Source organism: Talpa europaea (genome assembly GCF_964194135.1).
Source record: "Talpa europaea genome assembly, chromosome: 11".
NCBI classification, from domain to species: Eukaryota; Metazoa; Chordata; class Mammalia; order Eulipotyphla; family Talpidae; genus Talpa; species Talpa europaea.
In genome coordinates this window covers 73,247,735-73,308,682 of record NC_140078.1, presented here as the reverse complement: position 1 = coordinate 73,308,682, position 60,948 = coordinate 73,247,735, and the positions used below count along the sequence as shown (strand labels likewise).

The 60,948-nt window shown below is 47.5% G+C and overlaps 2 protein-coding genes across 5 annotated transcripts in view; both read right to left on the bottom strand.

The window, feature by feature from the left end:
• Nucleotides 1-396: 396 nt before the first annotated feature.
• On the bottom strand, nucleotides 397-36,308 carry SLC6A20 (solute carrier family 6 member 20; the record flags this gene model as incomplete). Of its 4 annotated transcripts, none has more annotated exons than XM_084247290.1 (11): nucleotides 397-546; nucleotides 1,381-1,546; nucleotides 4,237-4,396; nucleotides 7,285-7,489; nucleotides 10,770-10,932; nucleotides 11,823-12,064; nucleotides 12,807-12,917; nucleotides 15,308-15,535; nucleotides 19,263-19,354; nucleotides 20,983-21,123; nucleotides 36,173-36,308. In XM_084247290.1, 11 exons carry the CDS (start codon nucleotides 36,291-36,293, stop codon nucleotides 397-399), a joined length of 1,779 nt encoding a protein of 592 aa, XP_084103416.1. The 4 variants fall into 4 exon arrangements, with proteins under 4 accessions (XP_084103416.1, XP_084103413.1, XP_084103414.1 ...); XM_084247287.1 differs by having other exon boundaries at nucleotides 11,823-12,142; nucleotides 36,173-36,293; XM_084247288.1 differs by lacking the exon at nucleotides 12,807-12,917 and having other exon boundaries at nucleotides 36,173-36,293.
• A 16,441-nt stretch (nucleotides 36,309-52,749) lies between these two features.
• The window catches only part of LZTFL1 (leucine zipper transcription factor like 1), a gene marked incomplete at its 3' end in the record, with an annotated part of 10,487 nt that continues 2,288 nt past the window's right edge, over nucleotides 52,750-60,948 (bottom strand). The window contains exons 2-8 of the mRNA XM_084248097.1: nucleotides 60,139-60,333; nucleotides 58,536-58,596; nucleotides 57,341-57,412; nucleotides 56,123-56,188; nucleotides 55,960-56,037; nucleotides 53,626-53,802; nucleotides 52,750-52,857 (exon numbers count right to left, since the gene is read on the bottom strand). Of these exons, the coding sequence (XP_084104223.1) occupies nucleotides 52,750-52,857; nucleotides 53,626-53,802; nucleotides 55,960-56,037; nucleotides 56,123-56,188; nucleotides 57,341-57,412; nucleotides 58,536-58,596; nucleotides 60,139-60,333 (757 nt within the window). The remainder of the gene's footprint in view (nucleotides 52,858-53,625; nucleotides 53,803-55,959; nucleotides 56,038-56,122; nucleotides 56,189-57,340; nucleotides 57,413-58,535; nucleotides 58,597-60,138; nucleotides 60,334-60,948) is intronic.

Sequence of the window (60,948 nt, the reverse complement as noted above, 5' to 3'; positions counted from 1 at the left end):
GGATCATTTTGGGGGGGAAATTGTTTCTATTCCATGAAAAATTGTAGTCACATTTCAGCTCACACTGTGCCCTAATTCTAGGACTTTCCTAGAATCAAGAAACAATTGTCTTCAAGACTGTCCTTGAAAAACCTGCCTCTTCGGTGCTGAGGAGGCAGCCGGTGCAAACATGGGGGGAGATGAGGGGAGAAGGGGGCGCTTTGTGAGCGGGGCGTGTGTTTTTCCAGGGAGTCCTCTTCCTCCACGCCTTCCTGGTTCTTCTGTATAGGCTCAGGAAGATGGCAGACGGGGTACTTCTGGAGTAAGTATTTTAAAAAGCAGCTGAGGAGGTTCCACCTGTTAATAATAGCTGTAAAACCGTGAGCAGCTGACTGCAGTCTCTGGAAAGCCCAGTTCTCAGGCCACGGGAGCTGTGTCTCCCCTCTTGAGACGGCGCGTGATGAAGGTCCCCAGAGCCACCAGGGGGATGCACATGGTGGAGGAGGCCACCAGCAGCCCGATGACAACCAGCGCGTAGGTGGGGTAATCCTTGGTCACGAGCTGGCCCTGAAAGGAGAAGCCGAGAGTCGGCAGAGAGAACCTCCCCAGCAGAACCTTCTGTGCACTGGTTTTGGTGGAGTGGTGTGAGCTGGCACCTTGGGGGTCTTCACACCTTCACTGCATGCCCCCACCCCCAACACACTGCATGCTAAAGGTCAGCATTTTCTACCCACAGGGAAAGATGTGCACATTGGCCAGCAGGATTACTTAGTTTTCTCAAAAATGAAGCCAGAGCTGACCCCCAGGTGAAATACATGATACAGCTGTCCTGGTTGTTGAAATATAGACATGCTGCCTTTCTGGTTGGTGGACAGCTGCTGCCCGGGGCTGAGCAAGCCCATCCCATAGAAGCTCCCTCCAAAGCAGAGCCTCCTAGGACCCAGCAGCTCAAGTGCTATCTGGTCCCTGCAGCCCCGGGAGCCTCCACCAGGGCTCTGCTCCTGCAGGGTTCCTCCCAGGGGCCAGGGCCAGGGAACAGGCCTCCAGGCTTGCTCAGCCTTTCCTAAGGATGCCTCCTCGGCTGGAGGCCTGCGGACTACGGAGATGTGTACAGTTCAAGAGGCAGGCACCAGGGGCTTTGCAGGGAGGCTTTTCCCCAGATTGCAGCCCACTCCCCAGCCCACCGGCAAGTCCTGGAGAGACTTAATTCTCTCTACCACAACGCGTGTTTGAAAACTCAGCCCAGATCTGCTGTCCTGGGCTGAGTATTTTGAAATACTTGAGGAATGTTTCCATGTTGTGAGGAGTCACCCACTCATGCCGTGGAAGGCGTGCCCTTGGCTTCAGAAAACTGAAGGGCTGTACTCTCAAGTAACCTTGGGGGCCCCGAGAGAGCGCTACCTGGGAGGAGTCCCAGGCTTGGTACTGCAGGGTCCCCGTGAGGATGTAGTCGCTCAGGTAGAAGATGAAGAGGCTGATGATGAGCAGCGGGCTCACGCCAGCCCACATGGCCTTCCAGTACCAGTTCAGTGTGCGGCCGGTCATGGCCTTAAGGTCATTTTCAAATCTGTTTGGAAAGCCGGGAGAGAAGGTCTGGATTAGTCAGGCTGTTGGGGTGAGGGCGGTCCAGCTTGCACATCCCTGTTAGTTCAGGAAGACTGTTCTGGGCACTACTGGCCCCTCTCAGACTCTTCTGGGAAAAGAGACATCAGGGTGGGGAGGGAGAAGACCAAGGCCAATATAGAGGGCAGCCAAGCAAGCACCCCACATCCACAGTACGTGGGCATCAGCAGGTACTCTCACCCCGCTGGCCTTCAGGGGGAGGCTGCTGGTGCAGATGTGCAGACAGCGCCCAGCCTGGCAGGGGCAGAGCCCGGGGACACTGGCCAGCCAGCCCTCACACGAGGGACCCCAGGGCAGCTCTGCCCGACCCCCCACCCTAGTGCCTATGGCAACTCTACTGCCGATGAGAAAGGGCCTCAGACGAGGCTCTTTGTGCCTTGCAATGGAGCAGGTTTTGTGGGAGAGACGGTGAGCCCAGCCTGGGACCGAAAGCCTCCCGTGTGCCCCACTGGGGCCGGCCTGGAACAAAGCCAGCGCAAGGCTTCCCAAATGCAGTTGCCCGAAGATTACCATGATGACTTCGATTGTGTCTACAGACTCTTTTTTCTTTAAATTGACTCTTTGACTAAATTCAGCAATAGCACAGCCTTTTATCAAGGAGTCAATTAAACTAATCACATGCTTTTCTAATATACTCACAAATAAGGGTGGGGAAACACCCTCAGCACTAGAGGAAAGGCTAGCCCAGCCATCTCCCCCTCCCCAGGGGAAGGCACCGAGGCCTGGAGCTGTGACGTGACTTGCTGAAGAGACCTAGGCACTGAGGGGCTGACCGGGGCCTGGAACCTGGACTCGTGCCTGCCTTGCCTCCCTTCCAGAGCTTTTTAAACTGCTCCCCAAGGTGGGAGAAGCAGCCATGGAGGGGCAGGGAGGAAGAGACTGTGGCCGGCTGTAGCACAGCCATGCGCCCGGCTTGGACCTGTGGAATGTCCTAGGCGTCCATGTAAGACGGACACTCCCCGCCCCCGTGTGGCAGCTCAGCTAGCAGGAGTCTAGGCTCGAAGCCTCGAAGCCTCAAGAGCATAATGTGAACACCTGGGATTTTCAAAAGTGAGATGGCAGAAAGTATTGGGGTTTGCTTGGCCTTTCCATCCACTGCTCTCGCACTTCCCAGGACAGAGAAGGGTGGACAGACCTGCAGAAAACAGGCGGCACGGCACTTCGCCAGAGGGGCCACGAGGTGGCGCTCTCACCTGTGCAAGCAGAAGGACGTCTCTGGCAGCTCTGGCCTCAGGTGGCTTACAAAGCCCTGGGCGCCTCTGTCTCTCCCCCATCCCCATCACTTACCCCCCCCCACCCCGGGGTGGACTGTACCCCCTCTCTAGCAACTCCAGTGGACCCTCGGTGCTGCTCCTTTCTCCCCAGCCTGCTCTTTCTCCTGATACACAGCCTCTCCAGCCACTATCTCTCCCTCTAGACTGGCAGGTCTTCTGTGACCCACTTGTCCCCGGTCACACAGGACTCTTCCCAGAGTTAGCACCTGGCGGCCACACAGACCAGCAAATCCCCTGGGGGGAGGAAACATGGATATTGGTCACTCCTCATACCCACGTCCTCAAACATTAGCAGCTGTGTACATGTTGGGGGTGGGGCAGGGGAGGGCGAATCCAATTCTTGACCCAAAACATTATGCAAATGCTGCAAATCATAACCTCCTCTTTGAGATTCACAATTGTCATTGAGGCTCTGGGAAGTCCTACAGGAAACACATTTGAGCTTTAACTTCTTCCGTCCTAAAATTATCTGATCATGAAAAAGCCCCAGTGTGGCAGGGGACCCACTGTCTCCAGGGGCACATGGCGACAGTCTGGAAGTGCCAATGGGCCTCCCTGTGGGGTGTCATTTGAGCCCTTTGTCCCACCTTCAAACCAGTTTGGAGGAGGGGAAACGAGCAGCACCACCCTTCCATCCAGGCTGCCCTGGCAGCTTGACACGCAGGGTCTGACTCAGGGGTCAGGGCCTGCCAGCCTGCATTTCTCACACATTCCCTGCTGCTGCCTGGCTGCCCAGGCGATCACACTCTTAGGAGGAGCAGGGTGCCCCAGACCAGTGGCTCCCAGAGTGTGGTCTCCAGTCTTACTGGAAGCTGGTGGGCCCCACCTGGTCCTGCAGGCCCAGTGGTCACTGTCTGCACCAGCCCCCAGCTAAATGCACTGCAGCCTCGAAGTCGGAAGCCCTAGACCAGCGGTTCTTAGCTCAGCCACACACACCACCACCCGGGGAGAGGAAAATGTTCACTACCGAGGACCTGAGAGCCTGCATGAGCCAGCAGGTGTGAGTTATCAACCCGGCTTTGGTTAGCGTGCTTGAAAAATACTGCTGTTGGCCGATGAGCAAGTTGTCTAGTGCCTGGAGACCCAAGTCCTTGTGCCTGGAAGCCACTGGGGTCCAGCAGGGTCAACAGGCAAATGACCTATATTAAAAAGTAAAAATATAGGAAATAGAGAAGAATGGGTTAAAGGCAAAGCGAGGGTGGGAGTGAGGTCCGGCAGCCACCGAGATCTGAAGACAAAGCAAAGAACCCGGGACACTGCCAAGCCTGAATCAAAAAGCGAGGTGCAGGGGAGAGTCCCTTGCTCCTGCGGGGCACCGCCTCCCGGGCTTCTGTGCGGCTCGCGGGCGCGGCCTCCTCACCTCCTCAGCCCGTACACGTAGCACACGGCGACAGTCTCCACCAGGACGATGAGCAGCAGGGACAGCGTGGCCGCGTAGTCGTTGAATATGTCGAACCAGTAGTTCCCGGCCTCCATGGTGAACAGCATCCCGATGGCGCAGTTGACGAGGCACACCAGACCTGGGGCCACAAGACCAGCTGCTCACCGCCCGAGACCCCCCAGCTGGTCATCCAGCTTGCTGGAAGCAGCACAGCCACGGGCCCCGGGGGCCTCGGGCACCGGCTCGCCCACGGGCCTGGAAGAGGGTCACCGATTGGTGTCTGCACGCGCAGCCAGGAGCGCCGGGGTCAGGGAGCGCGGGCCCAAGGCGTGTGGGCAGCGTCGGGGAGGCTAATCTCGAAGCTGTCCTGCAGGGGCGTCACACTCCATGGGAAACTGACAGCCATGGGCTATGCTGTGCGAGTGTCACCCAGGCTGTGGGTGTATCCAGAAAATCTAGTGCCCGAGTTCCTAGGAGGCGGACTGCGGGGGAGAGACTTGACCTTCAGGGGCTGTGCCTGGTCAGCGGGTGAGGAAGGGAGCAAAGAGACCAGTGTTTATCCAGCTCCCACTACAACACAGGCAGTTGCCATGCCTTAAGCCTCTGGGAAAGTATCAGGATCCCCTTTCACAGGCGGGGATGCTAAGGTGCAGAGAGGATGAGGGACTCTCTCAAGGCACCGCTGCATACTGCATGGCAGGATTCAGACACAGGCCCCTCTGCCTCCAGAACCTGGGTTCTTGTTCCCTTCTCCTCCCACTTCCTCCCTTGAGGACCCCACAAAGCACTTGACTCTGAGTTCCCACCTGTCCCTTCCACCCCACCCCACATACCACCGGCCGCTGAGCCCCGCTGCCAGGGAGAAGGGGTCATGCGCTGGCTGGGGACCTAAAGGCTCATGTAACGCCAGCCCCCACCCCAGTGCCAGGAGCAGGACTAGTGCCGGAGGGCTCTGGTGAAGGGTGGGCAGCTCCAGCTGGGTGGGCAGGACTTGGAGGACGTGGGCCTGGGTGGAGGGACGTGCTGGGTGTGGAGGAATGGTCTCATCAGAGTCAGGGGTGGGTGCTGCAGGTCGTCTGGACACTGCGGCGCTGAAGTGGAGCAGGAGGATGGAGCGGAACAGTGAGAGGTATGATTGCAAAAGCAAGTTACTGCCCTAATAGCCTAACTGCCCACTACCAGCAGAATGGATCAATATTGTGGGCTGTGGTCGGAGCTGGGGTGGTACCCGGGCAGGAGAGGGACCATGCTAAGTGCAGCACCCTGGGTGGGTCGTGCAGACAGTGAGTGAAGACGATGGACACAAAGAACATGTACTACAGGAGTTCATGAAGAGGAAAATCAAGAAGATTCTACACATTCTGAGATAGGAAGGGCCCGAGCACAAGGACAGAACTATGCTGCTCGCACAGCTTTCATTAGGCTGGCAAACAAGGGGTTAAATAATCTGATGACTCCAGGTCCAGACACCTGTTGCCATAAATTTCCTTGGCCCATCGTGTTTTTATTATTTTGGTTTGGGTTTATTTTACTAATTTTCCCCCAGTCTCTGCATTCCTGGGCTATCTCTTTACAGACCCGAGACCAGACCAGGTGAAAGCGGAGCTGCGGGCACAGTCTCCAGGAGACATTCACCCCCGAGATGGTCACCAGCCCACACCCCACTGAGCGGCAGCTGAGGGGTGCTCACGATTAGCAACAAGCTGGACCACACCCAGATGGACAAAAGGACGTCAGCAAAGTCCACTCTCCTTGCTTTCTGAGCCGATAAAGTTTAATTCTTTTTTTTTAATTTAATCTAATTTTTTATTTTTTAAAAAGATTTATTTATTTATTTATACAAGCACTGGGTACAGTCAGAAGCGCAGGAGGGTGAGAGAATTCGCCAGAGCCAGAGCGGGGAGCAGAGCAGGCAGAAGGACAGAAGTACACTGCTGAGGGGAGCAGCGGGCGGCAGGAGAGGTCTGCGCGCCATGTGGGACCCTCCTCTGGTGGCCGGGAAGCAGCCGGGGATCGAACCGGCGCTGCAGAGGATGTGGGCAGCTTCGCAATCCAGCGCTCAACCGCTGTGCCACCGGGGAAGCCCAAGTTGAATTCTTTTGTTCTCAAACACCAGCCTAAAGCCATATGGACCGCTTGCCCCGGCAGCTCCGAGAGCCTCTATGTTTACGGACGTCTCCCCGGGGCTCTGTTTCTCCTTGCTGCTTTTTGATCATCTTTCCTTTAAACAGCTTTTCAAATTCCTCATTCTAATCTAGCCTCGAAGTACTCAAGGGCTGGGGTTTCTTTCGGGGAACAGGATCCCATTTGGCCAGGTGCACCTGGAGCAGGGCTTCTGGGCTCCCTGCAGGTGAAGCACGTGGGCCAGGTGAGACACCCCCTTTCCAATTATGGGTCTACTGTTTTTTTTAATATTTTATTTTATATTTTTGCACAATGTATGCGTTTTCATTTTGGTTATATTCCCCATACAATCGGTGGCCCTAATCCTAAATTGGCCACCCCTAATTTTGGCCCTAATCCTTCCTCTCCCCCCCTTCTCCCCGCCCCCTAGTGTGTCTCTGGGTCTACTGTTTAAAACAGTACAAGTCAGAATAGACTTCCGGGAGTTGGGGTGCACCGATTGGGAAGGGGATCTTTGAGGTAGGGGAATTTGTTTTGTATCTTGGCCCCATGGTGGCTACTATATATATATATATAAAGTTCACCGAATCTGAAATGTCATCATCGTGTTGCCTCCATGAACACAAAGGCAGCCTCCCTCCTGGCCTGGGAACTCTGAGTGGTGGGCTGGGGAGACTGGCCTTTTCCAAGGTGGGGGTGGCCCCTTTATCTCCCCATTGTGTAGTGAACCAGACTTGTGGGGCGAATCACATGCGCTGGGTCCCAGATGGTCCAAGATGAAGAAATGATGGCAGGACTGCTGTGAGGTGGCAGCCCCATGGCCACCCCACAAACACTTGCAGCTGCTTCCCCACATGTCCCTGCCCTCCCGGGGCCCCACCTCCTTCCTGACTGGCCACGCACCTGAGATGGCCTCCTTGGGCAGGTGTCTGCTGATGACCTTGCTGTCGGTCAGCGGGGTGAGGATGGCCGCCGTGTTCCCCAGCATGCTCCCAATGCCCAGCATCAGCAGCATGAAGAAGTAGAGCACAGACCACAGCTGGGACACCTCCATGTTCTTAATGGCCTCGGTGTAGACGATGAAAGCCAGGCCAGTGCCCTGGACTGCCTACCCGCAGCAAGAAGACACCAGTTACACACCCAAGAGGTTTGGGCACCTGACACACCCGATGCTAGGCAACTTGGGGAACCAGGAAACCAGCCATGAAAAGCCACATGCAGAGGAGAGATTGAGACCCGTCTGCCCCCCTGGGCTAGAGAGAAACAAGAGGCGCTCAGAGTCCGTGTTTGCCATATTTGTCCGGAGTCTTTGCAGTCACCTTAGGACCCTGAGTTCCCCTCTCCTGCCACAACCCACATAAATTCTGGGTGAAATATAAGATACAGTGTTTTGATACGTTCTGCTTCCAATCTTTCACTGGCTGGGTGTGCCAGGCTGGGAGCTGCGGTGGGGGGCGAGGCCAGACAGCGGCAGGGGTGTGGTGGGAGGTGGCCGGGCCAGCAGGAGCAGCAGGCAGTGCTGCTCGGGGGCCAGGTCTACACTGAACCGTGGAAATGGACCCTGAAACTCCTTCTTAAAGATAAATCCCCTGAGGAGGCTGAAAGGGGTGCTGGGGTGGGGGTCTCGGCAGCAGTAAACCCTCTCTGGGGGAACGCTTCACCAATTTCGACCTCCAGGACAGACAGAGGCGATCAAGCAGGGCACTCGCAGACGGAGATTTATAAATCCACACAAGACCAGCCACTCGCGCAGAGAGTCCCCAGAAATAAGAGATGAGGCTTGAACACCTTCCCAAAAGTGGCAGGTGCTGTGGTGTCAGATTCAGAACACAGGTCCCCGCATTGGGGACAGTGGGGTGTCAGCTCCTTTGGGCAAACAACAAGGTGGTGATCACTTGTAGAGGATTCAAAAATATAAAACCTACCAAAGTTGATCTGCTTTCTAGATAACCTCAGTGATGAGATACATCCCCCCCTCAGGCACACTCCCTATCACGGCACCACTGGGGCAGCTATGTGTGACAGTTTGAAGACACATGTGCTAAGAGCAGATAAACGTATAATAAGGAACAAATAGAAAGAACGGCAAATTTGAAAAAGAAAGTGTCTAAAAATTATTGAATTAAAATACTCCATCAACAATACCAGTAATAGCTGTGGAGAGAATTCGTGAGACATCCCAGGGATGAATCCATAAGGAAGCAAAAGAGAATTTAAGATGGGGGGAGTAAAGGAGAAATCAATGTAGGGTAGGATGAGAGGTCTAAGATGGGCCAAATGAAATTCTAAAAGGAGAAAATGAGGGAAGAGGTGATGAGCAGGAGATAACAAGCGAGAATTTCCCAAAACTAGAAAATAAGACTATTACATGGCTCCCCAGGTCCAGGGAGGCCCCTCAGCCATGCCTCATTGGACAAAAAAAATACATCGTTAGACAACAGAAGCCAAAGACAGAAGGAAGATCACGAGAGAAATAGAAAGAACGAGGGAACTCGCTGTTTGCAGTGAATAACAGAACATGCAGCAGCAAGAGCGGCAGCCAGAGCCACAAAGTGAAAACCTTTAAAGTGCTGAGAGAAGATACTGCCAACCTGGAGCTTTCTATTCAGGGAGAAAACTGTCTTTTAAATGCGAGCATCAAATACAGACATTTACCTGTAAACAAAACCTGAGAAAATTTATCATCAAGAAACCTGCTATAAAGGAATAAATTTTAAGGGAGGAAAAAACCCCACTGGACAGCTGGGACACAAGAGAAAAAGGCGAATAAATAAAATGGCAAACATGTATGCCCATGCAATGCTCTCTGCATACATGAACAACGGCCTCCAGGTTACCGGTTTTAAAGGTGGGACTGGACAAGAAAGGTATTTAAGCAAGAGGGATGAGATGACAGTGTTCTAAAGTCCTTGTCCTGTTTGGGAAGAGACAAGATACTGTTTAACTTCTGAGTGTGTGGAGTTAAATATGCATGAAAAAGTTCAAAAGAGACATGGAGTATACACATTCCAACAGGAGAGAATAAGGGGGAATGTTGGGGGACAAAAGAGAACAAACACAACAGGGGAAAAAGTCAATATAAATCAATAACCATATAATTTGTGGACAATGAACTAAGCTTAAAAACAAATGAGGAGGGTCTCCCCGGTGGCGCAGCGGTTGAGCGCTGGGTTGCGAAGCTGCCCGCATCCTCTGCAGCACTGGTTCGATCCCCGGCTGCTCCCTGGCCACCAGAGGAGGGTCCTACATGGCGTGCAGACCTCCCCTGCCGCCTGCTGCTCCCCTCAGCAGTGTACTTCGGTCCTTCTGCCTGCTCTGCTCCCCGCTCTGGCTCTGGTGAATTCTCTCACCCTCCCGCGCTTCTGACTGTACCCAGTGCTTGTATCAATAAATAAATAAATCTTTAAAAAAAAAAATCTAACCAATCATTTAAAAAAAAACCAAAAAACAAAAACAACAAATGAGGAAAAGTCTCAGAGGTTGAAAACAAAAAGGCAATTCGAAATGAGAAGAGCAGTAGAAGCCAAAAGGCTGAACAGGAACTAGGCCTTAAAGGCTGGGGCTGGGGCGGGGGCTGGGGCTGGGGGTTGATGCAGGAAAGGGACTGTGAAGGGGAGGCCGTGTCAGGGGCCTGTGTGAGCAGTGAGTCCGGAGAAACACTACGCTTCATCCATGGAATGACCTAGAACGCCTTCACCCAAGGAACTAAGTGCTAATTCCTCCAAGGTAGGTAACCAGAGCTATGGGTCTTCACGATTCTCTGGTCTTGAAGAGTATTCCCTAGAAACGCTGTCTAGAAGTAATGACATAAGAATTAGACAGCTTTGCCCACGCTCACTTCCATTTCCGTCGTGGTAGAAGTCCTAGCAAATGCAGTAACCAAGAGGAACCGAGACATAAGGATTGAAAATAAAAATGCAAAATTGTATCTGTAGGTGATGTAAGAGTTTACTTAGGAGATACTGGCAAATATCTAGACAAATATGGTAATTAATAAGAGACTTTCTCAGGGCTGCTAGAAACAGGATCAACATACAAAAAGCCATTAACGTTCTGTAGGAAAAAATTTAAGTGATAGAGGTAGGAAAAAACAGCACCATTTACAATAGCAACAAAATAGTGTTTATAATTGTTCTGGTGGTGGATATATAAGGGTGTTTGTTATAGTATTCTCTGCAATTTCCTATATTTTTAAGCCTTAAAATGAGAAAAGGATAAGAAAAGTCACAGAGAACCCAAAGAAATTTATATATAATCACTAGGGTTTCAGGGTGGTGCTGGGGTGCGGGTGGTCAGGGCCCTCTTGTCCTGTATCTCTTGCTCCCGACTCTCAAAGGCCCCTGTGATGCGTGTGGAGAGAAGCAAGCCCAGACCTCACTGTGCCTTACCGTGTCCAGCTCTGCTTCCAAGCTGCAGTTTTTGATTTGTGGGAACACTTCGCCATATTTGTCAGGGAAGGCAGATGCTAAATAGCCCTTCACTTGCTCCAGGTTGCTGGCGGTCAAAAAGCCATCTTCAAGGTCAAAAGCATTGGTCAGCAGCAGGATCACCCTGCAGAGCAGAACATCAAATTGACCCTCACTTATTAAAAGGCCAGGTCACCAAACCTCTGGGCCTAGCTGTCTCTCCCCTGCCTCTTTCCTGACTAGGTGACATCATCCAGTAAAGGGCTCTGGGGGCTGGTGACCTTCCACAAAGCAGGATGATTCTGAGTGGCTTTAAAGTAGCCTCAAATATGCACCAAAAGAAACTGCACCCACGCACCTATGCTGTTTTAACCTCTGGGCGGGCATTTCCGACAGAATTTTCTGTGGTGATGGAAATGAAACGTTCTACAGCCGTGCTGTCCACTGTGGTCCCCCCGACCACATGCGGCAACTGAGCACTTGACTGTGGCTCAGTGCAACAGGGGAACCAAATTAAATCAATTGGAAACCTTTAATTACCTTCAAAAACTTAATTACCTTTAAGTAAGATTAAATTAAGATTTAAATTCATTTAAATCAATCTATATTTAAATTTGTAAATACCCCTTGTGGCTAGTGACTGGTGTACTGGACAGCTGACCTCCTGGACGTGTTCTTGTATTTTGGGTAAGGGGTCTCAGAAAGTAGACTCGGTGATCCCCATAGCTCAGTTAGGGAGCTCTAGTAAATTCTGAGGCGGGGAGGTGGGGGCAGAAGAATCTAAGGACTTTTGTTGAATGCCCTGTTGTGCTGGGTGCCTTGAAGACATGGAGTTGCCTTCGTCACTTCAGGCAGATGCTGACCTGCAGATGGTGGTGGTGGGGAACTGGACTTGAACCCTGGATTGAGGGCTGTGAACTGGGTGCTCCCTGCCCCACACCCCTGACTTCTCAGCCCCCACCTCCCTCAGCTCAGAGCTTTGGAGCCTCACCTCTCAACTTGAGGTAGAGGCTCCCCGGGGCCACCCTGTCTTACTTGTTCAGGCAACTTTCATAGTTGAAGGTGGCCTTGAAGCCATAGATGGAGAAGGTGACGATGCTGGCGAAGATGGAGGTGGAGCTGTTGATGAGGGACACGATGATGGCGTGCTTCTGGCAGTTGTTAGAGGGCTCATTGTAGCTGGCGAAGGCGATCAGGCTGCCAAACCCCAGGCCGAGGGAGAAGAAGATCTGGGTGGCGGCATTGATCCAGGCCTTGGGGTTGGCCAGTTGCTCCATCTGGAAAGCCAGCGGCGGGGGTGGGAGGTGTGCAATTGCAAAGTGTAGGGGCAAATCATTCAGAGAGTGATGGAGACCCTGATCCAGGCCCAGGCAATTTAAAGGGTCTGGGCCCCAGAGACAGGGGTGGTGTGGCCTGGTAGAGGATATTAGGGGACATTTGGAATGTGTGTGGGGAGGGAGGCATTTGAGCAGGAGCTGCCATAGTCATTCTGTTTCCAGGCACCAGATTTTCTAAATGAACTTATTCTGCCCAAAGGCAATAGATGTCCCCCCAGCAATCTCCCTGCCCCATTCTAGGGTCTAGTGGGAGGCTGGGAGGGATCATGGGAAGCTCTGTGGATGCTCCCCTAGAAGCATGTGAGCAGGAGGCCAAGATGGCCGGGGTGGAGTGCTACAGTCCAGAGGAGTTCCTAGTGAGACTAGGGGTCTAGAGGCCACAAGTGGGGTTGGGGCTGCTGACAGCTGGGTGTGGAGGACAAGGGGTTAGTGAAAGACTTAAAGCCCTACAATTCACAAGCTTTGGGGACTGCCTGTCTGAGGAGGTGACCCAGTATCAACAGGGAGCCCACACCCAAAATCAAGTGGGCACACATGCATACACACACAGACACACACAGACACACACAGACACACACATCCGGTACACTATGGTTTTCGCCCAGCCTCTTTCTTCCCCTCTTTCCACCCATCCTGGAGGGTAGCAGGATGAACAGGTGCACCCAGGGCCCCTCCCCTGTACCTTAGGGGTGAACATGTACATCAGGCCATTGATGGCTCCATGTAGCGTGAGGCCCCTGATCAGGTAGATGATGAGCACACAGTAGGGGAGCGATGCCGTGAAATACACCACCTGCAGGCACCAGAGGGCACAGTCAGCCTCCTGGAGATGTGGCAACCACAGGCTCCTTAGCCCAGGTCATGGCTGCTCTCCCCGGGGAATGCCGAGCTCATGGGTGTTCAGGCTACTGACAGGTGGAAACAGGAGGGAGGTTCTTGGTCAGATGCAGCAGCTGAGTTGGGCTGGAGAAATGGGATGGTGGTGGGACATGGTTGCCCATGGCTGCCACTAAGATCTTTCAGTAGAGAACAGGAAACAGGTCTGAGGATGGATTTGAGGCCATCCACAAAATGTGTCCATCACATTAACATTTTTAAATTGCTAGATAAAGAAATTAGTGTAAAAAGAAAAGGTTGGCAATCCAGTAAGATGAGCCCAAAGGAAAAGGCAGCCCCAGAATTTGCATGTGAGGCTCTGCCCAGTTTCGGAGGCTGATTCCTCTCTAGCAGTCTAAGCAGAGCAAGAAGCCCTGGCACACACACAAGTTCTGTTCTCTGTAAAAGGAAAAAGACTAAGGGCACTGGAGGAAGGACAAGTTTTCCCAAGACAGGGGCCTGAGGGAGGCTTGGCCATGGTACTTCTAGAGGGAAAGTAGTGAGGTGTGGTACGGGGGACAGAGTCCCCTGGTAAGTACTAGAAGCCAAGGATCCCATGCATATAAAGACTTGATCTCCATGGGCTTTAAAATTCCTCATCAATGAGATTTTTTTTTTGTCAGCTGAATCTTCTTTTCCTGTTGACATGCATCTCAAGTTCAAAGATGTCTTATCTTTGGTTTTCATGGCAGTTCTTCAGTAGCCCTTCATTCTCTGGATAATTCTAACTTTTACAAACCCTTATAATTGAGGCCTTAAAGGGCTTGTATGTCCACCAAGGACAGAAACTGTTTCTGAATACCAACGTGTATATGCACCAGAGCCCCTCATGTAAAGCAAAGAAATATATTGTAAGATTCGTTTTTGGAAAGCAATTCCTGAAAGTTTGGGTCCTACTATGAAGAATCTAGCTGGTGACCATGTCCAGATGGGATGGGCTTGAATTGCACTATTTCGGGTGAAAACTTTCACTAACCGCCCCAACATACTTCTGGCCTACACCACTTCTTCTATGCAATAATAAATAAATAAATTCTTAAAACAAAACAAAATAAAGTATTTTTTATGGGACAGAGGAGTTGCTGTAGTCTCTCAGCTCTCCCAGAGAACATTCTCTAGTCCCTCAATTTGGCCATAAATGGGTGTTATTGGGGCTAAGACACTGTCATCATGGGATCTTGGAAACCAAAAGAAAATGCTCTGCCAGGCCTGGTGCTAGGACTGTGATGGGCAACCTGAATACTGTGGGTAGTTCTAGTTTTGGTACTTCAAGAAAAACATGGTGCAGCTGGAGGAGGTAACTCAGGAGGCCAAGAGGCTGAGGACAGGTGAGCTCTTAGGACCTTCAGAAGGGAGAAGGTGAGAGAGATTAAGACAGGGAGAATGGGGAAAGCGCAAACAAGGGGTGTCTCACCAAACCGAGACAATGGGAGGCCTTGGGGTGAAGCTAGGTCTAGCCTGGCTCTGTCCTCACTAGCTGGTGCCCGCAGGCAGGTTGCTTTATTATCTGTCTGTCTCAGGAGAATGGGATCATGAAATTTACCATGAAGGGTTGTTGCAAGATTGAGACACTGTGCGTGGCCCACTCGTGTGGATCCCCAATGAGGAGTGACTGAGGATGGGCATCTGCTGAGGCTTGAGCAAGGTGGCTGGTGCTGGAAAGACCAAGAAAACCTGCTCCATGAGCAGATTAAAGTTAAATGAGCAGCTCAGCCCAGCAGGCATGTAAACCCATGACTGCACCAAAGAAAAAGGTCCATCAACTAGGGCTGACAACTCTGTAGGGGCATTGAAAGCAACTTGGCGCAAAGGTTCTCAAGTTGGGCTGCACATTAGAATCAGCTGCTGCAATGGCAGCCCCATTGATAGCTCCAGAGCCCATGGGGGTTGGGTGGAGAATTCAGTTTTTAAAACCTCCCAGTGTGATAGCAGAACCGCAGAGAGGGAGTCTTGGGGATAGCAGCAGTCATTCAGTCTTTATATGGAAATAGAAATTCACTATTTGCTTGCTTGGCACCACTCAGGGAGAATGGGCTTGGGGTCGGCTGATGTATGGAAATGCTCATCTTTTTAGGTGTAAGGAATATCCTGTTTCAAGATGTAAGGCTGCAACTACAAGCACCTCTGGCCACTTAGTAGGTGATGTGTGCCAGCAGCACCACCTGTGCTGGGCTCTCTAGTTGGCTTCTGTCCCCTGACTGCAGAAGGAACCTGTTGGCCTGGCCCACGTTGGGGTAGAGGCTGCAGGTGCCCACCCCCCACCTCCCACCCCTCTGCAGTACCTGCCCCTGGGACTCGCCAACCCACCTTGCCAGTGGACTCGGTGCCCCGCAGGATGCACAGGTACACCACGAGCCAGGCCAGAATGAGGCACAGTGCTGGCTCCCACTGCACGCCCCCGTTCTCCTGGATGGATGGAGAGATGTTGAGGGTCTTCCTGTACCAGAAGTACTGTGTGGACGAAGCCTTCTCGCACTCCTCATCCAGGCCCGTGTGGTTGCTGTTCAGGGGACAGACAGACCACGGCAGGGGATCCTTTGGGATTAAAAGGAACATCAGACGGAGAGATGAGGGCTGAGGCCAAATGTCAGGGTGGGAGTGAAGGGAGGTAGCCCGGACAGGAGGCTCTCGGAAGAGAAGGGATCTGGTCCCTAAAAGGCAGTGGCCAGGGACCTGAAGGCAGACAGGGAACTGGAGAGTTTGTCAGCAGGCACAGACAGGGCTTGGGAATGGGAGGGGGCAGGGAGAGGCTGGGAAGAGGGGGCTCCACACTTTTTGCAACCCCTCAGGTGTTCACTGAGACCATGGAATTCTGTTGTGTGTCTGACAGGCCGAATCAGACAGACAATGGCCAGACAATCTGCGACAACTGGGCTCTGACCCGCAACAGCTGCAGCAGCCAGCCCAGGGGCTCCAGCTCAACATCCGCAGCTGGCCCAGGATGGTCAGGACTTGGTCACTGACCACCAGCTTCCCTGGTGCGTGCTCTCTCTTTCAGGACTAGCCCGACAAGCCCGACTCCCAGAGTCAGCCTGCCTGGAGCCCCCCCAGGCCCACAACGCCTACAACTTCCCACCAGGCCGCTCCTGGGCCCTTGCTCTTTTCCACTAGCTCTCTACGCCCCTGCCATCCTTGACACCTCTGCCAAGTGAAGTGACGGTGCAGGCCCCCTCGCCACTGCGAGCTCTGAATAAACAGCCTCTGCTCGTTCTCACTGGGGTGGTTTCTGTTATTTCCACAAGTCCTGGGCCAACATTGTCAAGTCTGCCCTCACTGAGGTGGTGGGGACAGGCATGTCCTACACTGGGCAGACATCTGGAAATCAGAAGAGGATGAGGTTCAGCCTCCCCACAGCCATCTTGTCATCTAGGACAGAGAACATGTGCTGGTGACTCGCTTTAGGCCTGAGTCAGACTATACCTCTGTCACTCAGCAACAAAGAGCCTAAATAGTACAATGAACTTGACCTAAAAGTACCAAAGAGAGTTACTGTGCTGAGGGGAGCCTGGTGGATTTCATTCTGACTTGTGAGGAGTTAGGGGGTCCTATCTGTCCTGCCAAGACCCACATCTACCACTTTCACATATACCTGGTTTGCACAAACTTAGACTTCATTAGACAAAAACTGTCCAGGGACAGAAGTGAGTCTAACCCCACTGGGCTCAATTCTGCATTTCATAGGAAACATAACTGAGGCCCAACGGCATTACCTTATGAGACTTGGCTGCCCTGCCAGTGAGCAGCTGGAGCCAGGTCTGCACACCCTCAGAGTGCTCGGGGTCCATGCTAGTGGGACCCCTGACAGCAATCAGGGGTCCTTTGCCCATTGGCATTTGACCCAGAGTGTTTCCAAAGGAGGCCACTAACACTTCCAAGGGGTGGCATCTACTGCCTTTCCCGCTGAATCTGGGTCGGCCTGTGACTTGCTGTGGCCAGAAGAGGGCAGTTAAGTGATACTGGGTGAATTCCAGGGCTCTTTTCAGCCTCTTGGAAACCAGTTGTCAGACAGACACTGAGGCTAGACTGCTGAGTGATGAGGACTTGAGGGAAGGACTGCCGTGCAGAGGGAACAGCCTGCACCAAGCGCAGGCCCAGTGACAGCCTGCACCAAGCCCCCGTGGGCGGAAGGGTCCCTTGAGGACATGAAGCCCAGGGAAGACCCGGCCTGCAGCCCCCCTGGCCACTTAGTCTCTGTGGGACTCATTGGCCCAGGGCACAGGCCCCCAGCTGACCCAGTTCCCAGTCTTGGCGCCTAGACTGAATCACCCGAGGGAAAGAGGAGACATTAAAAATGCCGTGTCCGGGGGTACCCCAGTACCACTGATTGCATTGGTCAGAGGTGGGGCCTCAGATTAGGAGTTTTAAGAGACCCCCAGGTGATTCCAGGGCAGAGCCAGGTGGAGCAGCTGGGGAGAACGGAAAGAAGGGCGTGTTAAGTGAGCCAGTTTCCAGCACCCTGTCTCTCCTGCGGGAATCTGCCTTTGTACAGCCCGCAGGGCTCCTGCTGGAAAGGTAAGGCCTGAGGCTGGGACGCCTGCCTGGAGGTGGGGTGGACAAGAGCACAGGCTCTTGGCCCGGCCATCTGCATCTAATCTCACAGCTACTCAGGTCCTCAGTGTCACTGGGCTGTGGCGATGACATGAGCAAACACTTCTAACGTGCTGGCGATTCTCCCCGGCCCAGAGCAAGTGTCAGTGCCGCAGGCCACTGCTGTTGCTGCTGGGGCTACGTGACCAACCACTCCGGCAGAGGCGCTGAGGGAGAAGCCACCCCCCTGTGAAGGGTGGACTGCATAGTGAAGAAATTTTCAGGAATTGCTGACCCTCATGAGTCTGAGGGTTAGAAAAGATGTCTCCTTTTTGAGACACTTATTTTACTGTTGAAAAGTGGTAAACTTAGTCTGACTTTGTTAGAACAGGACATGTTGCTTCTATTTTTGAAAAATTATCTCCATAAGTATACAAATCTATAATGCCTGCAACATGTATGACAGCCCCTTAGTTGGCGTGTCATCGTGCAGAGCACAGCCTGCCCACCATGCAGGACAAGCCTGCGCAGAGGCCTCCAGGCTGCAGAGGAAGAGGAGCCACCTGCTTCTACTCAGAGGTAGGTGGTGGCCAGTCTCCATGGACATCTAGGCTGAGCTGGGAAGAGGCTGATGGGCTGCAGCTAGACTCAGGGAAGTTAGGCTCAGGGCAGAACACCCTGTCAGGAGATTTTCTGATGCGATGACCTGGGTGGAGTTTATTGGGCAGCCTGAGCTGGGTGTGGAGGTGGCATCTTCCATGTGCAGATGCCTAGCCCCGATGATCCAGGTAATTCACCCAAGCACTCCTTACAGGGCCAATGATTCCAGGTGGTTCCCGAGCGCCCCGGAGAGTCAGTCCACAGTTCATGGCCGGCCCTGCCTTGCTCTTGTCTCATTAAAGGGTTGGCTCAGTGGCAAAGGGTGAGGCATGTGCCCAGTTAGTTCCTGTCTCCTCCCCTCCTTTCCCAGCTGGGGAGAAACTGTGAAGGAGCAGGCTGCTGGAAGGCGAGCAGGAGCAGTGGGGAGCGTGGTCCCTTGAGAGTAAAAGGCAAGCTCTGGCAAACATGGAAAATCCCTTGTCTTGGAATCACCTCTCAAAAATCACCTCACAAAAATGACCTCTCAGTGAGGGATTAGGGTTCTCTCTTCTCTACAATTTTCAACCCCTTCCATATTTTCCATAAAAATATGGTTATCATTATAATGAGAAACCATTTAAAATGTTTGTTTTTTGGAATAGTCGCTTTTGTGTTACATGGGGTGACAATAAGAACGTTTGGTCTGCAGGGTAAAAGAGGGGCTCGGCCTGGAGTCAGAGATTTGGAAGGACAAGTGACAGGAGGAAGCAAGCTGAGAGGAGGCGGGGAGGGGGCCACCCTGTCCACTGTGTTGCTGGAGTCCTCCCCATCAGATCTCCAGAGTTTCTCCTGGCCAGTATCAGAGGTTCTTAATATACTGGAGTCACAGCCTTCAGAGAGAACCCAGGGAAAGCTGTGGGCCTGCTCCCCACATGCATATACTCATACATATATGCATGGTGTGACTTACAATTCCAGGGGCCCAAGGACCCCAGGTTCAGAAGCCCCTCACTTGGCTTGGGGTACTTAGCCTCCCACCAGCCCTTCCCACCACTTCCTGATCCCTTTGGGGCCATGGCCCTCAACCTTCACCTCTGCCTGTGGCCCTGCTCTCAGCCTTTCCGGCTCCCCTCTGCCTGGGGCGGGCTCCTCTCACCTGGAAGGAGTGGAAGAGGTACCAGAAGGCCCAGGCGTTGATGACGTTGTAGTACATGGACAGGAAGAAGGACACCACCACGCTGGCGACACCTACAAGGAAGCAGAGGGGCCCTGAGGAGGCTCTTCTCCCGCCCAGGAGCAGTGGCCCTGCCCACCACAGGCCTCAGGAAGTGCCTGCAGTGATCACCCTGGGTGGCAAAGCCTATTTCAGGAGATTCCAGAGGGGTAAAGGTGATCTGTGAGCCCTTTCTAAGTGCTCTCTCCCCACCTTCTGGACAGGAGGTTGGTGACAATTTTTGAAATCTAAGTGCCAGGTGTTATGCTGAGGATTTTATGTGATGTAAGTCCTGGCGATGTTGCTGTGATGGGGTATTTCTATCCCTATTTCAACAGGAGAAAGGTGCGGCTCTTGTCCAGGGCCATTGGGCCATCGGGCCATCGGGCCAGTGATAAGTGGTGGAAGAAGGACCTAAACCGAGTGCGAGAAGCACTGTCGCTGCCAAGACCCCTCACGCCAGACGTTCAAGTAGCCTTTCTTACCTGAAGTGGGCTCACGTGGGTCACCCCTGCCTGGTGGTGAGGGGAAGAGAGCTGTGGGGTGGTGGGTCAGGAGTGGAGGGGGATGCCCCCACCGGGTCAAGCTTGTTGGGGTCTGGGCTGTGTGGGCATCTGGTTACAGTCAGAAGCTGGCTGTGGCAGGAGCTATACATCACTGTCTCAGCGAGTGTTATAGGCCTACCTCAAACCCAAGCTCCTTGAGAGCCATCAGTTAAACATTGCCCAGCACCCTGACTGGTACAAACCTCTGGTATCTGTCCTATTACACAACAAATACTGCCTCAGAGAGCCCTCTGGGGTCACTTACTTGGGCAGATTGTAAAACCACACACCTCCATGTTAAAAATTAATAGCCTTTCAAAGTGAGGAGATAGCTTGGTTTGAAGATGAGGCCACAGGGCACATTTCTTCTGCAGCCAAGACTAGGCCACATACGCATTTACCCTCCATTGCTCCTGAGACGTCACTCTGCTTTCCTGCCTGCCTTCCTGTCTGGGGGCAGAAGGGCGGAGTGGAACGGACGGAGGCCATTGCTGGTCAAATTCCCTCCTGCCCGCAGAGGCAGCCCTGGGATGTGAGGCTGCCAGGGCAGGTGATTCATGTCCTGGAGGTGTCGGGACAAGGTGTGAGGAGGTGCAGGAGAGGCGGCTATGAGCAGCTCTCCTCAGATTCCACACTCAGGAGATACTGAGGGAACCTCCCCATCCAGCCACCTCTCAGTGGTGTGGCCAAGGTTAAATGAGCTCACACACACACAGGCCAGCACAGTAGATGCCCACTGAAAAAGAGAGGCCTTCTTATTAAGTAGCAGCGTGTGGTTTGTGAGTTCCCAGAATGGAGTGAGGACCTTGAGTCATTGTCAGGCAGTTACTGCCCTTTCACAGAAGAGCAAACCAAGGCTCAGGGGAGGGAAGCACTGTGGTATCATTTCCCCGCATGCATTTCTCCCTTTCTCAGCACCCTGTGTGTGGGAAGCCAGCCCCTCACCACACTCGACAGCACCCCTCCTGGGTCACCTGCCCACCACTCTCAAGGACTCTCTCGGACTTCCTGCTGGCCCCTTGCTCTGGGAGCTTTGTCAATGGACCCCCAGCCCCACCCGTGCTGCCAGGATACTCTCCCTCTCCACGTGGGAGAGGACTAGGGAGCACTTCACGTACCCACACCGCTGAGGTAGGGGCTGATGGTCCTCCAGGCGCCGATGCTGCCCTGCCGCATGCGCTGCCCCACCGCCAGTTCCAGGTACAGGAGCGGCATCCCCTCCACGATGAGCATGATGATGTAGGGCACGAGGAAGCTGCCTGCGGGCGCCAGAGCCGAGAGCCAGGCCGTCACCAACGGGCTTTCCCGGCAGCCGATCCAGCGTCTGCACACTCCTCCTTCTGTCCACCCCCAACTGCCTCCCTTCCGTCCTTCCATGCGTCCTTTTGTACGTGTGCCTTGCCATCCTCCCACCCTCCTGTCTTTTCATTTATCTCCTGTCCTTGTCTCAACTCTTCCACCTTCTCATACACCCTCTGTAAGTCCTCTTACCCATGTTATATCTTACCCATGTTATATCTACATTTTCTTCCACCATCCATCCACCCATCCAAACTCTTGTTTTTTCTTTCCCTAACACCTCCATCCTCCTGTCTTTCCACTCACTCTCCACTCTTCACCCACACATTTTCCTACCCACCACTCACTCACTATTCTTTTTCTCCATCCGTCCATCCATCCATCTATCCATCCATCCATCCATCCATCCATCCATCCTGCAGTCTACTTCTTGATCCATCTCTGTCCATCCATTGATGGGTGACATGCAGCTACATCACTTGTTGAAATCTATAAATACTTCCAACTTGAGAGGTTCATTACCACTGTCCTAAGCGCCCTGAGTGCCTTCCTCAGTGCCTCAGCTAACCCCAACCCCCATTTCATCTTCTATTCTAATGTGTAATAATTGATCACAGCCAGGACCACTTAATTGTTAAATATTTTCAATATTACCCCTGACTCCATCCATCCATCCATCCATCTGCCAATCCCCATGCTCTTGCCTTGGGCTTCTGGTGCAGCCTCAACAGTACCCCACAAGGAGGGGTGTATGGAACAACCATTTTACTAGCACTTTCTCTGGGTCAAGCCCTGAGCTTGGGAGATTAGCAGTCCTGCTCCCTGCATTGAGGGATCACCTGGGCAGAGGAATTTCATTTGTTCAGCTCTCCAGACCATTTCACCAGACTCGCTATCTTCAGAGATGAGGCAGGGTCTTGGTGTATATGTGTGGGGATACAAAGGAGCCCCAAAAAGCAGAGTCCAGGCCACCGCTTCCTTCCACAGAGCATCCCTGTTTTATGTGTCCCTGTTCTATACAATGACCTTCAGTCTAAAATTTGATTTTAATAAAGGGTACTATGACTAATAAAGTTTTTAAACCACTGGTTCTCAAGGACCCATCTGCAGTCAAGCATCCTTGGTGGTAGTGGGGTGCTGGGGAGCTGAAATAGGGCTTCAGGAGACCTCCCCACTACCAGATACATGGACAGAGCAGGCAGGCTGGAGCCAGCACCTCTGGCCAGCGGCTGGCTGAGGCCTGCTTCTCTGGTCAGTTCTGCTCCCTCCTTCTCCACACTGCCTCAGCCAGCCCTGCCCCAGCTCCCGCTGCTTGGCAGTGGACCTGAAAAAGGTCCAGTGGGAGAAGAGGGCAGGGCTTCTGATTAAAATAAAACCCTGAAGGAAGGCTGTGGGGATTAAAGACCGGCCACAGAAGAAAGTGGCTCTGAAAGTGTTGTGACAAATGACAAAATGTATATACCTATGTAAACCTGCAATAGTTAAAAATGCCTCCTCTGCACACAGCGCACCCTCTAGCCCGCTCTGGCCCAGGGTCACAACCATTCGCCCGCCTGAGGCTCTGCGTCGCCCTTTAAGGAGCTGCACGACCGCGAGGACAATGAGCTCAGAGTTCACTTCATCTGTCCTGGGCACTAAGGCGTGTGCCAGTTTTCTGCCACCTAAACAAAGCTGGGGGGACAAAGCCTGACCCACATGTTGGGTTATTTCCTCAGGACAGAGATCCTGGAAGTAGAATGGCGGGCAGCGAAAGGGAGGAGCGCCCCGCGGCCGCCCTGCAGCCTGCACCTGGGCAGCGGCCCACAGCCGCCAGCAGTCCAGGGCTGTCCTCTCTGTCCTCTCTTCCAACTCTGCTTTGATGACTCAGCGGGGCCCTGCTCCCTTCCTGCTCTGCAGAAACGTGTTTCAGCACCTTACCAGGCTCCTTTCCATATGAAGGAACCCAAGAGGCTGTCAGGGGCTCCCATCCAGAAAATACCTGACAGTAAAGGTTGTGTTGGCACAATCTGCTTGGAGCAACATTCAAACCCCGAGTGGTTATAAGCAAAGCTCATTTTCACGCAGAGTGTTAAACAGTAGCCACACGAGATCTGGCAAGGTCCACTGAAGGCTTTTCTCTTTCACAGGGTCTGCCCGATGGCCTACTGCCCATGGGAATGGTGGAAATCCAGGGCCTAGTTCCCAGGTGGGAGCACAGGGCCCCTTAGCACTACCATCAGTAACTTCTATTACCTCTACCAAGCATCTGTTCAACCCCCTTCAACTCACCCCCGCCCCCACCAACCATCCATCCACCCTCCACTCCCCTCCCTGTCCAAACAAATTACACAATCCTGGTGAATTTGTTCTGCAATTGTTTTTCAACTACAATGCTAGAAAATTGAAATCCATATGCAGAAAGACAAACCTGAATCCATATCTCATATTTTATACCCAAAAAAAATTCTCAAAATGGATCATAGACCTAAATGTGTAACTCTGAAAGGTTTAGAAGAAAACATAGGGAAAAAAATTATGAACTTGGATTAGGCAAAGATTTACACACAATGTCAAAAGCATTGTGAGAAGAAAATATTGATGAATTGGATTTCATTTTAAAATGCTGCTCTGAGAGACACTGCTAGGAAAATTAAAGACAAGCTACAAACGGGGAGAAAATACTTGCAAAACACATCTGACAAAGACTTTGTAACTAGAATATATAAAGGACTCTCAAAACTCAATAATGAGACAACAAGGAAGTCATTCAAAAAATGTGAAAGAATTTGAACAGAGCTTTCAGTAAAGACAATACATGAATGGTAAATTAGCACATGAAAAGAGGCTCAACAGCATGCTCGTTAGAGAAATGCAAATTTACACTTCATACACCTATTAGAATGGCTAAAATAAGAAATGTTGATGATACCAAGTGCTGGCAAGGATTTGGAGGAAATCCCATACGTTGCCAGGGGAAATGTGATATGGTACAGTGTTCTGAAGAGCAGGTGGGCAGTTTCTTATAGTCGGGTATATACTTACTCTATGACTCAGTGATTATACTCCTAGGTATTTACTCCAGAGACACAAAGATTTTGTTTACACAAAAAACCTATACATGAAGGCTTACAGCAGCTCTATTCATTGTTGTCAAAAATTGTGATTCAATGGGTGAATGGATAAATGATCTCTAGTACATCCATACAGTGGAATAATGGACAATAAAAAGGGACAAACCACTGATATGCAGAACTCACAGGTGAATTTCAAAAGCATTTGCCTGAAAGTTACCAAGCTTAGAGGTTACACATTATATTATTACATTTATGTGACTTTCTGGATAAAGCAAAACTCTAGGGGCAGAAAACTGAGCTGTGGTTGTGGGGGAGGGTCTGACTATAAAACTTGTGATTGTGGTGGTGGTAACACAACTGGTTGCATTTGTCAAACTCATAGTACAAAATGAGATAATTTTTCTACATATATCTCAATAAAAGAAAACTTTTGTGATAAGTTTGAAAACAAATCCACTGACTGACACTTTTCCAATTCTACCATTCCTCATGCTCCATTTGGGTAAAAATTCTGACACTGATTCTGTATTGGGGTGTCAGGGGGATGAGAGATGTGGGGGAGCAGCTCTGGCATCAGGGAGAGGCAGACAGGGAGGGGCCCGGAGAAGGGTGCGTTGCTCCCATGTATCTTGATGGGGCAAACTATGGGAGATTAAATATCTTTTAGCTATTCCTGTGAAGACGTGGAGTCTATCTTCCCACTGGTGAATTTGGGGTGGCCTTGGGCTTTCTTTGCCCAATAGGATGTGGGGGAAAACGCAGCATGAGTTCAGAGCCCAGGCCTTGGGCCGTTGCACCCTCACCCTCACCCTTTTTACACGCGCTCACTAAGATACCAGGTAGGAAGGCAAGTGCAGGTTACCTGAGGACGAGCAGCCAAGTGAGGAAAATCAAGGACCCCGGTCAATGCAGCACCAACCACTAACATCCGAGGGAGCTTCCAGGTCAGCGACCTGCAGCCACATGAGGCAGGCCCCACAAAACCAGAGGGGAAATGCCCAGCCCACCCACAGCACTGTGGGAAGCAGCTCATTTTATCAGCCACTGCTTTTTTTTTTTCTTTTTACCTCTTTAGTATTTCCTAATATTTTAGCATTTCCTAAAAGTCAGGACATTCTCTTACATAAGCCTGTTACAACAGGGAAAAACCAGGAAATTCACACTGATACAATACTATTATTTTACATACAATAACTGTGCCAATCATCCCACAATTATCTGTTTTCTTGTCTCGGATCTAGTTCACCGCGTCTGCCAAGCTCGTTGGTCCCCTTTCATCTGGGACAACTCCTCAGCTTTCTTTTTCTCTCATGACCTTGACCCTCTGGAGTACCAGCCAGTCATTCTGTGCAATGTCCCTCATTTTGGGTTTTGGCAGGAACACTAAAGTGACCCAGGCCTTAGTCCAGAGACACATTTCATCAATCTGCCCCGTTCCTGGCCGTGTTAAATTTGCTTACTGCGTTGGGGTGGATCCTACCATGTTACTAATGTGAGAGTCACTATTTTTCCTTTTGAAATGACTACTTCCCTTTGGGGAGGTATTCTGAGATGAAATAACTATCTTGTTTCTCATCAGATCTTTGCCCACTAGTTTTACATCCATGGATCATTCTTTTTTTTTTTTTTTAAAGATTTATTTATTTATTTATACAAGCACTGGGTACAGTCAGAAGCGCGGGAGGGTGAGAGAATTCACCAGAGCCAGAGCGGGGAGCAGAGCAGGCAGAAGGACCGAAGTACACTGCTGAGGGGAGCAGCGGGCACCAGGAGAGGTCTGCGCGCCATGTGGGACCCTCCTCTGGTGGCCGGGGAGCAGCCGGGGATCGAACTGGCACTGCAGAGGCTGCGGGCAGCTTCACAACCCAGCGCTCAACTGCTGCGCCACGGGGGAGGCCCTCCATGGATCATTCTTGTTGGGAACAATTACTTCCCTGTTGTTTGCCAACTGGTAATGTCTGATTCCACTATTCCTTCTAAGTCCTTGGGTTTGTGGAGTGGACTGTCATGCAGAAACAGGTTACCGAGGCTCCTGTACAGCCCAGAGTGCATGGCCGGCCTGTGTGGAAGTCTGCTCTACCCTAGGTGCATGCGATGACGCAGGCACAGACACTGGAAAGGTAGGAAGCCAGCTCTTCACCTGGTAAATTCTCACTAATCACCACCACCCCAGCCCCCGCCATCACATCTCAACTACCCTCGCTGCAAGCTGGTCTTCTCATCCCCGCTGTCTACACTGTCTTCCCCATCAAAGTTTATTCTCAGATCATGTGACTCTCTGCTTCCTCCCACCCACAACCCTTCCACCCAATGAGCTCCCTCTTTGGCTTCTTCTTGCACCTAGAATAACATCCACACGCCTGCCTGTGACCTGCGAGCCTCTGGGGGAGAGGACTCTGTCTTCCTCTTCAAGCATTAGCCTGCCTTGCTCCACTGCAGTGGCCCAGCCCTTCCTCTGGTCCAGTCTCAGCAGGCTTACCCTTGCTGTCCCTCTGCCTGGACTGCTTTCCCTCTGCTTTCAGCTCTCTGCCAAACCTAGCATCCTCGAGAGGACTTGCTGGCCTGCCTTAGCAAAAAGAGCCCCCACTCCAGAGAGCCCCTCTCACTTCTTACCCCTCTGGACTTAACTTCAAATATCTCACCCAAGTGAAATAATACTGCATGTTTAGTTGTCTACTTGGCCTGCTTCCCCCTAGCACAAAAGCCCTGCTCCCTGGTCTACTCAGAGCTCGGCAGAGAGCAGAGCACAGTGAATATTTGTTGAAGACAGGAAGGAATCCTTTAGATAACACAGAACCTTCCATCCAAATCACTTCCTCTAGTACCCTTTCCAGACCACCCCAAACTAAGTTGGGGTTCCCCTCTCTCATCTCATAGTCTCAGCCTCTGGCCCGTGAATGTCTATTGCTCAGTCCATCCTCACTTCCCTAAACAGCTTTTGAAGGCAGGGCTGGGGGTCTGCCTGGTTTATGCCTTCTAATATGAGGCCTGGCATAGATTAGGTGGTCAGTAAGTATTTGTTGAATGACTGGTGGTAAATCATTCTACAGTGTTGGGTCTACTGGGGTGGGTAGATTGTGAATTTATTGTCAGGGGAAGTTGGTGTGCATTAAAAAATTTCATTTGAAATTCTTAGCACTCTGGCTTTCTTTTGTGTGCGCGCATTAAGTAAGATGTAGAGTAGACAAGTCCATAGTCACTTATATGTCTCTCAGACCGCTCCATCAGAAAGAAGTCTTCAAACATCTGATAATACACTATGGTCAAAATAAAAGAATCACTCCAAAGTATCACAGCAAATGTCTTCCTCTGAAATAAATCTGCTATGGTAAACAGAAGAAATTGTAAGAATTTCTAGTACATGATCTCTAAGTCAAGAGGATGCTCCCTGCTTATGGGACAACACCAGGCAATGATGGAGAGAGGACAATTTAAGAAAACGAGCTTATAGGGGTCTCCTGGTGGCCTAGGGGTTAAATCTCAGTGCTGTTATCACAACCGCCCACCACAATGGCCAAAGTTCAATCCCTGGCCAGGGAGCTAGCCTACCTATGGCACAGCAGACCTCTCCTGTCTCGCCTGCTGCTCCCCTCAGCAGTGTATTTCAATAAATCCGCCTGTTCTGCTCCCCACTGTGTCTCTGGTGAATTCTCTCACCCCCGCACCTCTGGCCTACACCCCAGTTCTTCTGTGCAAAAATAAATAAATAAATAAATATCTTTAAAAAATAGTAAGAAGAGGAATAAAACTATGATGGTTGAATTTAAAGCCAAGGGAAGCAATAGGTAAATAACACATCCTTGAAAAATTATCTTGTAATCTAGAGGAGGAGGACAAAGAGGTGGAAATGATACAAGAGGAGGCAAGGCATAGACAGAGCACCCAAGCAATTAATCTGCCTCTAATCAGAACCCAGAACTGAGGAGGAAAGAACACTGCAGAGACACAGCAGCTAGTTCACGTACAACAACGCACTCTGCTAGACACCCCTGCGTGGGCCACCGAAAGGGCTCTCTCATACCAGGCAACATTGATGAAAACATATTTAATACCTAGACATATGGCTTATAATTTTTGAGATAAAAATTATATATAATATCTTAGTTATACAGGATACCTAAGAACTAATAAAAAAGAAATCTGGCTGCAGAGTTCTCTATTGGAGGACTGAAATCTGAAAAAATAATTTTGAAACAGAAAAGCATCATTAGAATTTTGAGTAAAAATAACTGGCAAGGTCGTGTGAATACCTGCTCAGACTTAGAATGTGAATCTCCTATTTATACCTGAAAAAGTGACTTATAGATGAATTGCAGCCAATCAGTGTTGAATCTAAATACAGAACTCGATTAGAGAGTTGTGTTGTAAAAGAACCGACTAGTAGTGAACCGAGTAAACAAGATTAATTCTAGGGCCTCCCCGGTGGCGCAGCGGTAGAGCGCTGGGTTGCGAAGCTGCCCGCGGCCTCTGCGGAACCGGCTGCTCCCCGGCCACCGGAGGAGGGTCCCACTTGGCGTGCAGACCTCTCCTGCCGCCCGCTGCTCCCCTCAGCAGTGTACTTCGGTCCTTCTGCCTGCTCTGCTCCCCGCTCTGGCTCTGGTGAATTCTCTCACCCTCCCGCGCCTCTGACTGTACCCAGTGCATGTATAAACAAAACAAAAACAAACAAGCAAACAAATAAAGAAAAACATGCCTCTATTAAAAAAAAAAAAAAAATCTTTAAAAAAAAAAAAAGATTAATTCTAAAAATAATGTTAGTGCTCTCATTATAAAAGAGTACAAATCAGAAATGTAGTTCTCAAGTGAGAAGACATAGTATCAGTAGAAAATAGTCATCCTCATATGTCTGAAGTACTGGAAAGTGGAATAGTAATCAGGAAAAGAGCAGGAAATAAAAATGTGCTAACATTTTCAACTTCTATAAGATATCAATAGATAACATTTCATTCTTGAAACCAATAACTAGAGAAAATCAGTACACTTTTTATTTCAAAATTTAAGTACTAATAGGTTTTATACCTTCAAAGTCACTTGAGGGAAAATGCAAAGAACTTTATATTGCAAAAGATCAAAGCAAAGCCTGGAAACAACAGCAAAAAGTAAAAAGCAAGGCAGTAGAAACATGATGAAAAATAACTTTGAATATAACATGGCAACCATAAAATAAGTGGATCAAGTTATTCCACTAAAAGACAATAACCATTTGGGTAATAATGGTATAAAACTGTAAACAACTTCAAGTTCCACACTGGAGAATGGGAGAATAAGTTATGGTACATATGTAAATGGAATATTTTAGAGCTGTTAACATTCATATTTTCAAATAATATTAAATGATTTGAAACTATTGTAATAGACCAAATGATAAAAGCAAGACATTGAATTGCATATAAAACATGGTTCACTTTCTTTTAAGCAAAAAAGAGTATTAACAGCCACGACCTCTGGGTGTTGGAATTTTGGTGATTTTTGTGTTTTATTTCTTTGTACACTTCTCTATTTCCTAAATTTTCTACTATGAACATATGTTACTTTTATAACCCCCAAACAGGGCCTCCCTTGCGGCGCAAGGGGTTAGCACCGCACTATGAAGCAATCCGCAGTCCCTGCAGCACAAGTTCGATCCCCAGCCAGCCAGGGAGCAAGCCAAATGGTGCAGCAGACCTCTCCTGTCTTGCCTGCTGCTCCCCTCAGCAGTGTATTTCAGTCAGTCTGCCTGTTCTGCTCCCCACTCTGTCTCTGGTGGATCCTCTAACCCCCTGCATCTCTGGCCTGTACCCCAGCTCTTGTATGCATAAATAAATAAATCTTTAAAAATACATATATATATAAAACCCCCAAATATATACCTATATGTTATTCTAGGGCATATGTTGCTTATTTTTCTAATTGTTGTGGGTAGAACCTTACCTGTTTGCTAACCTGAGAATCTCATTAGAAGAGAAATTCCTTTTCCGTAGGAAAGTGCTCTCAGCAAGCCCTTGCAACTTGCCCTGTCTCCGTTGAGACTCACAAAGAGAAAAACAGAGTCAGCACTTTCAGAGGAAAGTTTACACAGACTTCCAATCTCTTGTTTACAAACCTATGTCCTCTATAAAACCCACATGGGCCTTTTTTAACCTGATAGTTTTCATGTGTGCCCCATGCTCCTCAAATTGCAGGTGCATTTTAATGCCCGGGTAACACTGGAGCAGCTGGTCCAGGAAACACGCTTTGGGAACCACTGCCCTTCTTGCTGCAACACTCCATCCAATGCCTTCTCCTCACTCTTGGCTTTCCCCCAAAAGTTCCCCATTCAGAGCCAAACCTAGCCAACTTTGGAAACAAAGACACAGGTGAAAAAAATAAAAGTAACCCTTATTCTCCCTGACCCCTTAGTTTAAAATGTCTAGATCTCCATCAATCTGTCCCTTTCTTTCCTTAGGCAGCTCATCGCTTTACCAGCTACCCAACACAGCCCTGATTTCCTTCCTGGAAACCATGGCTCTGACCCGCCCCTGTCCTGTTTAGAACCCCAGTTTGCTGGCAGAAACAAGTTCCTTCTCCCTAGCTTGTTATTCAAGACCCTTCAGCTTCCTCACCTCCAGGTTCCTGTCCCGTGTTGCTCTGGCGCGTGGCCCCATAATCACAGCCACAGCTTCAGTCATTCCTTCCAACGTACACCCTGTGCCCTTTGCACACATGGTTTTCTGCCTGGAATAATGTGCTCCTAAGCCTGAGGGGTGTTGACTCACCTGTGGAGGCCTAGATTAAATGCTGCTACTGATGGAGGCCTTCCTGGGTTCCTTGGCCCCACGTCCTTCTTGAGTTATTTCAGTCAAGCCTCTGAATAACCCTCTGAATAGCCCACGGTTAAAGTCCCTCCTGTTCCGAGTCAAAGGTTGCATACCGCCCCCTCCACTTTAAGGCTTTCACTGCCTTTGTAAATGTCCCCCGCCCCCAGGCTTCAGCAGATACTCAGTGACTTTCCTGAATGACTAAAGTTTAGCGCCTGGAAGGTTTATGCTGTTTGATTTTTCTACTCTCCTTCCTATTTGAAAAGGGATATGGGGGAGAGGAGAGGTGATTCTTACCTGGGTGCACAGTAGGATTCCCCAGGAAACTTTGAAACTCTTATTATTCAGGCCAAACTGGAGACCAGCTCAATCAGCATTTCTGAGGGTGGGACTCAGGCACCCCTGCTGCTCGGAGCTCCAGGCCATCTTGCCTGCAGCTGGCTGAGGCTGCTTTTTTTTTTTTTTTTTAATATTTATTTTACTTATACAATAGTTGGGGTATAGGCCAGAGGCTCAGGAGGGTGAGAGGATTCACCAGAGACAGAGCAGGAGCAGAACAGGCAGAAGGACTGAAATACACTGCTGAGGGGAGCAGCGGCCGAGACAGGAGAGGTCTGTACACCTTGTGGGAATCTCCCCAGCCAGCTGGGAATTGAACCCGCACTGCAGAGGCTGTGGACAGCTTCACAGCGCTGTGCTCAACCCGCTGAGCCACCGGGGAGACCCTGGCAGAGGCTTCTCTGCCTGTGTGTCAGCTGTGGCTCAAGGGAGGGCTTGAGCCTGGGGTACAAGTTGCTTTAATTTAAGGAGGAGGAGGATCCCTGGAGAGGGTAAGGGGCAAGTGGTGCACCTGGCAGAGGGAGAAGACTAGAGTTTGGGGAAGGGCAGAGGTTGAAGAAGCCAGGGCCAGAGACAGGACTCTCAGGAGGCGGCATTACAGGCACGGGGCGCTTAGCCAGGCTCCCCTGCTGTTAGGGTGAAGCTGAGGGTGAATGTCACATGGGCCCATGCCGGGGAGTGCCCTGAGCCCTGGCAATTCTGAGTCGGGTCAAGTAGAAGGCCTGGACCTTGTAGCAGGCACTGCTATCTTACCTTTACCAGATGAAGCAGAAGCCTGGAGCCTGGGAAGAGTGTTCAATCAAGCCTCTGAATAGCCCTCTGGAGGCTTGAGGCCTCCCAATCTTCCAGAAACCTCTCCTCTCTGACCTTGTTTCACCCCTAAATTGGGGGTGCAGGACTGACCCTGAGAGCACTGTGAAGAGCCAGTGGAATACCTGTAGAAATGCTTCCCGCTACGCCTGCTCTACACGGCAGGAGCCCTGTGGCCTGGCTGTTACCAAGACTGAGTCTAGAAACCTCAGGATCAGCAGCAGAGGTGGCCTCTCAAAAGAATCCCTGGCTGTATTTTCTGGGGCTGGGAACCCAGCATCTTGAGTTTACTTTGGGACTCCTATGAACCTTTGAAACTCAGTTTCCTGTCCCACTGGAAACACTGCAAGTCAGACATGTGCATATCCACATGTGGACCCACACACACATCATACAAGTGAGCAGCAGTTGTGCTGCCACCACCCATCCATGGACTGACCTGGCTGGGGAATGCGGCTCTGGGGGGCTGACCTGGCCGGGGGCTGCAGCAGGGCGCGGCCCCACTCTGCGACACACCGTGCTCGTGGGAATCCGTGGGAATCGGCCATGGTATTGACACCACAGTTACCAGCAGGCGCTATACGTTAGGTCCTGCTGATGTCCAAGAGCTGGTCACTCAACATTCTCCGGCTGGGCTCCTAGCGGCCTGGGCAGGCGTGGGGGTGGGGGTGACTCTAAAGTGTGGACCCTAGTTCAGCATGGCGGGGGGGCCTCAGGAGGGGATCAGGAAGGCAAGTCCTGCCTTCCCCGCAGGCCCGAGCTGGGGCCCAGCAATTTGTGGCTGATAAAGTCTTAGGAAGGCTGAAGCCTGAGAGGCAGAGCTCGAAGTCCCAAAGAGAAGTGCAAGGGACACGAGGGGAGATGCCCAGCCAGTCTCGGGGGGGGGGGGGGGGGGCGGCATCCTCTCTTTATGTTCAAATATTATACAGAGAAAAGTCAGGAGAAGAGAATTGCATAACTCCACCTGCCACACACCTCTCCTCACTTCTCCATGTTTCTTCCATGATCGGCGCACGTTTATTTCAAAGTCAATAAATCAATAATCAATAAATTAAGCTGCTGTATTTCTTCGCACATTAGTGTACGGTTCATTTGCTTCCCAATCTCTTCCTGAAAACCACTGTTTAGACTTGGACACGTCCCCTAGATCAGCTGAGATTTTTCAAGAGATTTTGTGCTTTTCCCTCGGCCGCCTTTTCTTTTCCTTTTGAGCCGCCGGCTGCACAGGGGCGGGTGGCACCTGGAATGTAATCTTCTGAGCTAACATTCCTCCTGTGGGGCCTGGCCCGAGAGTAGGAAGGAAACAAGCCTCCCTGTCCCGGCAGAGCCGCGTGGAAAGGAGCCCAGACCCTTAATCCGTGTTATTCTGGGAAGTATGTCGGCACCCGTGGCTCGGGGCTTCATAACAGGCTCTTTGTTTCCGGGGCGGGTGGTGGGGGGGGGTCTCAGCTCTGTTTTGGAGGAAGTTATACACGCCTTTGGAGCCTTGCATGATGGGGCTGGCTTACCCTTTGGTTTTAAGTGAAGAACGTGTCTGTCTTCTGCAGCATATCGCTTATTACTCTGTGACACCACTGAGTAGCGCCACTCGGTGACACCACCTGCATCCACACCTCCAGGGCCCTGCGGCTTTCCTAAGAACCCTTGCCTGTTTATCTAGCAAAGATTTATTGGGAGTGCCCTCTTAGTCCCCACTTCACCGCGCTGGGGGAGTGGGAGACAGAGGGGCTCTTGAGCAATGCGAGGTCCTTCTGACTAGGTGCTGCTTGGCCTGCCAGGTGGTGGGGACGCTGGGGGAGAGTGACAGGGGAAGGGAATGCTTGGCCGGCCTGCAGAGGCAAGTGGGAGGTTCCGGGCTAGCAGCGGCTTCCCAGGTGAGGACATATCCTGTGCAGTGAGGAGGCAGGGCGTAGGCGGTCATTGACAGGGCTGTTCACAAAAGTTGGGGGTGGGTTGGAAGATGAATGGCAGGAAATGGGACGGAAATAGGGGCAGGTGTTAGGTGGTCAAGTCCTTGCTGTGCCAGGATAGTCTGCTTGGTCTTTATTCTGAGACATTTATGCCTCAGAGGGTGCCATCTGTTCAACTATACCCATTCACCTTCATCCACCCATCCATCCACCCACCGACCCACCCACTGTTCCCTAATCTAGCTCTCTCCTGTGTCCGCATGTCTCTTGACCATCATCGATCCATTCATCTATCCACCCACCCTTCCAGTCTGATACACTTTTTTCTTCCTCCTGGGCCCTGGAGGTCTTGTGGTTTCTCTAGCAACTCCTTCTATACTATATATCCTACATCAGAACTACACCTCTCCTCCTGTGTCTACATGCAGACTATTCAGTTACGGCATTGTTAGAAACAGGGAATTAAATAGTCATATGACAACAAGGCTTACCTGGCCTTGGTTGGAAAGCACGTAGCCAGGATAAAGGTGTCACAGTAGGAAGGTGTGCTGAGCACAGTGACGTGGAAATGTCATCCTGACAAATAATTCTTTCAAAAGTCAGTTATGAAGCTGTTAGAGCATATGGCAACACACACCCTTCACATAATTATGATGTATTTATACCCTTCGAATAATAAAAAAAGGAATCAGAGAATTAAGAATACACTATTAAAAGAATTCTGTGCATTAACATTTTCCTAAATTTTTTTTGAACCGGTGTGGGTGAGGGGAGTGTTTTAGGTCTTGGTCTTATTAAAATGGGTTACATCTTGTAAATACTTGGGGCTAACGTTTTCCATAGTCGTTTGTGGGGAAGAAAACATTTTTGTTTATTACAGAAGACAACACACACACACACACAGATATACACCTCAAGGTAAATAAAAATCACCCAGACATAACTATTAACACTGGCGTGTATTTTTCCAGTCTCTTCTCTATATATTTTAAAACATAATCAAGATCATTCATCTTATACATTTTGGAATCTGACTCCTCCTCCCTCGATTTAGTATATGACGTAAAAAAATACTCATAAATTTCTTGGGAACACCACGTTAGTGACTGCAAAAAGCACCATGGCTTGGATGGTCCAAACTTTCTTGAATGATCTCCTTAGCTGAGAGCTTAGGAAGCCCCTGGTGTTTTGCCCTTATTAAAAGTTGAAGTCCCTTCTGTTTCCCACCTCTCTCAGAACTCTGGTTATTCCCTCTTAGTAGAATTCTAGAAATAGAACAACTGAGAAAAACAGTTTAATGCTGACACTTCAACCCCTATGGCCACTCGGCCTTCCCAAAAGGCACCTGGCCTTCCCGGCAGCTCTTTGCCAAGTCATGGAGAGTCCCCAGCTCTAACCTTTAGGGGATGTGTGGGGCTTGCTGCCTATCTGGTGAGTATGCTGTGAGACTTCCGAGGGAACATTTGTCAAACAAAAAGAAAAACAAAGCCCCAGAATGATCTGCCTTCCCTACTTTGTGTGGTTCCAAATCCAAACCAACCTTTTCATAAAAAACTAAAAGAAATGGCTCAGGATCCTTTTAAACCTGAGTTTCAGATCGTGCTGATGCAAAGTTCCAGATCTGAAAGTTGTAAAAGAGGTTTCTGTTGAACAAGATAATTTCCTGCTCACTTTTTTACACTAAAACGGAACGTTTACTCACTACAAGTCAGCTCATTGCCGCCTCTTCTGCAGAGGGAGGGCAGCTGTGCCCCCCGCGCCTCCCACAGCGCACAGCCCTGCAGCCCTGCGCCCCGGGTGTGGCGGGAGGCTTGGCAGCCTCCGGGATGGGGTCAGGGGCTGCCAGGGCTCCAGCGGGCAGCTTTGGGTAAAGCGCCCCGACCGTGGGCTGAGACGTCCTGTGTCCGATCCCCGGCGGCTCTACACCTTTGGGCCAATCACTTACTTTGTCTGAGCCTCAGTTTACCAGCCTGGAATGTGAACCCAGTCCCAGCGGCGCAGCCCCAGGGGTGCCGGGACCGGCTGCCTCTCTGCCCCGAAGGCGCCACGGTCCCGCCGGGGAAGCGCCGCGACCCCAGGCTGGAGCCCGCGCCGCCCGCGCCGCCGGGGCGCCCGACTCACCTCCGCCGTACATCTGGCACAGGTAGGGGAAGCGCCACACGTTGCCCAGGCCCACGGCGTAGGAGATGCAGGCGAACACGAACTGCAGCGGGTTGGCCCAGAGCGGCCGCGCTTTCTCCATGGCCCCGGACCTCGGCGCGCTCGGTTCCCGCTCGAGCGCCGCGCACAGCTGTTTGGGGGCGCGGCCGCCAGGCTCGCCGTCCCGCCCGGCTCGGCCTGGGGGTGGCCCCGCGCCTCCGTCGCGGCCGCCCGCCCGCTTTTTAATTGCTAATCTCATTAACGGCGCGCCTGTTGGAGGGGCGAGGCTGGTAAATGGATGACGGTGAGCCCCACCCCGCCTGGCCGTCGCGGCCGGGAAGGCGCCCGAGATTACCAGGTGCTGGGCGGTGCCGGGTCTCTGCGCCTGGACGTCCGGGCCCGTGTGTTGGCTGCAGAGCTCCTGGGCGTGATCAGGTGCCCTCAGCCACCTACCCATCATTTATTGAGTGCGTACTATGTACAGGCTTTGTCTGGGGACGGGGCTGAGACAGGGACATATCCGACCCTCCTGGAGCTGACACTGGAAATGCCCTAAGATGGGCTGGATAAAATGTCCCATTTTAAGCAATTTTTGACCTACAGAAAGGCTACTTTATACGGTTCATCCTAGTTGGAGATACACAAGGAAGGCAACCAAAGGAAGCAAAGAGAGAGCGGTTCTTGGGAGGAGGGTGTGTGCTGGGATGGTCAGAGAGAATTCCAGACATGACATTTGCTCAGAGATCAGCAGGTAGAGAGGGGACGCCCACACACCTGGAGTTAAAAGGATCCATATTTCCCTCCATGCAGAGACTGGATTGTGTGCCTACTGTGTGCTGGCAGAATCTGGCTCTGCAGTGTTTGGTGGACCAGGGCCCAGGGTTTGAACAACTGCTGTGTGGACTCTATTGCCCAGGCCACTCAGCCTGGGCAGTGATAAATCACTCAACCTATCTGAGCCTTTGTTTCCTTGTCTGTAATGGGGTCAAACCTATCCTGCTCCCAAGGACTCATGTGAGAATTAATTAGAAACTTAACTTACTGCCTGCCACATAATACCTGCTTATTAAAAAGTCCATTATAACTATAAGTCCCCAACAGGTGAATGAATGAATAATATATTTAATAAGTTAGTATTAATGACACAATTTGAACAATTCATAGTAAGAGCTAAGAAAAGGCTTCATCAATAAATGCATGCAGTTTAAAAAAGACAAAAGGCAGAATTGCTAATGGAAATCTTACTTGAAGTCAAAATGAAATCACTACTCTGGGACAGTCCCTAGCTGCCTTTCCCTGCAATTCCTGCCTGGCTGCTAGCAGAAGAGAAGGGGGTGGGGAGTGAAGGAGGTGGACATGCGGGTCCTTGAACTTTATCTCCAGAGAGCAAAGCAGAACGAGCCCAAAATCCAGCAGGAGAAACTACTTTGATTTTTAAACTTCAGATTCTAGAAAGTGTTTTTCCTACTACCCCTTGCCTCCTCCCCAAAGGAACCCACATTCCTGATTTCTACCACCATGGTTAGTTTTGACCATTTTGACCTTTACAAAACCCAACATACTCTGTGTGTGCTCTTTTGTATGGGAGTCTAGTGGCTTACCATTGTGGGGTTGATTCAAGTGTTAGGGTAGACTTGCAGGTTGTTCTTCCTCACTGCTGCATAGTATTCCATGGTGTGAATGTGTTTATGACTGATGGGCATTTGTGTTGTCTCCAGATTGGGGCTCTTAATTGATAAAGCTGTAGGGAACATTCTAAGTATATGCCCTTAGTAGGTAGATATACTGTTTGCTGGGCCACAGGGCAGATGTATGTTGAGTTTCTGGGCCACAGGGCAGGTGTTACCCTATTAGTTGCTATAGTAACTATAGTCAAACTATTTTCCTGAGAGATCATACCAAGTAGCTCTACCATGAGAGTTTCACTTTGCTTTGTATCTCCACTAACACTTGCCATTCAACTTGTAAAGTTCTACCGGGTCTTGTGGGCGGGTAGTGATAGTTCATTGTGGTTTTGAGTTTAATTTCCCTAATGACTAATAAGGCCGCATGCCTTCCGCCAGGCAAATTGGGTCATTTGGATATACTCTTTCAAACAGTGTCTGTTTAAGTTTTTTGCCAGGTTTTCATTGACTTGTCTGATCTTCCTCTGCCGACGTAGAGCTCTTTTTATATCCTGGGTGTGAGCCCTTTGTGAGTTTCCTGTATCAGCAATTTCTTCCCTTGGTCAGTAGGTTGTCTTTTTATTCTATTAGTATTTTCTGACAAACAGAATTCTTCATTTAACAAACTCTAATTTTGCAATATTTTCCCTCAGTTTTTTTTTTTCCTTAGCAACTGTAAGGCGTGAGAGATATTCCAAAGAATTTAAATCCATGGCAAAAGAAGCCTCAGAGATAGGCAGCGAGAGCTGTTTTTTTTTTTAATATTGTGAGTAGTGTAGCAGAGGCCTGCTAATGCCTCCTCCTAGCTGCCCAGCATGTTCTTGTTCGAGTAACTGTTCCTGGCATTTCGGAATCAGGCACCCTGGAGAGAGGCTTGGAATGGCTGCCTGTCCTCTGGAGTAAGAGACAGTCTGGTGTGTGTTGGTTTGACGTGGTTTGGCATGGGCGACACCCCTCTTCAGCTCCTTGCCCCCAGGATTAGGCCCTCGCCCCCCTCAGACTCCCAGGGAGCCTGCCTAGGGTGTGAGACCCTGGGTGGGGCTGTGGGCAGCTCAAGGAGATATCCCCAGATAGTTTCAAGACAGTCCTAAGCAAGAGCAAGTGGGCCAGATGCCCTGGGCTCCTGCTGTGGTTCCGCCCCTGCCTGACACCATCTGATAGGCTAATCAGACAGACCATTGTGCTGCTGTGGTTGCTGGAAGAGGAAAGAGCAGTCTTGAGGAGGGGGGTGCATGTCCACAGGGAGCTTGCAAAGCAAGGGTGGGGGTTGTTGTTGGTGGGCTGGCAGGAGCTGGCTCTCTGCAGCAAAAACTCTGATTTGATAGATTTGCCGATGTCTGTGGGATGCATACTTCCACCGTGGCCGATGCCAAGCCAGCATACCTGGGTTCACTGGGTGTGGAGTTGGGGAGCAGCGTGCGGTAGGCATCATATCCCCTCCATCATGCAATGCAGTTGATAACTCTGAGAGAGTAGATAATAGGGCATTCCTCAGGGTGTGGTAGGCTTTGAACATGACCTCTGTGTCAAATCACTTATTTATTAGTTTATATAACTAAATTTTACATAATGGTTGTGTTTAACAATCAGCTTATAAAACTCCTGAGGATGTACCGGTTGGCACTCCCCTATAGGAAGTGGCACTCCTAAGGCCTGGGACTGGGAAGCTATTCTGAGTGGCAGGGGCAGGGAATGGAATTCAGCCCTCAGCAGAGTCTGGGGCCTCAGGATGGCAGGGTTTTCAGCAGAGCTAGTCACCCTGGAGTGAAGGTTCCCTGGGGCCTCCAGTATGAAGAAATCTTCCTATGGATAGCCTGACCCATCTCTCTGTGCCACATGCCAGTCTGGACCCAGCTCCAGAGAATGGACAGCCAGCAAACCAGAGCTACTTGGGTACAGGAAAAGGGTGCAGAGAGAGGGGCTGGCCTGACTCAACTGCCTAGGTGTGGGTCACAGCCCCGCCTGGTTTCTTACCCCACCAGCTAGGGCTGCGGCAGCACACTCACCCCAGGCCTCCCTTTGCTAGCTAACAAAGTGGCTTCCTGTTCCCCACAAGATAAAGTCCAAACTCCTTCATCTGTAAAGCCTAGAGGAATTTGACCCTTGCTCTCTTAGGCTCTTGGAGAAGTTAGACTTTTCACCTTCAGGAAAATGCTGCGCGTGTTTATGTTTCTCAACAGTTCCCTCGGGCAGGAACACCTTTTCCCTTCTCGACCCAGGAAAAACCTATCCATCTTAAAAATGTTACCTTTTTGAAGACGCCTCAGCACCTAGTCACCGGCCAGAATACATTGCTCCCTCTCCCTACCCGTAGCCGGGCCTCTCTGGTTTCTGACATTGCAGGGCTGCCCTGGACGGGTGTGAGGGACATGTCCCCTCCGGACTGGGGCTGGGGCTGGTGTCGGGTCTTATTCATCTTCTTATGCCCCATGCCAGGCACACGGTTGAGTCCCAATTAAAGTCAGCTGCTGCGGCCAAGGCCTGCTGCAGAATCTGAGTGCTACAGTCTAAACCATTCCTTTTGTTCTACAGCATCACCAACTCTGGGACAGATTACAGGAGGTTTTTTCAGACATTCAAGTATTTACTGTCCACCTACTGTGTGCCAGGCATCTGTGAGGCTCTGCTACTTGAGGCAAAACCTCTGGATATGACTGCCCTCTCCTCCCTGCTGAGCAGATCACGTGATCACTCTCTCGGGGGCAGAGGCCCACACAGTGAAAATAGGAGTGTGGGAGACACCAGGGGGTTCTACAGAGGAAATGGGGGTCTGATGGGGTACTGGCCCAGCTCAGAAAAAGAGGGTGCTCCCAAGAGCTGGGGGACCCCTGCCCCAGAGTAGAGTGTGTGGGCACGTGTGTATATGCACCGGTGAAGGTATGTGTGCCAATACGTGTGTGCGTGTGCATGCATATACATGCCTCTGTATACACACCTCTGCTGAGGAGGCAGGAGTGCCCCATCACTTTTTCCTGAAACCCGGGACTCTCACACACTCTAGGGGTTTCTAACCTTTGAGGCCGGAGTTTCAGAGCTGCAGCAGAGCTCCTCAAGTGCCAGTGACCCCCTGGAATCCCTTACAGTCTTGTCACAGCTCCTGCTTCAGCAGGATCAGAATGGGGCCTGGGATGCACATTTCCAACATGCTCCCAGGGGTGCCCTTGCTGCTGGTCCAAGGCCTAACCCCCCAGTCAGACCTTTCCACATTTCCCACATGCTGGCTGTGCCTGTCATTTTTGTAAAACACTGTATTTTGCAATGTTTGTGAGCCACATGCTTCTTATTTTCCATTAAATTAATTCACTTTTTCATGTAAACAATTTAACAAATGAAACTTTATGCCACTACCATATGTGCAAGCTAGTGTTGCTTTCATGCGTTTTAAGATAAATCAATGACACTAAAGTTTTCACAAGTCCATGCTGTGCCTTGAACCCTCCACCCCAGTATTCCAGTGCTGGGTCCGTGCCGGGCACCGGGACCTTGTCCACAGAGCCCCAAGGATGCGGCTGTGGAATTGCGCCCAGGGCTTGGAAAGGGCGGAGGGAGCCCGGGCAGAGCTGCCTCCTGACGTCTTTACATAGTATGCTTCTGCGTGCATTTTATTTGATGAAAGAGTTAAGGACCCCCAGCGTATCAGAACCCCGCCGCCCACCCCTGCCTCTGGTCTAGAGGGGACGCCCTGCAGCTGTGCTGTCCAGGGGGCTGCCGCTGGCCACATGTGATCACCCGAGGTAATGAACATTAAATAAATTAAAAATTCAGTTCCTCAGTCACACGAGCCACATTTCAAGAGCACAGCCGCCGCACGTGCCGCCGCGGGATGTTTCCATCACCGCAGGAAGCGCCACCACGCGGGTCTCACCTGGAGGCGCCGGGAGAGCCATGCCATGGCAGCCCTCAGCAGAGCTTCTCTCTTCTGGGCATGGACTGTGAGCAGCTGCTGGGACAAAGCAACGTCCCGAACGCTATCCTCTGTGCCCAGAAAAGAAAAGATAGAAGCTTCTTTCTGCTCCTCCACCCTCAGGATGCTGAACACAGCACCTCATCCTGGAGGCCAGCGCCCTGTAGGTGGCTCTGTCCTTTGAAGCCGCTCCGGCTGCAGGTGGTCAACACAAACTTTCTGTTGGGCCCCAGCTCCCCTCCCCTCCTGCCGCCTTCTAGCCTTCTGGGACCACAGGGCCCTGTCTCCCTCATTCCTGTTCCCCCAGAACCTCCCTCTCTTGCCTGGACCTCTCCATCAGCCAGTTGCACATGACACCAGGTGAGTAAGGCCCAGGTGACTTAGCCGAAGGACATCCATATTGCCAGTGAGCTTGGAAAATGTTAATGAGTAGAAAAATAATATTTACTATATCCTTTTTTATAGTATAATATAACACACATGGAAAAGTGCATACAGGAAAATCCTACAGCTCAAAAATGCAGCAGGCCATGGCTGTTTCTGGTCCTACTTCTGGGAAATATGAGAAAAGGAATGGCTTTAATGGCAACCTTAAAAATGAGAGAAAAAAATGAAAAGGAGTCAAGGGCTTGCAGACAAAGAAGGCGTTATCTAAAAGAGAGCAGGGAAATGCCACCAGAGATGTGTGAATGTGTACACTTTCTGGGACCTACTGGTAAAAACTCAGGACGTCCTAAGACTCAGAATAAGGTTAAAGAAAATAATAAATGTAGTATTTTTTGTCCTTTTGCTCACATGTCTCCTTCCAAAGGACAAATGTTTCAACAGAGTAAGCTGAAAGCATTTTCAGTAAACTGATGCTTCTATGGTCTGAGGTAAGTAGTTTGGGTGAACAAGACAAAGTGGACATTGTTTAGAAAGGCCTGATGGGAACGAACAGGCAGTTTTCAGGTCAGGGAGAGCAGATGCAGAAAGGGGCTTGTTTGAAAAACATGTGGCCTCTCCCCACGACCACTCAGCTGATCGCCCGTGAGCAAGCCTCGGCCACTTGCTCTGAAAACCCTGAACCCAGAGAGCAGCCATGAAGCCCTTGGTCCTTTTTGTTGGTGTTGGCTAAATTTATTTCTTCCCCTCAAATATTTTTGCTGGGAACAAGCAATCAAGACCAACGAGAAGGCAGCATCAGGTGGAGGAAAACAGACGGAGCGCTGTGAAAATATTTTCAAGGGTCAGCGTATACCTGGGGCCACGCTGTCTCCATCAGTGACCCCTAAGGCATTTCACTATGTCCTGCTGTGCTGTTTTGCGCTTGTTCTCTCATTTCTTAGCAGGAGGAGCCCTGTGAGTCTCACTCTGCCAGAAAACACACATGCTTCGTTTCGCAAGCCCAACAATTCCAATTATATTGGATTTCTTTCGCCTCTTGATTCTCAGAATGTGGTGTGTGGACGGGCATGGGTGCCGCTGGGGAGCTTGTGAGAAATGCCCCTCCCCAGGCCTCAGAGCCAGAACCCACACTCCTGCAGCCCTGCTGGCCTCAGGGGCACGCGGGGGTCGCGGCCCGGGCTGCACATCGGACTCATCTGTGAAGCTTGAGAGTCCAGATGCAGGGGTCACCGTGAAGTGCCCTGCTTGCCTGGAGGCTCTTGAATGTTTTCGAGAACATTTCCTGGGAGGCGCAGGGCTACCTTTTCCCAGGAGAAGAGAACCTTGCCACTGCCACTCAGCATTCGTTTGGTCAACAGTGACAGATGACTCCCCAAAATCCCTCCTCCATTTTCCATTTCCCATGATACCCTTGGGAAGGGTAGTCTCTGCCTGGTTTTTCTTACCATTTAAATTTCTTCTGTAAGATAAAGGCAACAGAAGGGGGAAAAAAAGATCTTAATGATGATTTTGTTGTATCTGCAACAAAAAAAATGTCTCCTCATAAACTTGAGGAGCCCGGAACCTTTTCCCTGCTCGCCAACCTGCCACGTTGCCTGGAAACAGCTCAAGAACCCTGGCATCGGGCTTGCCTAGTCCATTCCTTGCTGTATCACGGGGAATTATATGCTTCTAAAACGAACCTCTGACTTTCTGGTGTCCATTTCCCAATATATCTACCGTGATTTACATTTTATGATGGTCTGCCCACAGAGGTGGACATAAACATGTGCAGAGCATAGCAAATAATTACAAAGCTAGCATCCCCATAGCTGCCACCCAAGGGAAGACAAAGTATTTCCAGGGCCCAGGAGCATCCCCTGCCCACACCCTTCAAGTTCTTCAAGACCCCCACCCCCAGAGAGCACCACCATCCTATGAGTTAAGCAGACGATTTCCTAGTTTTCCTTTCTGATTTTACTATCTATCCATGTAGCCTACAAAATGTAGCTTGGTTTTGGACTTTAAAGAAATGGAATCATAATGTCTGTCGTTTTGCATTTTACTTTTTTGTTTGACGTGATTTTTGTGGGACACATCCATGTCGTGGATAGCTATCGTGTGTGCTGTCATTGCTGTTAACAGTTGATTTGATGATTATAGCATATGGAGATTTTCATCAGGCAGACTTCGCGTGATTCAGCCTAATGGCTTTGTTGAGATTTTCTTATTGTATAGTGTGTGGCCAATTTTCATAAATATTCTGAATGTGCTTAAAATGAAAGTGGACACTGCACTTTGATGCCAGTGCCTTGTCTGTTGGGTCAAATCTGATTGTGGATGTCTCTATTTCCCTTTTTAATGGTGTCAATTTTTATTTTATGCAACTTGAAGTTATAAAGGGCGCTCATTTTAAATCCTGGAGGATTAAAACTTTAATAGAGGATGCTGTTTCTAGTAGTGTTAAATTCTTTTAAATTATTTACCTATAGGTTGTTAATATTGTCTACATGCACAATCATGTCATCTATGGATAATGAGTCTCCTTCCACGCAATGGCTGTGATCCAGCAATGGCACTCCTCAAGATACCTGTCACCTCCAGAAAATCCACACAAGCTGTTTATGGTGGCACTCTTTATAAGTAGCCCAGGACAACCCCAAATGTCCAGCAACAGTTGGATGAATCAATGAGTTGTGGAATATTCACATGAGGGAATACTATATAGCAATTGCTATAAAGCAATTGCAACATACATTAAGAGACAAATCTCACATAATGTTGAAAGAAGCTGGACATAAAAGCATGTATATTGCATGAATCCATGTATAAAAAGTTCAAAAACATCAAGATGAATCTCAGGTACAAGTAAGCAGGAGAGTGGATACCCTAGGGGGTATTTTGGTATTTTGAGAGGCACACAGGAAGCCTCTGAGCGGCAGATAATGGGTAATTCTTTACCTGGATGTTAAAGGCAGTGTTTACTTACAAAAATTTTATGCTGTGTGCATTTTGCTGTGTTTTACTTCAATTAAAAAAATCCAGATTCAATCACACTTATCCTTTGAGGTTCTACTGATGAGATTTTATGATTCTTTTTACTATTGCAACCTTTATAGATGTATTTTTATACATCCATGGTTAAACACCAATAGTGAAACTGGCACAATTTTAAATTTGTATAGATGCACTTTAATAACTCATCAAAATTGTATTAGTTTACAACACTCTACTCTTCCAGTCACTGAGTAATCCTTTGAAATGTCAGATTTTATCATTCCAAGGCTCACAACATTTTCTTCAGAGTAAAATCTTGAATCGCTCCAGTGGCCCCCAAAGCCGACATGATGTAGCCACCTGGCCCCAAGGAGTGTGACTGCTGGATTGTTACATCACACGTATGCTTAGCTTTGTAAAAGCTCCTGAATTGTTCTAGTGACTGTAACATTTTCCATTCCCAGTAGTGGATGAGAGTTCCTGTTGCTCCACATTTTTGTCAGCATTTGGTGGTGCTGGTATTTTGGACTAATAGCTGTGTAGTAATATCTTATTTTAATTTGTATTTCCTGGATGACATGATAAATAGCATGTTTTTATATGCTCCTTTGCCACGTGTATATCTGCTTTGGTGAGGTGTCTGTTAAGATGTTTGGCCCATTTTTAAATTAGGTTGTTTGTTTTCTTATTGATGAGTTTTAAGATTTCTTTGTATTTATTTTGGATAAGTCCCTTTTCAGATGTGTCTTTTGCAAATATTTCCTTCTAGTTTGTGGTTTGTCTTTTCATTTGCTTGACATTATCTTTTGCAGAGCAGAAGTTTTGATTTTAATGAAGACCAGCTTCTCAATTGTTTCTTTCATGGCTTATTCCTTTGGTGTTATATCTAAAATATCACCACTATACCTCAGGTCATCCAGATTCACTCTTGTTATTTCCTGGTTTATTATTCTACAGTAAGGTCTATGATCCATTTGGAGTTAATTTTTGTGAAGAGTGAAGTTTATGCTAGATTCATTTTGTTCTTTTGCATGTGGATGTTCAGTTATTTCAGCATCATTTGTTGAAAAAACTGTCTTAGCTCCATTGTATTGCTGTTGCTCCATTGTATTGCTGTGTCAAAGATCAGTTGACTGTTAATATGTGGGTCTGTTTCTGGGTTGTCTACTCTGTTCCATGATCTACTTGTCTATTCTCCTTGCCAATACCACAGTGTCTTGATTAATAAAGTTTTATAGTACTTCTTAATATCAACTTGTGTCAGTCTTCTAACATTTTTTTCTACTGTTGTATAGGCTATTCTGGATTTTTTGCCTGTCCAAATAAACTTTACAATCAGTTTGTCGGTATCTAGAAAGTAACTTCCTGGGCTTTTTAAAAATCTGATCAAGTTGGGGGGGACCAGCATCTTGACAACAGTGAGTCTTCCCATACACAAACATGGACTATCTCCCAATTTATCTAGTTATTTTTAAATTAAATTTCTTTCATCAAAGTTTCCTTGTATATATCCTGTACATATTGTTATATTTGTACCTCAGTACTTCATTTTGGGGGTGTGAATATAAATATTATATTTTTAATTTCAAGTTCTACTTGCTCATCGCTGGTAAACAGCAAAGATTAACATTTGTATATTAACCTTGTATCTTGAAATCTTGTTATAATCATTTAATAGTTTTAGAATTTCTCTCTCACCTTTTCTGCAATCATGTCACTTATGTACAAATATAGTTCTATTTCTTCCTTCCTAATCAGTGTGCCTTTTATTCCCTCTTCTTATCTTATAGCATTAGCTAGAATTTCCAGCACAATATTGAAAAGGAATGGTGAGAGGGGACACTCTTACCCTGATATGAAAGGTTTGGGTAAGTAAGGGGGATGGATCCTCTTAACTCTTGGCAATGCCCACTAGAGGATACTCATTGCAGAAGATGCTGTGCAACTAGGTGGAAGAATGACTTGCCCATAAATGTCAGTCAGCCTCTGCCCTCACTTCTTCAGTACCTGCATAATAAGCCCATAAATGAAGTAGTTATGCTGGTGGGATGGAGGCTGTGCCTGGATCCCACAGCATGGACTTTATTTATTTATTTTTTTTAAATTCTTTTTTTTTTTTTTTAAGATTTATTCATTTATTTATACAAGTGCTGGGTACAGTCAGAAGCGCGGGAGGGTGAGAGAATTCACCAGAGCCAGAGCAGGGAGCAGAGCAGGCAGAAGGACCGAAGCACACTGCTGAGGGGAGCAGCGGGCGGCAGGAGAGGTCTGCGCGCCATGTGGGACCCTCCTCCGGTGGCCAGGGAGCTGCCAGGGATCGAACCGGCGCCGCAGAGGCTGCGGGCAGCTTCGCAGCCCAGCGCTCAACCGCTGAGCCACTGGGGAGGCCCAGCATGGACTTTATAACAATGGCTCACTGAACTGTTGATGAATGCCCAAATGTGGCAGCAGGAATTTGCACTGAGCCTTTGATACACTGCTATCATTCTAGAACAGTCAAGTGTTACCAGTGATTATATTGGGTCTCTTTTACTCTGGAAGGAGCAGTGATTCATCTTTATTAGAACTGACATGCATTTCAAGCATGGGTTTTACCTGACCTGTCCATTCTGCTTCTGCCAGTACCACTTTTTTTTTTTTTTTTCATAAATAGGGGAGAGCAGGAATGCAGTCCCTCATTACCACAAATTACACAGTTGAGTTTCCTACATTTGGGGAATCTCAGGGTTCAGCAAAACCAGAGTGCAATGGGGGAGCCTCACCCTGGGAAAACCACATTCTTGATCATTATCTCCCCTACCAGGTAAGTGTTGCCAGCACCATGTATCTGAGGGCTCATATGGGATCCTGACTACATCATCTCAAAGATATTAGCCTCTCTCTCACCTGAGAGGGGGAGGTTTGGTTGATCTTGCTAGGAAAGCAATGTTAACCAGAAAAAATGCTGGTTGAGGTGAGGGAAAATTAGTAGTGCCTCAAGGTCCCCAGTAGGATTTAGCCCCTCATTGTCTTAATTCCTTAGTATCCCACAGGAGTTCCTGGAATCACAACATGCACTGAATGGTAGGATCTGCTTATGGGACAACCCAAGTAAGCCCCTTTGCAACAGGGCTAGCATGTGGTCCTTCCCATGCACCTAGCTGAAATCCTGATATGTTTCTCCCACTGTTAAAGGACACACGAGTTTGGTCTGCTATGCTATTTCTTGCTAGGGAGACACATGCTGACCCTTGGTGATTAGTTTCTTTTCTAATTGCTCATGAAAATCCATTTAATAAGCTATTAATTCAATAGTAGGCTCATTGTTATATATTTTTTAAAAATATGAAGCATTTTCTGAGACAGGAGCGGTCCCCTGACAGAGACAGAGGGACAGACTCATGGACAGAACTTTGCTGCCCCATCTTTATTGGGCTGGTAAATAAGAGATTAAATAAATCTGACTCTAGGCTCAGGTACCTGCTTGCCATAAATTTTCTCCACCCATAGTGTTTTGTACTAATCTCCACCCCCCCACCCCCCGCCCACTGCCCCGCCCGCCCCAGCCTGTGTATTCCTGAGCTATCTCTTTACAGCTTATCAAGTTAGCCTGTCAAAGAAGGGAGCAACAGACCTGAGACCAGACCAGGTCAAAGCGGAGCTGCGGGCACAGTTTCCATGAGACATTACCCCCGAGATGGCCATGAGCCCGCAGCCCTGAGCTCAGCTGAGGGGTGCTCATGCTTAACAACAAGATGGACCACACCTAGATGGACAAATGGACTTCAGCCAAGTCCATTCTCCTTACTTTCTGAGCCAATGAAGTTTAATTCCTTTGCTCTCAAACACTATACAGACCCCAAGCCCTGGCAGCTCAGAGTCTCTCATGCCCAGAGATGTCCCCAGGGAGCTCTTTCTTGCTCTCTGAAAGTGGTTTGAAAATTATTTGGTTTAAATACTATTGTCTAAATACTACATTTTATGTAAATACTAATACTTCACTGAGATGGGTTTTGTTTCTAGAAGACTTATGTGACCGAAATCATGTCTCTAATGGCCAAGCTTTAGAATATAAGGATTTACAAATAAGCAGAAGGAAACCATTAATTCTAAATGTTTACAATCCAATATATATGAAATCACCAATGTATATGAAAGTGATATATAAAAGGAATGTTTACATGTGAACATTTCTCTGGACCCTTTTTAGTTGATCAGAGTGATAATAACAAATAGCAAAGAATTCATCAAATAGGATTACAATTCAATGTAGAGCATGTTTTCCTTGTAGAGTGACATACGACACAACAGGTGCTCAGAAACATTTATTTGCTATAGACTCAGCATGTCATATATAATAAAAAATAAACACTTAAATGTTGAACAGGAAAAATAACAAAAATCCTTTATATTTTACTTTTGTCCACAAAAGCTTTAAGTCATAGCTTAGAGGGAGCCTTGTATTTTTAAGGGGAACCAAGGCTCCACTACAAAAGCCACCAATGCCCAGACTGTCTCTCCAGTTAGCATACTGACAGCGCCTCCAAGGCTGGAGCCACCATTCTTAGAGACCTAAAATATATAGACATACCTACAATAAAAGGATTTTCTTTCTCTGTTAAATGAGATAAATCTTCAATCTACTCAAAAAATAAAAATTTAAAGCTCATACATGAAGACATAAATTAAAAACAAAACATACGGTGATGAAACTAGAACACAAGATGTATTTTGTACATGAAAGAATCATCATGTTGATTTATGCCAACGGTTATTATATTTGTTTAATCTTGTATAGTTAGGTTTTCAGGTTTCAGAAATCTTTCAGAATGTTTACTGAACTGGAACACATTATAAAGAATATTTTAAAATTGCTATCAAAGACAGTAAGTTGAAATTCTAATCAGGAATAGAGGTTTCCCAACATACCTTCCTCTGTCCCTATGAGCAGCAAACTAAGAAAAGTGTAGGGAGAAAATAATTAAATGTCTGAAGGATACACTAGCCATTTAATCAAGAGTGCAGTTCTGAATTTTACAGAATATCCTCGTCCATAAATATGTATCAGGTTTCTGGACAGTATCACATTTGCACTAAAGAAACATGGGGTCAGACCAGAATCCTCAGTGAATGCTCTCGAAGGACACAGAAGCTAATTTGTGACCTCGGTAGTGAGAGGTAGGTGAAGAAAGAATATGCAGTACATGTTGGTTTATTGGATTTCCCCCCTCCTTTCTGTGAGTGATTCATCCTTTAAAGACCGTCTTCTCTGTTCTTTTAGGGAGAAATTATCTTAGCCTTTATCATTTGTTCCTTCAATATTTTAACGTAAAGACTACAAAAAAAATCCCAACAAATTCAAGGCTAATATTAAAAGCTTGAGTGAAAATAAGGAGCCTTACCCTCTAATCAGTAAACTCTTCTCTGGAAATAAAATCTTCCTTTGCGTAAGTGGAGTGACCTATCCTAGTAGACACCATTTAGGGGTTGACATTCCCCTATCCTATCCTAATAGACCTATCCTAGTAGACCTCATTTGGGAGTTGACATTCTACTTTCGAGAGCAGGAATAGCTACTTAATAAATAACATATTACAAGTAAGCCTTCATTCTGAGGCACTTGCTGCTTTCTGGATTTCATTTATCCTTATAGGATTTTGTTGTGTTACACAGCTGCAAATATGATACTCAATATCTAATGATTTACCCATAATCACTCAGGAAAAAGCAGAATCAATGGAAATTGAAACAAAACTTTCTGAAAATGCAATTACTATATATGCATAAAAATAAACTATAACCAAAAGTTGAGTCTGAGAACTGGTGACTGATTATATGTTGAATGTAAGTCTTTTAAAGAATGCTCTTATTTAATTAAAAAGAATATTCTGGAAAGTAACATAAAGGTTATTGTAAATTCAGTATTTTCTGGATCTAACTTCTCCATCAGATGGATGGATTTGACTTCTCCATCAGAAATACAGACTGGTGGTAAGTTGTGCTGCAAAAAGTTTCTGGGCCTCCTCTGATAAACATGGCATTTGTATAGAAACAGAGGAAGTTAAGTGAATCCTCACGTTCACTGTTAATTTTCCTAATAATTAATAAAAATGTTGCCTGTAAGAGGTGGTATTCACATTTTCAGTAAATTAATACTTTTTAGATGATCGAATAGAGAAAATTAATTTAGATTTTATTTTTAAAAATAGGGCTTTTTAAATAATAACTGTCTTTAATAATTATTTAATGTTTACCCTGGGGAATGCACAAGGATAGATGTTTAATATTCATTAAAAAAGTATAGTCTTTATACCAGTGCAAAAGGCTATGACTCTTCTTTCCACTCTGAAAATCTCTTCTTTGCTATGAAGAATTGTCTCTGCATAGGAACTAAGATGGGGCACTTGGCAGAGAGGGGTTTGGGACGACTGGCCAGAATCAGTATGTTTTCTTCTCAATTAGGCAACTGAAAATAGGAACTTTAGTTCTAAATATTAGAAGCAATGTCTAAATATTAGAAAAATAAGGAGTGAATATAACAAACTGCTTCGAAATACATGCCTGAAGTTGAAAAACAGCTTGTATTTCATGTTGTGCAGCTTCCAGGTGAAATCAACTTTTTTAATCTTCAGGTTCATATCTGGGAAGACAGAAATTCAGAACACAATGTCATGATACTTTTTGTTGCTGCTGCTACCACATGAATTTTACCTGAAACATCTCCGATGTTAACTATCAATGTTGCCCATTTCACCTAAAACCACTGCTCTTGTGGAAGTCACATACATCCAAGGCGTATGCTGGTGACCTAGAGAGGATCCCTGCAGCAGGTGGGAGAGCAGAAGACAGCTGGGACACCTTCAGACCATGTCTCTAGTGGGCATTTATTTCCATGATAGCTTGGTAAGAAATTCAGTAACTATCCAGATTGTCACAAACACCTTATATATGAGTAAAGGGTTAACAAACCCACTTCTCTAAGGATAAATTTGATCGTGATCCTAGGTCTGTTCAAGAACCTTGATGAAGGCATGTCAGCTAGTTCCCAGCCAAAAACCATTGATGACAAAAATGACTGATTGATAGACTGTATCTGAATCAGGAAGACTTAAAAAACTATAACTACGTGGTGGGATCTATGGATTTAGGCTTTCCTCTGGGCAGTGAGTTCTTATGACTGGCCATGTCCTCATGTGGGCAGTATGTGGCCACACAGAGGTAGCGGCATACATGGAATAGGACTTCTAGGCCACACTGGCTACGGCACTGGCCTTTGTGAATCTCATTCTCTCAAACCTTGAGGGCACAGCATGACTGGGTGTTGACTCCTGCCAGGTTACCACCACCAAGGAGAAATGCCTAGTGCTGCCCTTCGAGTTTGCTGCAATTCTCATTCAATATCCTGTAAAGTAAACCCTTTGCCCAGAGCAATGTATTGTAGTTATGTGTAGCTGAACCTAAAAAGAAGCCCTGTGGGTGTTGCCAACGAAGCTGGGCCAGCACTCTCCTGCTTTTCGTAAATGCAGACTTCTGGACATGACAGAGCAACCACCTGCTGGCCTGACCTCTCTGGACACACGCTTAGATTTAATGAGAAACAAACACCAGCCCAGTGGGGAGAAAAATCTGAGAGGCATGATCAGCATGGCTTACTTTGCCAGTCTCTTTCTCAGGTCTTTGATTTGGTCATTCTTCTTGGTGAGAATCTCTTTCATGTTTCGATAAGCTGCTGTTTGTTGGAATTTCTTCTCTAATTCCTATGTAGTGAAAAAAATAGTCAGCCCATTACTAAGAAATAGTTAAGGAAAGAAAGAACAATTTTGATGAAAATGTATATTTTTACTCTAATTTTATTAATATTCTGCTTATATTTTCTAATTTCTTTTAAAAATCTACTTATATAAAATCGAGACTATCAACGAATATTCATTCAAATGAGAAGCCAATAAAACAGTAACATTTTCCCAAGTAAAGTGTTAGCAAATAACTCCCAACAGACTATGCCTTAGATACAGGAAATCTACTTGACATAGTAAATTGATTTTTAGGTCAAATTAGCATATATTTTACTGAAATTCAAAGTAATATGCCTTGGAAAAGGATTTTTAATTAAAATTTTAGTGCCCATGTTCGTAAGAATCTAATCCCTAAAGCAAGAACTCAGTTCTCAACATACTTCATATAAATTAAGAACATGGCATATAATACTGTAAGAAAAAGCCACCTACCTCTTTGGCAGGCCGGAGGAGAGACAAGCAGGCAGAGCAAATGGGGGTGCAGGGCAGCGGATATAAACCATCTATGGAGGGACATTGTACCACAGCCAGGAAGGAATGGGCATTTTTGTGTTTTTAATGATCACAGATATCTTAGTTCCAAAAATGGAAAAGTCCCAGTGCCCAGAAATGATAAATCTTTCTGACATACACCTTGAGAAAAGGTAAGGTGAACCTGCATTTCCCAGTGACACCTGCTCCTCTCTCTTTTCTGTATCCCTTAATTGGACAGGAACACACAAGTCTGACCTTTTCAGCCATGCTCAGCTGGTCCTGAACCCTGAGTAGGTCGTGCTTAGCTGTTGCTAAATTCTCCTCCAGGGACTTCTGGTTTTGTGTCTTGTCATTAAGTGTCTTCTGAAACTCACTCTTTAAAGCAGCAACTGTATTTTCCAAGTGACTCAAGTCTTGAGCTTGTACAGAATCCTATAAGGAACATATGTCAACATAATTTCACGCTGGCATCCTGGATAGTAACTGTTTGAGCATGGTGACTCAGTTTTACAGGAGATATAAACAAACACTGTGTACTAGTGTGCATACCGGCCTCCCTCATCAGCGTGGGTGAGCACCAGGTCTTCGAGGGTCGCCACACTCCCAGTTGCCCCTCAGTTCTCTGTGCTGGGTGCCCTGCACACAGCAGACACCAGTGTGACTTAGGAACTGCTAGAGATGAGATCCTAAATCCCACAAGGCTGTGTGTCCCCGAGTTGGGATGACAAGTAGGTTTCATTTTGAAAAGTCAAGTTAAAAAAAAAAAAATTCTGGTAGAGAATTCTGAATGATAAAAATAATAAAATTATTGGGTTGTCAGGGAAGTCATGACATTTTTCTTTGAAAAAATGAAAAACAGAAAAAAATGCATCATGAGTTTTCTGACAACCCAATAATAAAGTTTATATCAAATAGTACATATTTAATCATTATTTATAATCAACTATTATGAGATCCTAAGCAATGCTTACTGATTACATGGACTGCTAACTTGGTAAAATTTAAAGTTTTGTATATTTGTGTGATATGCACATCTGTGCACTTTGTCAGCAGAGATAAGCAACTGGATATTCAGTCTACCCAAATCTTGTTTTTAACTTGATAAAATTTGTAAAAGGAAAACAGGACTGTATTAATGAGAAAGGAAAATGGTCTATAATTATTCAATATGAGAATGAAGCTATTTACAACAGAAAAATTCCTTACTCCTCTTTGGCAATCTGCTCTTTAAAAACGATTTTACTTCACCGCAACTAGTGTAGGCATGTATCATTTTGTTTTTCCAGAATTTTAAAAGTAAAACTGTAGCAAAATCCAAAATGGCTTTTAAAACAAATTCATTATCTAAAATGTTTGCAATTAAACTGGTCTAACCACTTTAGAAAGCTGTGTGGAGGACCCTCAAATTACTAAAAATGAATCTACCCCATGACCCAGCAATTCCACACCTAGGTATCTACTTAAAGGACGCAAAAACATTAATTTGAAAGGAAATCTGCACCCCTATATTTATTGCAGTGCTATTTATAATAGCCAAGATATGGAAACAACCTAAATGCCCCAAAACAGAAGAATGGTCAAGAAGATGTAGTATATATACACAATGGACTACTACTCAGCAATCCAAAAAGATAAACTCATGCCATTTACAACAACATGGATGGAGCTGGAAGGGATTTTGCTCAGTGAAATAAGGCAGAAGGAAAAAGAAAAATATCAAATGATATCATTTATAGGAGGAATATAGAGAAACTCAACAAAGGGTCAAAAAAAAAAAAAACCAAAAAGACAAAACTTGTAGGCAACTATAGATCTGAGGCTATTCTAGTCTTTCTATTTTTGTATGTTGCAAATTTTCCATAGAAAAGGTATAACAACAGCCTAATGAAGTAGGCATGGGGATTGTTTAGTACACATTTCCAACCATAATGTAACTGTAGAAAAGCCAGGGCTGCACTGAAAATTCCTTGAATGAATGAGTGGGTGGGCTGCCGTAAAATCCCATCGCAATGCCCACGCCCAGATCACAGGGCTCTCTGGAAGGGCTGGGGAGGCAGAGCTGTGCACTGGTGGCTGGCAGCAGGTGGGGCCACCTCAGCCTTTCTACTAAGACCAGCCCAGAGAAGGGGGACACTGTATTTCATTGTGACACAAAAGTGCCACTGGATATGGATGGCTTTGAAGATTCATGACCAATAAATTCATTCCACTTTGTCACACTGAGTGAAGGAAAGCTTAATAATGAGAATTGTATTATAAAGCCCAGCTACAAATGCAATGAACTAAAAGCTCTTCCTGTCTCCAGTACCTTTTTCCCCATTATAACTGGGATGTCAAAGTGAAAGGGGGAAAAAACTTGAAAAATAAATGTAAGAGTCTCTGGGGAGGGGAGGCAGGTGAGCTGCCGGTTTGACAGAGGGGGCCCGGCTCTCCCCTGGCTTTTCCTAGACAAGGATGCAGGACAACAGGGCCAACCCTCTCAAGGAGTGGTGGGGAGGGGCACAGCAAACAGTAGTTAAGACTTGATATTAAGAATAGAACTTTATTCTATTTAGAAAATGTAAAAATGATAGCAAAAACTTCTTTTACCTTTGGGTCTCCTTGATCAAGCTGTAAGTCCCGCAGAGCTTTTTCCAGCTTTGACTTCTCATCCAGTGCACTGGTAGCCTGTGATGGAGTTTACACAAAACACTCAGTATTTTCAGTCTGCTTGAAACTCTTTCAACGTTTTGCTCAAGTATTCCTCACTTACCTGTATTTCAATGGTCTTCAGCCTTGACTTCAACTTCTCATTCTCTTCTTGAAGTCTTAAAATTTCCTTTGTGAGTAAATTCAGGTTTCAGTAACACACAAATATTCTTAACACTTGAAATCATTTCACTTAAACTTTTAATCTTTAAACTAAACTTAAATCACACAGTTGCTTAAATATGTGCATGCCCTGGTGGGAACTCCCAACTTCGCCCAGCCCACCAACCTCAACACTTGTGAGTCATCTGGCTCTGAGACTTCTATTTCCTTCTCTCGGTCTTACACTCTCTTCATCCCTCACTTTCTCTTTCCAAAGCCCCTCTTCTCTGCTGCCTCCCACCTGACTGATACTGCAACTCTGGGGTCTATTTTGGCCTCCCACGCACACTGCCATATATCTTAAAAGCCCAATCTTCATTAGTTCAACACCTTGTGCCCATGCCGCTAAATGGTTCCACGCAGAGGTCAAACACTTGAACTTAAGCAGCTCTGTCACAAGAGTCACCTGTCAGTCAAGTCTTATTTCTTGCTATCCTCCAACACACGTCAGCCCAGTCAGAAAACATTGTGCTCCGAGTCACGCCCTCTTCTTTCTGCGCCCTGCCTTCCATGGCCCCCTTCTCTTCCCTCTGACAAAAACTAATCTCTCTTGACCCTTCAGCCCCACTCAGGCACTGTTGTGTCCAAAAGCCTGTCCTCACTGCCCTCATTACCCCTACGTGGAATGTGTCTGCTGTTACTCTAAGGCACCTGTGACAGAGATTAGGGTCATCCTGTCAGTTTCCAGAATGTCAGTTCTCCCTTCCCAGTAAGACCATCTGGTTTTCAAAGGAAGAAGGGCAGATACTATACTGCTTTTAATCTAAAATGAAGTAGCATAATGTTGAGAATTATAGGAGTCATGAAAAAAAAAAGTCTGAATGTTGGTAATTTAGTCTTACAAACTTCATAATAAAAAAATCCCTTCAGTGTTACCACAAATCATAAACCTCAACTCTCCATCCTCTTCACGTCACCATGAAAAGGTGTAGCCAGGCTGCTTTAGACCCTCTCCTGGCCCATCTGGATCATAAAGTAAAAGCTACTATGGCGGACACTTACTCTCAGGGGCCCAAAGCCTGAATCAACCTCCTTCCACCTCAGTTTCTCTATCTCGGAGTAGTACAGGGGGTGAGCACAGAGTAAGAGGGTTTGCCATTTCTCAAAATGATGACATTACCTTGTTTAGGAGTTCTGCTGTGCCGCTTTCATTAAGTGGAGCAAGTTTTGGCTTTATGACTTCTATGATGGGCTGAAAGGAAAGAAACCAAACTGAACTCACCACAGAATACATCATGAGTAGTCACTGGACACTTGACTCTCTAAGTGGAAGACACTGTAAATATATCCACTGGGATGTCAGTGCTACAAGTGCAGGAATTTTTGATGGTTTGATTCTCTGCTTCCTCCTAGTGCCCAGGACAGTGCCTGGCCCACAGTGCCCAATATAAGCTAGAGATAAAAATGACAGCTGTCCTCCCCATATCTATTAAAAAATAATATAGATGAGAGGGGAAGGAGGGAAGAAAGGATGGAGGGAGGACATTCAAAGCCAGAACAGGTACAGATCCGAGCATCTAGGAGCTGGGATTTTAACCTGTGCGAGCTGAAATAGAGATTTCTGCATGAACCCCAGACTCTGAGAAAGATTGTAGTTTTGAAGAGGATTTAGGCAATTACATTACAGTTGAAGAATAGGTTGGCCTGAATATTCTGGCAGTTTAGCAATAGGTATTAAAAACAAAAGAATCTACGTCCTCTGACTCCAAAATTTCTTAGCCAGAAATAAATCTCAAAGAAATCACTGGAAAATTGTTTGGTATGTCTACACATGGATTCATTTCAGTGGCATTTAACCATACAACACCAGGGGCTATTCATGGTTCATCTGGCCAATGCAATGTTAAGTGGTCATTGTAAATAATAAGAATGATTAAAAAGAAAAGCAGGCAACTATTCTACTATCTCCATTCGCTAGATGTGGAAAATGAGGCTCAGCCATCTCAGGTAACTCAGAGAGTGATAGAGCTAGGGTATGTGTACAGCGTTAATGGACCCCAAAACTTACCCTCTGCATCATTTCAGTGACGAGTTTATATGGCTGGAATTAGATGGATGGCAGAGATTGTATGCAAAATCACAAACGTGTGTGTGTGTGTGTGTGTGTCTGTGTGTGTGAGATATATTATAGTAGACAAAAAGTTACTTCTAAAACTTTTCTTCTTTGCCTGAAAGTCTAAGAGCAATTTGTGAATTGTGCTTTCAAGTCAAAATGCTTTTCCTTAAGAGTTTTCACTTTAACCTCTGAATGCTGAATGACTTGAGGATTTAAATACTGGGCATTAAGATATGGACTTAGAATGACCAAAAATTACCTTTTTATTTGAAGATGTAAATTCTGCTTTTTCAAATTCTGCAACTTGATCTAATAATTCTCTTGAAGATAAAAGCAAATATGAAAAAATATTATTTAAATAGATTTGCATCATATACAAGAATAAAATCACTGGTATCAAGCGATTATTACACACTAAAGAGAACAGAGCAAGATGGACAAAATTTGACCATATGAAAAATACATCAGTTAACTGATGCTCAAAAATCCAAATGACAGGAACTCAAATTGGAATCTTGCACAGTACCCATATTTTGCACTACTGGGTGTAAAGTTCTTATCTGTAAAATTTATTGCTAGAACCAAACTACAATGTTAATACTTATGCATTCATAGCCAACTTTTCATTTTTGAAGTTCTACTAGGAGATTGTTTTATTATATAATATACATTGGGAGCCAGTAGATGTTCAAGAAAGAAAATTTGATTTGTCTTTTATTTATTTTTAACTTTGAAAAAATTGTATTATCTTATACTGAGGTAACATTGGTTTATAAGCCTGTATGTGATATGATTTGCAGGGTTCACGCCTCTTCAGATGTATGTTGCCACACCACACCCACCAGCCAAACAGCCATAATCCACCACTACGGTCCACGGGGCCCCTTCCCCACCTTCCCTGTCTAGTTGCTTCAATTCTGAAGAAACTGGTTTTAACAGAGAAACCTCAGAAAAATGGAATTTGCTATTATTATCTACTGCAAAAGAGTATCACATCTGCTAAAAAAGAGCTTGATATATTTTCAAGAAAGACAGATGGCTTAGGGTTAATTATTTTCTTTCATTTGCAAAGGTAAATGAGAGATGTCTAGGCAAAAGCTTACAGAATCACTGGGAGTAACTACTCTTCGAAGCTTCTTAGTAAGTCAGTTTCTCAAAGTTTTCTCCCCCGTTACCTACTGACAGTTGGTGAAGTCAAATGTTTTACTTCTTTACTCACAGGTCACCCGCAGTGTGACTAAACACCCCCCAGGAGCTGATGTGCTGAGGCTGTGTTTAAAGACCAGCTCCCAGGGATTTGGGGGCCAGACTCGCCTCATTTCTGGTTTGACTTTCCTTAGAATGAATTTTACTTTCACCAACTTTACCATACTTTTTGAAATTAATGAGCTCTTTGATATTGTTTAGATTATGTAACATTTCCTTTCTTTCCTTTTTAAAGACAAGCATATAGTTTCAAAGTTTATTTAGAAATAAACTTCTCTACCCTACTAGTCTGAACTGATGCTACTTTAATTAATTTTTAACTGTTCCATAATCTTTATTTCTTTATCTATTTCTAAAGATGTATTAGACTACCAATCAGATAACGTAGATGTGGAAAAGAAAAATTAATAATGGATTGAACAGCAATTTCATAAATCTTGAAGGCTCTTACAACAACTAAGTACAGCAGTAAGAGAATTCAGAAGAGGATGGTAAATGGCACCTAAGAGCTAAGTCACTAACCAGTTGCTCAGCTGCCACACAACCCAAATATTCTCTTGTGCCAGTCCCCCCAAAAGATGCTGCAAAGACATACATTAACTTTCAAGATCATGTTTGGGTCTCTACTGTCATAACTGTGGGTACAGATTTATTACCTGTTTTCAAGTTCAGAAATGTCTGTCTGCAGTTTGAGGTACCATTTCTCAGCCTGTGAGAAAAGCTGCTGCAGGAGTAACACGTTGGTGTAGGCTGTGTTGATGAGCTCAGACTCCACTTCACTGTGGACCACGGCCTGTAACTCATTCAGCACCTCGGAGACTTCATCTATGGTGAAGGTCTCCTCCACCAGCCTGAAAAACAACCCCAATCCAAAGCCTCTGCGTGGGGCCACCCTGGTGGCGCAAGGAGTTACAATGCAACCTATGAAGCTGTCTGCAGCCACTGCAGCACAAGTTCAATCCCCGGCCAGGGAGATGACCCACAAGGCGCAGCAGACCTCTCTTGACTTGCCCGCTGCTCCCCTCAGCAATGTATTTCGGTGGATCTGCCTGTTCTGCTCCCTACTCTGTCTCTGGTGAATCCTCTTACCCCACCCCCAACACACACACCTCTGGCCTGTACCCCAGTTCTTGTATGCATAAATAAATCTTAAAAAAAAAACAAAAAAAACAAAACCTCTGCATTAACAGCAAAAGCTATTTGCAAAAAAAAGCAAAAATAAAGAAACCCACACATGTCATCCAACGGATGAGAGGGTTACAAGTGGAAATCTCTCTGGGAGCTATCTTCATTAATAAAATAGACTGGAAATAATTTACGCTCAAATAATTTTTGATGTCTAGTCTAAAATTCAATTGTGGCTCGTTCTTCAAATATACACATCCTGTGGTACATATACACCATGGAATATTACTCAGCATTCAAAAAAGATAAACACATGCAATTCGCAGCAACATGGATGGCGC